The 70,469-nt window shown below is 41.2% G+C and overlaps 3 protein-coding genes and 4 non-coding genes across 12 annotated transcripts; 1 reads left to right on the top strand and 6 right to left on the bottom strand.

The window, feature by feature from the left end:
• Positions 1-8,315: 8,315 nt before the first annotated feature.
• On the bottom strand, positions 8,316-18,793 carry ADIPOQ (adiponectin, C1Q and collagen domain containing). Of its 2 annotated transcripts, XM_047732531.1 has the most exons (4): positions 18,640-18,693; positions 13,805-13,887; positions 11,541-11,762; positions 8,316-10,623 (listed from the first exon to the last, which is right to left on the bottom strand). In XM_047732531.1, exons 3-4 carry the CDS (start codon positions 11,752-11,754, stop codon positions 10,103-10,105), a joined length of 735 nt encoding a protein of 244 aa, XP_047588487.1. In that variant the 5' UTR covers positions 11,755-11,762; positions 13,805-13,887; positions 18,640-18,693; the 3' UTR covers positions 8,316-10,102. The 2 variants fall into 2 exon arrangements, with proteins under 2 accessions (XP_047588487.1, XP_047588477.1); XM_047732521.1 differs by lacking the exon at positions 13,805-13,887 and having other exon boundaries at positions 18,640-18,793.
• A 24,354-nt stretch (positions 18,794-43,147) lies between these two features.
• Positions 43,148-59,090, top strand: RFC4 (replication factor C subunit 4). 2 transcript variants are annotated; one of them, XM_047732509.1, is made up of 11 exons: positions 43,148-43,353; positions 45,685-45,824; positions 47,372-47,450; positions 51,701-51,780; positions 53,743-53,862; positions 55,977-56,120; positions 56,323-56,443; positions 57,079-57,204; positions 58,307-58,387; positions 58,463-58,579; positions 58,664-59,090. In XM_047732509.1, the coding sequence occupies exons 2-11, from the start codon at positions 45,697-45,699 to the stop codon at positions 58,757-58,759; spliced, it is 1,092 nt and encodes a 363-aa protein (XP_047588465.1). In that variant the 5' UTR covers positions 43,148-43,353; positions 45,685-45,696; the 3' UTR covers positions 58,760-59,090. The 2 variants fall into 2 exon arrangements, with proteins under 2 accessions (XP_047588465.1, XP_047588457.1); XM_047732501.1 differs by lacking the exon at positions 43,148-43,353 and adding an exon at positions 43,360-43,555.
• On the bottom strand, positions 58,828-65,117 carry EIF4A2 (eukaryotic translation initiation factor 4A2). Of its 4 annotated transcripts, none has more exons than XR_007127969.1 (12): positions 64,995-65,083; positions 64,119-64,167; positions 63,901-64,033; positions 63,481-63,620; positions 62,530-62,698; positions 62,314-62,423; positions 61,954-62,097; positions 61,509-61,646; positions 61,184-61,273; positions 60,884-60,963; positions 60,334-60,444; positions 58,828-59,628 (listed from the first exon to the last, which is right to left on the bottom strand). XR_007127969.1 is itself a non-coding variant. In XM_047732477.1 (11 exons), exons 1-11 carry the CDS (start codon positions 65,021-65,023, stop codon positions 59,484-59,486), a joined length of 1,224 nt encoding a protein of 407 aa, XP_047588433.1. In that variant the 5' UTR covers positions 65,024-65,117; the 3' UTR covers positions 58,828-59,483. The 4 variants fall into 4 exon arrangements, 2 of the variants coding, with proteins under 2 accessions (XP_047588433.1, XP_047588428.1); XR_007127970.1 differs by having other exon boundaries at positions 59,484-59,628; positions 60,338-60,444; XM_047732477.1 differs by lacking the exon at positions 60,334-60,444 and having other exon boundaries at positions 64,119-64,164; positions 64,995-65,117.
• Positions 61,017-61,156, bottom strand: LOC125090041 (small nucleolar RNA SNORA4). The gene has a single exon (XR_007124156.1). It is a non-coding gene; the product is annotated as a small nucleolar RNA SNORA4 (small nucleolar RNA).
• On the bottom strand, positions 61,338-61,469 carry LOC125089992 (small nucleolar RNA SNORA63). Its single transcript, XR_007124123.1, has one exon. It is a non-coding gene; the product is annotated as a small nucleolar RNA SNORA63 (small nucleolar RNA).
• Positions 61,733-61,908, bottom strand: LOC125090245 (small nucleolar RNA SNORA81). The gene has a single exon (XR_007124254.1). It is a non-coding gene; the product is annotated as a small nucleolar RNA SNORA81 (small nucleolar RNA).
• On the bottom strand, positions 63,722-63,790 carry LOC125090269 (small nucleolar RNA SNORD2). Its single transcript, XR_007124264.1, has one exon. It is a non-coding gene; the product is annotated as a small nucleolar RNA SNORD2 (small nucleolar RNA).
• Positions 65,118-70,469: the final 5,352 nt, after the last annotated feature.

Genomic DNA, 70,469 nt, shown 5'->3' with positions numbered 1-70,469 from the left:
CTTAAAAAAAATTATTTTCAAATATCACTGTTCATGGAAATCTCATCATGCAACCATACTATAATTATAATCCTTCCATGATTGGATACTGAACTTCTTTCCAATTTTTCTCTGTTATGAATTATACTACAATATGTATATCTTTGCACCCAGAGATTTTTTCCTACATTTAGGATTATTTCCTTCATATATAATCTCAGGAATTCAATTACCATGCAAAACATACGAACATTTTTAATGTCCCTGATAAAATGTGACAACTTTCTATCCAAAGCGTTGTATAATTAATAACCTCAGCAAAAGTGTACAAAGACGCCAAATTGATGACTACATTAAATATTCCCACTTAAAACGATCTCTCATTAGTTGTATGGTTGAAAATGACATGGCATAACTTTGTTGTTTTAATGTGTATTTATTAGAGAGAAATGCATTTGCATAAAATTATTAGTCATTTGTTTTTTTCCTTTTCATTGCTTGTCTCTTCTTGTCCCTACCCACATGTTTACTGGGGATATTGTGTTTTTCTTACTAATTTGACCGCTCTTTCTCTCTCCCCTTTTTTTTTTTTAAGATTTTATTTATTTATTTGACAGACAGAGTTCACAAGTAGGTAGAGAGGCAGGCAGAGAGAGAGGAAGGGAAGCAGGCTCCCTGCTGAGCAGAGAGCCCAATGCGGGACTCGATCCCAGGACCCTGAGATCATGACCTGAGCCGAAGGCAGTGGCTTAACCCACTGAGCCACCCAGGCGCCCCCTCTCTCTCCTTTTTTTTTTAGTGTATTTATTTACTTATTTTTAAGTAATCTCTACTCCCAACATGGGGCTTGAACTCACATCCCAGAGATTAAGAGTCAAGTGCTCTGCTGACTGAGCCAGCCAGGCACCCCTGTTCCTCTCATTTTAAACTCAAGTATCTTCTCTCTCCCACTTAGAGTCTTGGCAGTCACTTTTACATACTTTTAGAATATTTTTAATAGTTTTACTTTCTACTTTAAGTTCATTTAACTATCTAATCTATGTGCAATCTTTTTCAAGCATATATGAGGGGAAGCCTACGATTTTTCTTTTGTTCTAAACAACTGAAATGCATAAAGCTTCTTTATGCATATCTTAGGGTCTAATTCTGGTCAACCTTATCTTCCATTAGTCTGTCTCCTCTTATGCCTGGAATACCCTACTTTAATTGCTGTGTTTTTGTAATGTGCTTCAACAACTAGTGAAGCTAGCTGCCACTCCCACTTATAAGTTTTTATTTTTAAAATTTTATTCTCATATCCTCTCATCTGTTTGCTCTTTCAAGTGATTACCATGAAAGGAAAAAACTAACACCTCTGAAAATTCACCAGCAGCAACAAAATAAGAAAAGGAGTAAAACTACAAGTCAGAAACTTCAAAATGTGGCTATTGAAGAAAGAAATGAGAGATTTTGTCAGAGCAAGGCCTCGCTTCTAATCCCACTGCAGCCCCTACCCACCATGATGGGCCTGAGGAGAGAAGAAGATGGACGAATTCCTGAGCGTTCTCACTAGTACTGCCTAAGCCAGAGGAAAGCAGTCTCAGAGGTAAGCAAGCAGCCCAAGAAAACACCCCTCAGAGTAAAGGCCCCAATTTCAGCTATCAGTGGATGCAGGAAAAGCCCCAGGAAACTCTTGGGAACCCAGAGGTATTCTACCATGAGGATGGGATGCATGGCCAACATGACAGATTAATTCCTGGTACCAGATATTTAACATGATCTCAGAAGAGAGACTAAAACCCAGGTTACTCAACAAAGGGTGCACACAGCCCCAGCAGAGTGTTCTTCCTACCCTCTCTGTCCTCGGTCTCAGAAGAGCAGATAGAACTCGAGACTTTAGCCCCACCCTGGAGTCCAAAGGGGAGACACGCATGTCGGGGATGGAAGTCATGGAGAATTCATCCTCACTGTCTCAGGGAGAGCTGAAGGTCTGGAAATGGCTGCCCACATTCAACACAAACAAGCTGATTAATCAGATAGTAATCAAGCACATGCCAAAGAGGAGCCAAGAACCCAGGCTGGGAGAAAAAAAAAGAAGCCAAGCAAAAATTAAAAAAAAAAAAAAAAATACTTCCTGGGTCACCAGGGTGGCTCAGTCAGTTAAGCGTCTGCCTTTGGCTCAGGTCATGATCTCAGGGTCCTGGGATGGAGCCCTGCCTCGCTCCTTGCTCAGCGGAGAGTCTGGTTCTCCATCTGCCTCTGTCCCCTCCACCACACCCCCGCTCATGCTGTCTCCCCGCCACACACAAATAAATCAATAAAATCTTAAAAAAATAAATACTTACCAAGTGTTTGTGTCCAATGGAAGACAGTGATGAAAATATGAATAAAATAAGAGGGAGCAAAAAAAAAAAAAGAGGGAGCTCAACGACAAGAGGATAAAGCAACAGAACTTTCAGAACATTGTTAAGTACGAAGAGAAAAAGTAGTTGTCCTTGTTTTGCACCCAATTTTGATAAGGACGTATTTGGTGTGCAATGTTTATTATAATGCGAGGCACTATTTAGAATTTGTTATTCTTTATCATGCTAAGGAAATGGCATTCTATTTCTAATTCACAAAATGCTTCAGTAACAAATGGTCAACCTATTTCAGCTGGCATAAACAAGCTATTTTGCAAGGTCCTTTTTTTTCTTGTACCACACTTACAAAGAACTTCAGTGCAGTCCTCAGAACTTGTCCACATGAATGATGAGTGAGACATTTCATCATATTTCCTTTTAACAACCAGACTTTCTGTCATGAAACAAATTTAATGACTCATTTTACAAAGACAAGTTTTTCCACTATTAGTATTTACAGGATTGCTAACATAGAGCTACAGGTTGTATTAATGCCCCATCCTCCCAATGTCTTGAAACTAGAAAGAAGAAAAAGCTGGTGAAATTGGGGTTTATTCGTTCTACAAACGTAAGCTTCGGAGTCAGGCAGCTCTGAGAACAAATTCTGGCTCTGCAGTTCACTAGTCGTGGCTTTGAACCACAACTTAGCTTCTCTAAGCACCAATTTTCTCATGGAACAGCTGGGTCTAGATATTTAATTTACAGGGTGTTGCAAGAATTAAATAAAAAAATGCATTTCAAGCAGGTACCCCAAGATGATTATTTATACTGTTATCGTTGCTATTTTTTTTGAAAAACATTATTATGTGCCTGACACATCTTAGATAATAAATATTTATTGAATGAATAAAAGATCTCTATAAAAAATTCAGAGATGAAATAGAAAGTCTATGCCCACAAGAGATTTGCCAGTGAGGAAATTAATTGCAAATAAAATAAATCTAGATAAAACTGAGTTCTAGGTTTGATTTCATGAGGCCTAGCAACTTCTTTTTTTTTTCCTGAAAAAAATTTTTATTTTAAATTCTAATCTAGTGACCTAATTCTGTTACCTTGTTCCTAAGTATTCTTCCTAACTAGATCTCAGCCTGGTTCCCGAGCACATTCACAAACTAATTCCTGACCCCGTGTACTCTTTGGGTGAAAATAACAGAAATCAACTTAAGCTAGCTGAAGTTAAAGAAGAAATTGTACAAAAATCTAGGAACTGCTCTCTCATGGGACACACAGGCAGGGATATAGCTGAGTGTCAAGAAGGAATGGAATAAAAAAAAAAAAAAGGAAAGCTTTTGGGAACTAGAATTCCCTCCCTCTCCCCCTCCTTCCAACTTTCAGTTTTGTTTCTCTCCAACTGTGTCTTTCTCCAAGGTGAGCCTCCTCTCTCTCTAGACTGCTGGCAGAAGATGGTCACCTATGAGTCTTGAATCTGCATGTCGACTGTGTCTTTCCCCAAGGTGAGCCTCTTCTCTCTCTAGACTGCTGGCAGAAGATGGTCACCTATGAGTCTTGAATCTGCATGTTTTGCCTCCATCCTAATTCATATTCCTGGAGGCACTCTGGTTTGCCTGGCTTAGAGTAAGCACCTGCCCTTCCATTCAATGGCCTCTAGGAGAAAGGGATCAGAACGGACCATAGAATGGACTACCTTCACTGCTTGAAGTGAAGAGCCAGGGGGAGGCCCACCTTGCGTGGAGAAATGGCAGCAGTGTCCATGACACCCAGCCCCTACCACACACTGACCCTTAACTTGTCACAGCCCTAATCTTAACCACAAACTGAGCTGCACATTAATAATCTTGGCCCAGGAATTCCACTTACACTGACATTGTGAAGCACACATAAATGAGAACGTGAAGAGATCTTGCTTCACTTCCTTTTGAGAAAATGTGGTTTTTACATAGTGAATTTTATTTGCAATCATGTTTATTCACTGTAAAACACCTGAGTGAAAACTAAAAGATAAAAGGAAAAAATCTAGTTCCTTCTAAACATTCTTAAAAACCTGGATATTTCCAAACATTCCTAAGTAAAACACTGTATATAGAATAAGATTTCTGAATTTGGAGGTAAATATTTCTGCTTTGGTCCCTGCTGGTGGGGTCAGGCTAACTTCCTTAGTCTCTGCACAGCTTGGAATGCATCATCATCTACCACTCAGTAAAAGTCAGAGGTTGGGATTATGATCAAAACCTTGCTTGCCCTAGCCTCCCTTGGTCCAGGAGTTTTTGGTACCTTCCATGTTCTCTCTTTAACAAGGGTCTATCTCAAGATTGGACTTATTTTCTTTGAACTCTATCAACTTCAGAGTAAATTCTGTACCTTCTTGGGGTTCCTGCTATCTCCTTCTCCTTTTCCTTCTTCAGGAGTATCATAGGACACAAGATGTCCAGTGCCAGCTAAGTTGCAATAAGCCAACAATAGTCTATCTTTCGCATCGATTGCAACCAAAATTTCTAGACAAAATGCAAAAAACAAATATCTAAAATATCGCAATTGTACACATGCATGGCAGACCCAAAGAAGTGTAGCAAAGGCTTCAAGAGTTCAAGAGTTCATCCCAGGCAAAACTCAGAGCTGTGTATATGACAGATTGACCCAAATACCATAGCAAAGGTTTGAAAACTGAACTGACATGAGAATCCCCAGTCCCAAAAGGTGAGATACAATTTGCAGCCTGGACCTAAGCCAACTGATTGCCCACTAACACAAGCAAACAAAAATTCAATATTCTTTAGAGGATTTTTAACAGAATCCAGAATCTCCTAACGTAATATTCAAGATGTTCTGGATAGAATTCAAAATTACTGAATGCACAAAGAACAAGAAAAGTCTGACCAGTACTCAGGAGAAAAGGTAATCAACAGACAGCCCCAACTGGAATTACCAGACACAGACTTGATAACACCCATTATAACCATGATGTAAAGATGAACATTCTTGAGATAAATAAGAGGACAAAGTTCTTGGCAGAGAAAGAAAAGCAATTTTTTTAGCTAAATGGAAAATTTTAAACTAGGAGATACAATATCTGAAATTCACAGTTCTACCAGATGTGGTCAATAGCAGAATGGAGATGACAGAGGAAAGAAAACCTGAAGATAGGTGAAGAGAAATTATACAGGGGTGCCTGGGTGGTTCACTTGGTTACGACTCTGCCTTCAGCTCAGGTCATAATCCCAGGGTCCTGGGATCGAGCCTTGCATCCTGTTCCCTGTTTGGTGGGGACCCTGCTTCTCCCTCTCCCTCTGCATGCTTACTCTTCCTCTATTTCTCTGTCTGTCAAATAAATAAGTAAAACCTTTAAAAGAGAGAGAGAAATTATACAATAAGAAGAACAGAGAGAAAAAGATTGAAAAAATTAATGTAACCTTAGGTGCTTGTCAATTTAACATTCATATCATTGAAATCTCAGAGAGAGATTGATTCAGAATATGTATTTGAAAAAATAATGACAGAAAACATTCCATATTTGGTGAAATGTATCTATTTAATTTCAAGAAGCTCAGTGAATCCTATCAGGTTAAGTTAAAAAAAAAATACCCAGATATATCATAATTAAACTATAAAAACCAAAGGTGAAGAAAATGTCTTAAAAGCACATGGAAACAAATGATGACACATTACACATAGGGAAACTATGACTACTTCTTATCAGAAACCTCAGAGTCCTGAAGACAATGAGAGAATATCTTTAAAGTGCTAGAAGAAAAATTAATAAATAGATAATCATAAAAAGTACTGGAAGGACGCCTGGCTGGCTCAGTTGGTAGAGCGTGCAACTCTTGATCTCGAGGTTCAAGCCCCACGTTGGGTGTAGAGATTACTTAAACATAAGAAATGCTAGGAGGGGCGCCTGGGTGGCTCAGCAGGTTAAAGCCTCTGCCTTCAGCTCAGGTCATGATCCCAGAGTCCTGGGATCGAGCCCCTCATTGGGCTCTCTGCTCAGTGGGGAGCCTGCTTCCTCCTCTCTGTCTCTCTCTCTCTCTCTCTCTCTCTCTCTCTGCCTGCCTCTCTGCCTACTCGTGATCTCTGTCAGATAAATAAATAAAATCTTCAAAAAAAAAAAAAAAGAAGAAGAAGAAGTGCTAGAAGGAAAGAACTGTCAACTCGGAATTCTCTAGCCAACAAAAGCATCCTTCAAGAATGTAGGCAGAATAAAGATATTCTCAGGTGAGGGAAAACTAAGAGAATTTATCACTTGCAGACTTGTTCTAAAAGAGATGGCTAAGAAAGTTCTTTGGGACGAGGGAAGAAAGAATAAAAGAAATAATTAATATCTAGATAAATAGAGTATTGGCAGCCTCTTAAATTCTTTAAAATATGTTGAAAGCAAAAATTATAACATTGTAATATTTCAATGGAATATATACACTAACCACAACATAGGAGGATCAAGACACAGAACCCTATTTGATTATAAGGCTTATTTGAAGTGGTAAAATATTAACTCTAAATATACTGTGAAAAGTTAGATATATACACTGTAATTCTTAGAGCAACTACTAAACAATACCAAGACATAGCCAAAAATTCAATAAATAAATTAAGATAACTATTTCATAATAGTCAAATAATAAGAAGTCAAGAAAGAGAATAAAATAGCATATAATACATATAATAAAGTACATATTAGTCAACTATGTTGTTGTTAAGACTTTTGGTCAACAGTAGACAAGTTTTTGGAGAGTCAAAAGTTATGCACAGATTTTTGAATATGTGGAGGGTTGGTGCCCTGAAACCCCACATTGCTCAAGAGTCAATGGTATAGAAAGAGTTAAAGCAAATGATAGGAAAAGATAAACCATGTGAACAGTAATCAAAAGAAAACTAGAGTGCCTATATTACTTTCAGACAAAGTAGACTTCAGAATAGGGCAAATTACTGGAGAAAAAGAGAGACATTATATAATGATAAAAGAATAAATTCGCTGAGAAGGCATAGTTATTAAATGAGTATGTACTTAATTGAAGAGCTCAAAAACACAGGAAGCAAAAGCTGGCAGAACTGAAGAGAAATTAAAAAATGCATAATTATATTTGAAGATGTGATGGGACCATGACGTTATCATGGGACCATTAATCCTAAAATCTTGACCACAATTCCTCTCAAGAGGGGCTATGCAGATTGGCTCTCTCTGTTTCCACAAAGAATTGGCCCTGCTCCAGAGAGCTTAAAGTGAGTGACTCCATGTCCAGAGCTGTGAAGAGGCAACCCTACCCAGATGTAGGACCGCGAATATGACCGGACATCAGCTATTTGTTGAAATTTTAGAGAAAACCAGTAGTAACCTTCCAGCAATATCTCTGAGAAACCTAAGAAAATTCAAACATAACATTAAGAGTTTATGGTGGACAGGTGTTTTCGCATTCATCATCCACTCTCCCACTTCTGGTTACTGTGTCCAGTTTTGTATTAGAGAAAATACCCTTTCTCCAGCTTGAGCCATAATCATCTCAAGTCAGTAAGTATAGTCCGTCCTCCTGACCAACGTGATTGGTCAGAGATGGGCATACAACCTATCGAGAGCCAATGAGATGCAAAAATATATTTGCTGAGACTTCTGGAAAAAGAAGTTCCATGGGAACCACCAGGAAAGAGGATGTGATGGAAGGATACCAGAGCTGGCAAGGTGCCAGTCCATTTGATATCATGACAAAAAGCCTAACAGTATACTGTGTAGAGCCCAAGTGTTAAGCCTACACAGCTGAAGGCAGACTGGAAGGACGGAGAGAAAGGGTCTTTGATATCCCTTAAGCCTCTGGTTTAAGCCTTAACTAATGACGAAATAGCTGCTCTGGTAGCTTCCATCATGCAAGGGAATTCTGTTTTTTTCCCCCTCTCAAGTGGGGCTGGGTTTTCTGTCATTCATAACAGAGTTCTAACATGCAATTTACCCCTTCAATCCTCTCTAAACCCCATGTCTTTCCCCAAAAAATGAAAACAAAAGGCATGTGATTTAAGTGCTTCTACTTTTAATGCTGAACAGTATCTTTACTTGTAGAAAATGATGATGTGCAAATGTTGTAGAAGATGAAGCTTGGTATGTAGAAATAACAACCACTTAATGATGAGCAAGACACATACAAAAGAGAGTCATTCAGAATTAAAACTGAGAGCAAAAGAAAAAAGTTTCCCATTTCTGTTTATACAGAATGCTATTAACTCTGCTTTTGCTAAAAACTTTGAAAAGTGTTACTCAAGCCATTGTCTCCTGGGAGGATATTTACCATCATCAACGACCTACGCTTCTGTTTGTTTGGTGTTTGTTTTTGTTTTTGTTTCACAAATATGTGACAACTAAAAATTGTATGTATTCAGGTGTACAATGTGATGGTTTGCTGTAGATAAACATGATGAAATATTCACCACAATCAAGCTAGCTCACATATCCATCACCTCAGATAGTTCTTTTCTTTTTCTTCTTCTTCTTTTTTTAATTCTTAAAGCACAAGAACAGATGCAGAAGGCCCAGGTATTTCCAGGCCCTGTTGGTACTCAAGGAAAGAATGGTTTCCAAACTCCTTTGTGGGTTTTGCACTGCAGGCCCAAGCTACCTCCTTCAGGGAAAATTCTTTAAGCATTCTGGAAAGCACAGTCATCCCAAACCTCAGTGGAAAAGATTCCAACTATCCAGTGGAACAAGGATTAGGTGCTTATATTCAGGGAGTTCTAAAATGAAAAATGTGTTTGTAGATAAGGATTAGTTAAATGAAGAGACTGAACTGGAGTTAATTCTGGGTAGAAATGAGATTTAAGAGATTGGTCTTCATGAAGCATTTATCAAGGACCTGCCAAGGGACTGAGAGGTGAAGGAAGCACAGTCCTTTCTAGGCAGTTGTCCCTGGCCTGGTATAAGGATGTCTTTCATACCCAGCACTCTCATCCACCATAATACATAGAGAGGCACAGCGTGTGAGGAAGGTTTGCAGGAAAGAGCTATCACATCAGAGAAGCTTCCTGATTAGGTGGTTTTGAGGAACAGGGAGGATTTCAGCACGTGGAGATGGAGGTAGATTTCTGAGCTGGAGTGAAGAGCATGAAGAAAGACAGAGAGAAGCAGAAGTACACAGTAATTAGTGGTCCAGCTGGGATGGACCTAGTCACAGAATCACTTCTGAGGGAGCTCTATTGGGGAAAGGCTTAACTCACCATGAAGACCACTCAGAGGCCTTCAGTTGAGCTGGGTGACAGACCCCGTACCAACACTCCCAAGAGGCCATGTACTCCTAAAAAGGGGCAGGGTTTAGTGGAGAAGGTCTACAGACCTGGGTTTGCCTTCAAACTCTGCCACTTAATACCAGTGTGAGTTTAGGCATTCACTTAACTCTCTCAGGCTGAGGACCCAAGTGTAAAATGAGGTGAATAATATCTTTCCTGTGAACCCCCCAGGTTTGGCATGAACATGAGGAAAACTAGTGAACACAGAATAGCACTGTCAAATACTTTCTGGTAGTTTGCTACCTCACCATACATGTGAAGCACCCCAAGAAATGTTATTAAACTTTCATTGCTACTACATAACAGACCTTTGAGGCCAGGGACAATGTCTTCTTCAGGACAGGGAACATAGTATATGATCTTTTTTGAAAAGGTACTTGATGAATTCATCAATAAATGAACAAATAATGTTCAGAGCCCTCCAACTAGATAACAAAATTAGTCTCTTAACTTCATCAAAATCTATGGGCTGTACTTTCACTTTGGGGTTGTTTGGGCTGTTGGAGTCTCTAAGTTAGTTGTGATCAGTTGGTGTCATGGTAGAGAAGGAAGCCTGTAAAGGTAGAATCATGGACATTATCTGCATAGATCCCATAAGAGTTCCCATCCCCGTACACCTGGAGCCAGACTTGGTCGCCCACTTCCAGATGGAGGAGCACAGAGCCAGAGGCCTGGTCCACATTATTCTCCTGGTACTGGTCATAGGTGAAGAGCATCGCCTTGTCCTTCTTGTAGAGGCTGACTTTGACATCCTTCAAGTAGACTGTGATGTGGTAGGAGAAGTAGTAGAGCCCAGGAATGTTGCAATGGAATTTGCCAGTGGTGCCATCATAGTGGTTTTGCAGATTGTAGAAGATTTTGGTAAAGCGAATGGGGACATTGGGGACAGTGACCCGGCTCTCCAGTCCCACACTGAATGCTGACCGGTGTACATAGGCACTTTCTCCAGGTTCTCCTTTCCTGCCTGGGGTTCCTGGAAAGCCTCGGGGACCTTCAACCCCGGTTACTCCGGTTTCACCAGTGTCACCCTTAGGACCAAGGAGACCTAGAGAATGAGAAAACCTCAGTGACCATAAGGAACAGAACTCCTGCCTTGGTTAGTTCTAACCTAAAACACTGCCCCTATGGTCTTTACCCACAACCTGCCTGACTTACGGAACAAGGAACCAAAGGGAGCTCCCAAAGAGGTGAGTTATACCTTCTCCTTCTACATCCCCCAGCAGGCTTCCATAAATTCATCTCCAACCTTATATCTTATAAGTCTCCATCATAGACCCTCCATCCTGCCAACCCTTTATAACCCTTTTCAACCATACTCTTGCTCTTCGATCCCCTCTGTCCGGGATGCCCTCCCTCCTTTTTTTCTGTCTATCCATTCTTCAAGGCCTGACTCAAGCCCTCCTCTTCTTAAAGTCTTCATTGTTAATCCAGATGTAAGCTGAGAGCATTTTCTCTCTGTTCCATATCTTGGACACTTGCCCACATTCAGTTAGGCATATTTGGAATAGACGTTCTTGTAGTAATCCTTAACAGCCTTGTGCTTCAGATGTATCTTCTTAACTACACCAAAAGTTCCCCAGGAGCAGGACTGTGAGCCATGAGGATGCGTTGAGTATGAACGTCACTGGGTGGAATGGGAATTAAGTGGAAATGAAGGGAAATACGAATGTGAAGGGACTGGGAAGAATGATGGATGAGGCGGGATGGGAAAGGGTACAGGCAATGTGATGTTGATAGAACAGAATCAAAGGTACTGGTTTTACAGGTACGACCTATCCTCACGACCAGAAGGCCAACCCAAAATTCACTTCAGGCTGCTTATGGGTCACAGAAAAAAAAAAAAAAATGTTTCCTTCCTGTGTCTAGGCCTTTGTCAATAGCTAATGCCTTTGTATAGTTCCAGAAGCCCTCCTCTACCCAGGAGAAGTCTAGGATGAAAGAAGCCAAAAACCTTGTTCTTACCTGGATCTCCTTTCTCACCCTTTTCGCCAGGGGTGCCATCTCTGCCATCACGGCCTGGGGTCCCATTGTGGCCAGGATGCCCTGGGATACCTGCCACCCAGCCTGTGCAGGCCCCCTTGGGTGGGGGAAGCAGGACTCCAGGCCCTTCTGTCACGGAGTTCTGGCCATGAGTAGGCAGGACCAGTAGCAGTAGAACAGCTCGTGGCAAGAGCATCCTGACCCCTGGAACCCAGATACACTTAGTCAGCCATGCAAGCAGCTCCACACAGCTCACTCTGTCTGTACCTACACAGGACCTGGGCCACCTCAGCAGCATCCACTTCTGAGACCTGCTCTCTCAACGCTCACCTCTTCTAGAAGACTTGTCTATTTCCACCCACCTTGATCTCTTTCCACCCTCCAATTTGCAATAGTTAGCATTATTCTTTGTGTATAATCTCCTTAATCTCATGAACCTCATTCTAAGTTAAACACAGTTCACATGTACTTTTTTACTCCAAAGACTCACTATTTTTCATCAGTGTGTTTGTTTTTCAGAGTTACACAAAGCCTCTAGAACTGGGTTTGGCTTCAGGATACAGCTTCTCTGTGAGGGATGCAGAAAAGCCTCTGATTGGCAATTTTACCCCAAGATGTGCATGGTGTCTAGAATCTCACCTCTATGCCCCAATCACCTGGGCTCTATAGTGCCCTCTCAATGAGACAAAACCAACTCCATTCATTTATTCATATATGTTCATCTTTCATATATATATAGATGTAGAAAACACACACATACACACTCATGTATTCAATAACATTAGTACCATAAACACTTTGGAAACTACAGAAAACAAAAGGATACCCAGTCCCAAGTCTTTCTCTGTTTATTTTTAAACATAATGAAAAACACACTTTGCATAGAAATTTTGTTCTCCTATTTTTGCTTTGTCACTTTCTAGTTCTCATAATCATCATTTTAAAGGTGTGTGTGCTAATTCATCAAGTGGACATAGTCAAAATATATTTAACCATTTCTATTTTGTTGAACTTTTAGCTTCGTTCCACTTTAAAGTATTATTTTAAAATCCATAACTAATATCCTTAGTCATATAACTTATCCCCAAATTATATTCCATTATGATATATTCCCAGAAGTAAAATTACTGGGCCAAATATATGAACATTTTTAAGTTCTGGATGTGTATTTCCAAACTGTAGTTTGTTACACTGTTACTAGGTCTAGTTTGTTACTAATCTGTTAGTTACACTGTTATACTGTTACTAGTTTGTTACTAGCAGTGTGTTTGTAAGTGTGTAAGGACCCTATTAGCTACTCCCACCAGCAAAATTTAAAAAACCTATTTTTGCTGTTGTTAGTTTAGTGAACAAAAGAAATGACACCTTGGACGTTGATCAACAGTGAGTTGTACACTTTATTAAAGGCCTATTTCCTGACTTAATTTCTTCATGATACATCCATTAGTGGTTTTGTCACTTAATTTATTAGATACACAATGTACTTTTGAATCAATTTGTGTGAGCTCTTTATGCGGACATTTTATCATCTATGCCATGACTATTTTCTCTGGTGATTATTCTGTAGATTATTCTTTTGTTTACCCTAATTTTTTTTAAAATGTTTTATTTATTTATGAGATAGGTAGAGAGAGGGAGAGCAGAAAGCACAAGCAGGAAGATGGGGAGAGGGATAGAAGGAGAGGCAGAAGCAAATGCCCCACTGAGCAGGGACCCTGCCACACAGGGCTCGATCCACGGACCCTGGGATCATGACCTGAGCCAAAGGCAGACACTTAATGCACTGAGCTCTCCAGGTGCCCCAGTTTACCCTGATTTTTAAGTGACAGAAGTTTTAGCTTTTATAGTCAACTCTGTTGATATTTTTCTTTGCTTCTAAGTTTTAAACAGTTCCTAGCCCTTCTAGGTCTTGGTAAATATTCTATTTTATTATCTTCTGTTGTTTGATATATTTTAAATTTCACTCTTTATTTCATCTTCAATATTTTGTTTTGGTGTAAACTGCTCTAAAATACTCAAATGATTTCTCTAGCTATTTAAAGACATCTTTAGTTAATCTCTCCCTTCCATTGCGCTTCTGCATCATTTAGGAAATACCAAGTTTTAACATGATCTTGTAAGTAAGGTGAGAACTGAGAATGAGATAGACTAATAGAAGAAGAGGCAGAGAGGACCCAGAGCAACAGGCATTGCCTGTTGGTGGTAGTGACTCTCTGGCCGAGGCGCCTCTTACCATCTACATGTACCTTTGTCGCCCTCTACTGGTTTTCAAGGGCTCAGGCGGGTGACGTCAACATGTGGGGGAAATGAGACACAGTCTTAGGCTTGGCTTGTCCCGAAATAAGAAAGAGGTGAGTTAGATTAGAAACCAAGAAGGAGAAACCAGCCAAGCCCAGTTCATATTTAGGAAAAATACTTGTTCTGAGGCTTTTAAGACTTCATATGCATTCAAAGTTTCTCACTATTTGTCACCTCACCTTGCTCCGGTTTCCGAGGGTTAGCATTACAAGTCCCAAGAAGACCTTTGAGAGGTATGCTCGCTTTCTCCCAAAATGAGGAGAGGGCAGAATCTATGAGGCTGTGCTCTTTTCCACAGGGAGATAGGAAGAGAGTCCAGAACATAAGAACTGGTGGGGATAGCTACAGAGGGACCCCAAAATAGAAGGAGATTGGGGCTTTCTCCAAACTGTTGGGGGGAGTGAGAAATCAAAAGGTCTCTGGAGTTCTGTGGTTCCTCCTCCTCTTTTAAAAGTCAAGATTCTTTTCTCCCAGCCCAGGGAAAGGCATTTCTGTCCTCAGCACTTTGGTATTATGGATGGATTTCTCCACTGACAGGGACAACAATTCTGGGTTCCCTGACAGTGGCATGGGGTGGAGGTACTGAGAAGAGGGGTGGGGGGAAGACGGGTACACAATCCTCAGAAGTTTCTGATGCTAAGAACAGATTCTGATTGCAGAAGATAATTGTCTTCTAACCTAGTTCGGGGTGGAAAAATCAGCAATGGATAACAACAGAAGGTCAGCGCAGAGGTGCCACTTACCAAAAAAATGTATTCCAAAATTACTTGTGCTCTTTGTTTGGATAGGGCAACTGTTATGCTTTGATTTGGAAAGTCTTCTGTTTTTACATGGGAAAACATTATTACATTAAACTGTAATCCAAGACTCAACTGTGGCTGTAAAGAGAACTTTTATATGGCTCCTGAAGCTAAACCCCAAGTTCCACTCATAATTCTATTTCTGCCGAGCTCCATTTGTAAAGCCCTTACCTCACTTAATGTCTCATTTAATCCTCACAACCATTTTGAGAGACAGTGTGAAGCAGAACAGGATCACATGTTCTATGATCTTGGTGCTTGGGGGAAACTAATTTGTTCTTATCTGTAACATGCATCAGTCATGCATTTGTTGGAGGAATAAGTGGCGTAATCCATGTAAGTACTTAGAACAGTGCGTGACACATGTCAGTGCTTAGCAAATGTTAGCCCCGACTGTACCCATTTAGAGAGGAGGAAAGTGAATTTCAGGAAAGTTATGTGACTCATCCTAGATCCTAGAGGGTTTTTTTTTGTTTTGGTTTTGGTTTTGTTTTTTTAGTGAGATATTTATTTATTTATGTATGTATTTATTGATTGATTGATTGATTGATTTTTGCAAGGGAGAGAGAAAGAACCAGCAGGGGGAGAGGCAGTGGAAGATGCAGTCTCCCCACTGAGCCAGGAGCCCGACTGATCCCAGAACCCCGGGATCATGGCCTGAGCTGAGAGCAGATGCTTAATCAACTGAGCCACCCAGGCACCCAATCCTAGAGCTTTTTAATGTAAAAGAGCTGGAAATCAAATTCTGGTCCTCCAAAGCCCAAAAATGGACTCTTTAAGGCATAGCTCAGAGGAGGCGGGGGGAAGCATCAGGATCACACATCTGTCTTTTCATGTTCCACTCCATGGGATGGGGGACATAAGAGAAAGTAGCTGGAGAAGTCCTCCAAATCATGAAGCAGGTGCCCTGGCTTCTAGTCTAGGCTCTGCCACGAACACGCTAGGTGACTTACGTGTCTCCACCTTATCTCCCGGATCTCCTGCTCTTTGCCTGCAAATGTGATTATTAATATTAACCCTTGGGGCACCTGGGTGGCTCAGTGGGTTAAAGCCTCTGCCTTCGGCTCAGGTCATGGTCCCAGTGTCCTGGGATCGAGCCCCACATCGGGCTCTGTGCTCTGCAGGGAGCCTGCTTCCCCCTCTCTATCTGTCTGCCTCTCTGCCTACTTGTGATCTCTGTCTGTCAAATAAATTAAAAAATATATATATATTAACCCTTACCTCGCCTATTTCACGATCTTATTGTGAGAATCAGATGAGTAAAAGTCACACATGTGAGTGAAGAGAAGGGAAACGAGTGATATTTATGGACCACCTGTTACAGATCCCCACTCTACATCCACCTGCCCTTCATCTCATTTCACCCCTACTACTCCAACAGGTGGGACCCAACTCCCACAAGAGGAATCCCAGGACCAGAGCCGGTTAGTAACTTCCACCCACCCATAACAAAGAAAAGCATGCAGAGGCACAATTTAAAATCCAAAGCCCTAGTTCTTTGTACTGAACTGGCTTTCATGATATACCGGGTATAGGCATGGATTCATTCATTTTTAAAAATCATATGAGGGGAAGCCCACGATGTCCTCTGGATCCTAAAGGGCTGTACTATGATCTCACATTTTCATGTGTTAAAATATATAAGAAATTCCACTTTGACCTGCTGGAATTTCAGAAACAACAGCAGAATCCTGTGAAATGCAAGATAGGGTCTCCTTTGGGACTGGCAAGAAACAGAGCATTAGGTGGGGGAAAGGCCACCAAATCTGGTGCCAACGCTTCCAGCAGGAAAGGGCACTAGAGCACAGATCACTAAGTCCCTGTGAGCCAGAGTGGACCCCGAAATTATCTCAACCCTGTCCTGCCTTTACAAATGGAAGGTAAAGGAGAAAGAAGAAGATGTGTTTATTAGATCCTCGTGGAGGCCAGCTCCCACACTGGGAGATTTTACCCATTATTTATTTCATCTATTACTTATTTTAATCTTTACAAGAACTCCATGAAGCAAGGAATATAATACCAACATTAAAGAAGGGGAAAGTGAGAGATTAAGGACATGACCCCTGAGCCATTCCTGTTCTGACTTCCAACCCGGTGAGCTTCCCATCACATTACATGGCCTCTAAAAAGCCTCAGACTCAACTTCCTAACCCGTTAAATGTGATCACAAAGGTGAGGGATGTGAGAACACTGAAACTGGCAAGGGTGCGTTGGAGTAGAAATTGCATAAGGTACTTTCAAATGCTTATTTCATGTAAATTTCCCCCATAGTCCTGCTCTTGATTCCACTATAGAGAAGAATCCGAGACTTGAAGAGACCAAGGTGCTGGTTTAAGGTCATGCGACTCTTAGAAATGTTGAGTGGGCTGGGAAGGGAAGAAAAAAAAGAAAGAAAGAAAGAAACAGATTGCGCAACTCTTGTATGGGTTTTATAAAACTGCCATTTTTAAAGGTTAAAAATGGTAGAATATTGGCAGTTTCACATGGTTCAACCTAATGATGAATGACAGAATCAGGAATCAACTCAATTCTGTCTGGCTTTCAGGAGGATTATCTGAAAACCTTCACTCAACCCTAAAAGAGCTGTCAGCATCCCCATGCCCAACATACGCACGCACGCACGCACGCACGCGCGTGCGCGCTTCAAATCTCAAGGAACTAGTAAAACAGAACATCCCTCCAATGCATTTTTTAGGATCAGTATCTCTTCATGTGAAAAAATTCTTATTGAAAATTCTACTCTCCAAAGCTTCTACCTCCTGACCTCAGCCAAGTGGGGCCATTAATTTCCTGTTTTGACAAAGAGTTGGTGGAAAGTTTGTCCCCACACCCACCTCAGAAAGACAAGGAGCAAGTCCTGTGTCTCTCTTTACAGCTCCTCAGGAACTAAGGGAGGGAGGCAGCAAGGACTACCAGTTGAGCTCTTCGTGCTTTCTCTGCTTAAGGAACAAAGTGACCCCTCGTGCTCCTTGGGGCACATTCTACCAGCACAAAGGGCTCCCAGGCTTCCCCACTTTCTCTGGAGGAGCTCACCTTTCCGCTAATGGGTGGAGTCACCAGGAGTGAGGTGGCTGCATCCCCTGTGAAGCTTGATCTGAAAACCAGAACTTCTCTAGACCAGGGACCCACACCCACTGACACAGGAGTGCTGGGCTGATCTCTAAAATCTTTCCCACTCTGACCTCTGCCTCTACACTGAAAACAACTGGATGCCTCAGGCTCAGCGCTCACCGGGGTGAGCAAGACAGAGCAGACCCACTGGTTTCTGACAGAAAGCCATGCAGACCCACTGGTTTCTGACAGAAAATGTCGTCTAAAAATAAGATTTTTATAAGTTTTCAGTATATCCCAAGCTCACTTTATCTCATTTGAATATCTCAATCATCCCGTGAAATAACATCACATCAGTGCAGATATCCCCGTATTTACAGATTCCTTCAGATCTTTGTATCTCACTAACTCCACCCAGTGTCTGGCCTTATCGAATCTGTTTGATCAGTATTTGCTGAGAGGAATCCAGCGGTGGAGCTGGGTTCCAGACTCAGCCTGAGGTTAGAACTCAGGCTGTCCCCCAGCTGCCTTACCCTATGCTTCTTTCTTTGCCTACCTGGTCAAGCTAGAAGTGAATTATTTCCTTCTCTTCTTATTTAATTGAACTCTATCGCTTGGCCATCTTTCCCTCCTCATCGATCCCAACCTTTTCTCTGCGTAGGCATCTGGCCACAGAGTGAACTGGGCAAAATTCAAGATGCCCCAGGCATTTTGATCAGAGGAACAGCTCCTTTTCTCTTTGAGCTGTGGAAGAATCAAGGAAGAAGCCTGAGGTCTTTCTACATCCACCAGGGCTGCTCTGGCCAGAGTTTTGCCTGTACCCATCTGTACCAGCTATGACAAGAGAGCCTGTGCAAACCCCAGCCAGAGGCTCCATTGCAAGACAGCCACCCCCACCCCCCATCGTGGGACTGTAATCAACTTGTTCTTACCCTCAAGTGTAGAATCGGACCCACAAAGTGCAGTCAGGATGGAAATGAGATGATCCAGCCTCAGCAGCCTGATACACAGGGGGACAGGCCATCCCCACCCCACAGTTGTCCCTTCCTATTGGCCAACCCTAACCCTATGAGGGCCAGAGGCCAGTGGGCAGGCACCCTGTCCCTGGCAACTGCTTCAGGTCTCCACTCTGGGGAACCCGCTGCAACCCATGGGCTTGGGAAGCCAAGTGGGTCCTCAGTCACAGCATCCACATTCCCTTGGCTCTTAGGTTTGCATCCTACAACAGCAAGAGAAGATGGGGCAAGGGTGAGCCCAGAAAAAGGAAAACAAGCCATCTCTGCATCTGAGGGAGAAGCTTCCTCCTGTAAAATGAATTGTCCAGTGGTGCAGGAGACCCCCTTTTCCCCCATAGATCTGCTGTCATAAGTCAGGAACACTGATGATCATCACCACTGTGCTCCTGCTCGCTATGCATGACAAAGCATGAGACTGTGTGGTCCAGACAGAGCACTTCAGAAAGGGGAATAGTCAGAGGAGTGGCAATAAAACAAGAACTAGAACACATCCTCCACACTCTGGCCTGGACCCCAAATTTGAGGAGGACTTTGTGTGTTATTATGAGAACCAAGGCGAAAGGAAGTTCCTGGGGTGATGTGGGGCAGAGCCAGAGTAAGACCTTTAGAGCCCCTGCATTCCAAAAAGTTATGAAGCACCCAACCCAATGTGATTCAAATTCGACATAACAGAAAATGTCCATAAAATGTGATACTAGAACAACATCTCTCAAGGTTTTCTGATTCCAAAATTCTGAATAAGGTTTTGAAAACTAACTTTTTGTGGGTATGTGAGCCCTCATTTTGTCAGTCCCTTAAGCATCTCGCCTACTCTACCTAGTGGGGAACCCAGCTCTGGTCTGGAGTGGCTTGGAGGACCAGTGGCTGCCACCCACGTAGGTGTTCCTAGAAGGCTGAGGTTTGAAATGGCAACTTTCATCACCTTGGGCTCTTTCTTGGCAAACCCACGTTCTGTTTTTGAAACACAGGATCAGAGCTGGTTCCTGAAAGCCACAAATTCTGAGGCATTAAATCATGACCCCAGCAAGAGCTCAAGATCCCAGCAACAACTTCCATAAGACATTCAGAAACAGAATGTTCTCAGGCAGAGGCTGGGCAAGTGTGTGTCTGCCCCCAAACATGCTGGCCATGCGGAACCCAGAAGTCCAGAGCAAGGTAAAGTAAAAGTCTTGTCTTAGGCCTTGGCCTTCAGGTAACATGCAGACTTTCTAGAGAAGTCACATTAGGCCTTTGAGATTGGAGTCATGAATCCCTTACCTAGGGCCCAAGAGGCCAGGAAAAACAAGACTTAATATAGTTTACCAGATAAACTATATTGTTGTGTTGTATATATGTGATGTATCCCCTGCCCCCTAGAATATGATCTCGTATAAGCTGGGCAATAAAAAATGTTGAATCAATAAATAGATAAGTGATCATATTTAATCTCCCCTTGAAGATAGCTACAGCTGTCTTCTATTTTACAAATAAAGCATCTGGAGTTCAGTGAGGCTAAGTGACTTGTCCAAGGCACAGATCTAAGATACAAACCCAGATCTGACTACAAACCTAGTATGCTTTCTAATACCTCATGTCTCTCACTTCTTCTGATGGAGTAGGAGACCCTAAGATTCATGTTTGCACTCCAGCATAGCTTTGGGGTTGGCAAAAAAAAAAAAAAAAAAAAAAAAAAAAAAAAAAGGTATTTTCTCCTGATTTTATGGGAATGCAGCTGTTTACAGCAGGCTTTAACTGTTGTGCAAGGTGGAATGACTTTAGCCCCCAAAAAACACCAAGACTGGGCTGGGTCTGGTTGTCAGCCAGCAACATTGTGAAAGCCTGTCATTTTGAGACCTCAGGGAAATCTGCCATCTGCCACGAAGGTCACTGTGTGGAAAGAGGCAGTTCTGTGGCATACTGTCTTGGAGACTGTCACTCAAGAGCATTCAGCCAGGAATGCCTTGAAGCTCGTCTTTTTTCCCAGGACAGAGCTGTTACTACCTAGAGTGAAATATTCAAATAAATGTGATCATTTCCTCCAGGGTATGATGCAGTTCAATCCCCTGTGAGCTGGGGAATTGGGCATTAAACCAGCAGGCCACATGACTAAGTCTCCTGTAAGTCTGGCTAAATAGTGCCATATATTTTTGCTTAATTGTGATTTTTAAAACATAATTTTAATTGAAATAATGAAGCATAATCACTAGGTTTTGAAAAATAATCCAAAATATTGGAGCAAGACAGCAGAGTAAGGACACCCTACAGCCCCCAAATCCCTACAAATGACAAGAAAGGAAAACATTCTTGGTTGTAAAAGCAAAAAGACTTGGCTACAATTGCACTTTATCCAAGCAACCTCAGATACTAATTTAAGTCTCTCTTTTGCCACTCATACTTTGGACTACCAGTAAGGCCCTTCCATTGGCAAGGAGGCCAGTTCTGATAAGGAATGCTAGTTTCCTATCTTTGAGAACCTGTGCCGTGGGACCACACCTGGTAACAAATGCTGTTTTAGTCAAAGGATTTCCCACAATAATTTTGGAATTTCTGGAGAAGCACAGCAAAGGAGATAGTGTTGCCCAGAGATGAGGAACCACCTCTGTCACCCGGCCATATCCTGTAAGCCTACACTCAGTGTCTGTACTGCTAGAGGTTTCACAGATGTACTGAACAGCCCCCAGGGATGCTGACACTGCCAGGGACACAGCCAGAAACACTAGAGCTTCTCCCTTTTACCCCTTTCGATCTTACCCAACTGTCTCCCCTCTGCAGAATCTCACTAGGGCCCATCCAGCAAGGGAGTCTGGGATATGTCATTTCAGACACACAGCTTCAGGGATAAAGGTGGTTACTTAAAAGTGGATATGGAGCTAAGTACCAACAGACATAATCTGACACAAGTCACATCTTCAACAAATAGAAGAACTTACACCCAAGGAAACAAAGCTAGTAGCGGCAAAAGGGGGTAGAACTTAAGAATAATTGTTATAGTTGGAGAGATGACAGGAAATGGCATACATAAACATAATTTGTGAATATTCTGCCTTGGTAGGAGGTGAAAATAATTTTCTCTTCCTTAAGTCACCAAGACTGTGGTGATTTGTTATGCACCTCTAGGAAACTAACACGGGGAAGTAGAGCTAGAGAAAGAGTTTTCACAGATGACACCAAAAACATGATTCATTAAAGAAAACAATGGAAATTGAGATTCTACCAAAATTAAAACGTTTGCTCTGTGAAAAACCCTGTTAAGAGGATAAAAAAAAAAAAAGGTACAAACTGAAACAGTTTGCAATATTTGCAAACCATATATCTGACAAGGATTTGAATCTAGATTGCATAAAGAAATCTCAAAACTAAACCAAAACAATCCAATTAGAAAATGGGCAACAGGGGTGCCTGGGTGGCTCAGTGGGTTGAGCCGCTGCCTTCGGCTCAGGTCATGATCCCGGGGTCCTGGGATCGAGCCCCGCATCGGGCTCTCTGCTCAGCAGGGAGCCTGCTTCCCTTCCCCTCTCTCTGCCTGCCTCTCTGTCTACTTGTGATCTCTCTCTGTCAGATAAATAAATAAAATCTTAAAAAAAAAAAAAAGAAAATGGGCAACAGACATGAAAAAATATTTCATAAAACAAGATACATGGGTGGCAAATAAGCACTTGTAAAGATGTTCAACATTATTAGCTACTAGGGAAGAGCAAATTGAAAGCACCAATGAGATATCCCTAATACCAACTAGGATGACTAAAATCAACAATAGTAAGAAATACTATAATGGTGGATAGACTTTATCCATTTGTAAAAACTCATAGAATGTACAACACAAAAAGTGAACTCTGATATAAACTATGGACTTTGGGTGATTTTTTTTAAAGATGAGAAAAATAAATAGCACAAAGTTTTTTAAAGATCAAAAAATATTGAGAATACTAACTTTGGGAAAGGTCATGATGAAAATAGATCACTCATAATCTGCCAATAGAAATGGAAAATGGTACAGCCACTCTGGAAAATAGTTTAGCAGTTTAGCAGTTTCTTAAAAAATTAAACAGCAGTCACTCCTGTGCATTCATCCTCCCAAAATACCTATACCTAAAAACTTGACTGTCCCTGAAACATATACATCTCTGCTTATTTGTGTGAGTAAATTTTTAGGATAAATGTGTAGATGTGGAATTGCAGGATAAAGATGTATGCACATCTTAACTTCTGATCGCTGTAAACTGACTTCCAAAAATTCAATAGTGATTTATACTCCCAATATGGTATGAGTACCTGTTTCCTATACCATTTATGAATATTGGATACTGTCAAACATTTAAAATATTTTATTTTCCAGGGGTGCCTGCGTGGCTCTGTCGGTTAAGCGTTTAACTCTCGATTTTGTCTCAGGTGATAACCTTAGGGTTGTGAGACCGAACCCCATGTCCGGCTCCTCACAGGGAATGGAGGCTGCTTAAGTTATTCTCTCTCTTGGGGCACCTGGGTGGCTCAGTTGGTTAAAGCATCTGCTTTTGGCTCAGGTCATGATCTCAGGGTCCTGGGATTGAGCCCCAAGTTGGGCTCTGAGAAGGCAGCCTGCTTCTCCCTCTCCCCTGCCCCTGTTCATACGCATGCTCTCTCTCTCTCTCTCTCAATCAAATAAATAAATAAATAAATAAAATCTTAAAAAAAGAAACATGTACTAAAAAAAAAGATATTCTCTCTGTCTCATTCTCTCTCCCTCACTAAAACATAAAAAATATATGACATTCTAAATAGATAAATATTTGAACCCTAATAGATTTTTAGAATTATCTTAATTTATATCTCTCTGATTATGTGTAAGATATATTTTTACATATTTATTGGTTATTTGTATTTCTTTTACTCTGTATTATTTGTGTTGTGTTCAACTCATGTATTTATTTCCTTTGTCCGTTCTTTCTTATTGAGTTATTTTTATTAACTTTTGAAAGGTCTTTGTATATCAAGGAAATTAGTCCTTTGTTACATGTTTTGAAAATGTATTTATCTTTTGCCTTTAAAAAATATGTTATACAAGGGCGCCTGGGTGGCTCAGTGGGTTAAGCCGCTGCCTTCGGCTCAGGTCATGATCTCAGGGTCCTGGGATCAAGTCCCACATCGGGCTCTCTGCTCAGCAAGGAGCCTGCTTCCCTCTCTCTCTCTGCCTGCCTCTCCGTCTACTTGTGATCTACTTGTGATCTCTCTCTGTCAAATAAATAAATAAAATCTTTTAAAAAAATAAAAATAAAAAAATATGTTATACAAAAACTTTTGCTTCCTGTTTAACCTAATTTTTAACATTTTCCTTTTGGTTTCTGGATTTTGTGTTTTGCCTAAAGATTCCTCCCATTCCAAAGTTATTCTGTAAAATATGGTGGGGTTTTTTTGCTAGAATGTTCATGATTTCTTTTTCTTTTAATTCACTATTTGACCAACCTGTAATTACTTTGTCAAATGAACAAAGACCACCTATACACTTCAGAACACTTCAGAACACTAGATCTTTCCAATCAGAGGCTGTTTAGTCAAAACTTAAAATTCTAAGGGCGTCACTACTATCATCTTTTATTCCAGTAGAGACTGGAACAGGGTTGAAAGGACAGTGACCTTTATATACTGAAAGGAAGAACTCTTGAAACAGTCTTTGGTAAGAATGTCTTAAGGTGGGGTTTTCTGGTTCTCATAGGGTGGGATTTTTGGAAGCAAGAAAAGTGATATGTTTGGCTTTCAAATACATCTGTCAGTCTTTGATAGGTCCCTCCCAACTGGTACATAAGTGGAGGCTTTCCAGGCTGGGTAGGGTCATCTGGGCTTTCCAGCTTCAACCAGAAGAAAATATGGTCTTCAGCTTTAGAGTAAGCAGTTCCTCATGTTTTATATGTTCTATATTAATACATATAATGTGTATATATAACATATATTAAATATATGTTATAAATATATATTTATCCATATATAATATATAAATATATTTATAAATGTATTATATATGTTAATATAAATATATAATATATAATAATTTAATATATAAAAGAGAATATATATATTAAAAACACTATATATTTTTTTTTTCTTGGTGAACCCAACACCCATCTTAATGCATATTTTTTCCCTTCTAATTTTAAATGTTTTTTTCATACATTCACTTTTCAAATGCATTGGGAGTCTATTTCAGGAATCTCTACTCTGCTCATTGTATGCATTTATTCATCAGGAATATGTATCCTCTTCACTACTGAAAGCAGCATGTTGCAAAGCTATAAGATACAACCATTAAAGTCAGATCTGAAAGTTTATTCATTTATAATCCTGATACTAGACTAAATATGTGATTAGGATACTGTGTTTCATAAAATTTTCCATCCTTGTACTCTGACATGGAGCCTGGCATACATGAGGACTCCATATATGTAGGCTGAGCACAGAAATGTTGGTGTGGCAATGAGAACCGTGAACCAAGAGTTAGAAGACCTGGACTCTGGTCCCTCCTCCCCTGCAGGCTGTCTGGGAGACCAAGATACATATTAATGGACTGGTAGCTGATAGATAAGATGACCAGAGAACTATAATTTCTATGCCTACCTGAAGCTAGGAGTTACCACATGGCAAAGTTTTCACCTACAGAATATGAGATAAGGTGATGTGTGCTACCTTCAGGCTGAGTCTTAAAATACTTTACATGTGATCCTTCAATTTCTTCTCTACCTATGAACTGAAGGCGATAATGCCTGCGACCTAGTTTTTTGAGGGGCAGGCTTGGGGACTGGTTGTTTTTCATAGAACTACCTGTTTCTTTCTTATTCCGGGCTTATTGAGGAATGATTGACAAATATAATTGTATATATGTAAATGCACAGTGCTGTGATTTGGTATACATACACTTTGTGAAATGATTACCAAGATCAAATTAATTAATACGTTCATCACCTGACATAATTTTTGTCTTTGTGTGTTTGTGTGTGTGTGTGTGTGTGTCACAAGATGCTTAAGATCTATTCTCAGCAACTTCCAAGTATACAGTACATATTATTAATGATAGTTCTGTGACCCAGCTTTGATCATACAGACAAGAATGATGTTGTGGGGGATGGTGTGAAACCCACATGGAAGAAGCCTGGGAACCCTGAGTGACTGTGTGGAGCAGAGCAGGCTTCCTACCTACCCTGCACTCTTCCATGAGACAGAAATAAATGTATTGTTTGGTTCACTGTATTGCTGGGGCTCCCTGTTGCAACAGCTTACTAACCCACATGGCATATGGTATTCCACAAAGACAAGAGTACTGCAGTCAAATAATTGGGGAAATGAAGAGGTTAATAAAAGTATGCAGATTTCCTTCCTATAGGAATTCTCTGATTCTGGCTACATGTCTTCTTTTTTCCTGTATTGCAACTAGAGGGAGAAAAGTGCTGATCTCTTGTATTCTCTTCCTGGATCTGAAAAACACATCTGAAAAAAAAAAAAAAAAACCACACATCTGGAAAATGCTGATTTTGATTATTTCTATTTTCCCTAAATATTGCATAATGCCCAGCGAGTGTTTCATATGCATTCAGAACACCACCAGACTTTACAGAATCCAGGCTGCCTTTAGTCCAACCACTCTAGGCAGGGCATGCTGTCTTGAAGAGACAAGAGACAATATTACAAAACCATAGAGAATAATTCTCCCAAAAGATATATAGGATGTTTTTATCTCATTGCACTGTATTCTTTCTCCTTTAAACAGATGGAAAGAGGACAAGTTTTACCCAGAGAAGAGCCATTCTTTTTTTTTTTCTTTTAAAAGGCTTTAAAAATGTTCTTTAATCACAAGTCACTCAGTAACTATTTCTATTTCTTGAGTGGTTACTGGGTGCATGACCCTGGAGGAGAAAATGCAGTGTCCACTGGCCAGGGTGGACGTTCAGAGGAGCATCAACAATGATGACTGGTCCTGACATGGTTCCTTTGGTCATCCACTGTGATGCAAGGTTTGGAGAGAGGCTCCCCATGTGAGGCCTGTGGGGTTTGGGCACTTTGCACTCTGCCAGTACCACCAAGTGTGGTTGATTTGGTAAATTAAAAAACTGACTGATGTCCATAGGACTGAGAAGGCTTTGGGCTGTTCCTATAGCGGACACACAGTTAGTCAATGGTCAAGTGTTGAAGAAGAGCCAAGTAATGTGTTTTCTGATGATTCTGATAGAAGCCAGAGATTCTTCTGTCCAGCTCTGGGTCTTACATATGCTCATCGAGAAACGTATATGGTGATTGATAAGACGACCAGAGACCCAAAGCAGAGAAGTGTGCTGAGAAACATACTCAAGACTGACTGAATGAAAGTGTTCTATAAAAAAGTGTGAAAATATGCCATCATCGGTTGGGACGGACTCTACTTTCTTTTGACTGGGTAGACCTGTCCAGTGCTCTTCATGCAACAAAGGGCTCTCTGTGCTTTTAAAAATCCCATTCAGTTAATTCATAGGTTTGGGCTTATTGTAAAGCAGGTTCCCCACTTTGGGAAGGCATCCCCACAAACTTTCAAGAGGTGTTGCTTGCAGTTGTTGGTTATGATTGGTTCACCAAGAGCTCAGTTCCCACCATGCTGGTCAGCAGAACTCCCCTAGAAGACCCCACAGGGGCTCTCCTCTGCTCCTGTCTGCCTCCTCTGCAGTTGGTCTCACCGGCACCTCACAGCTGGCTGGTCTCAACCCTCCTCCTTCCCCATAGATGTTTAAGAACTAGGAATCAAAAGATAGAGGAAGGAGGGACTCATCTCCAAGGGTAAGTGGGGAGGAGTGAATGGACCAAGGATAAAGCCAGAAATGAGCTAAAGAATTCTGAAATGACAAGTCAGAGAAACTTCTAGGTTGTGATTGGAACAGTAAGACCAGGAAGAGCATTGACTCTTGAGGTTGCTTCCTACTCCCTTGCAGACTGACTGTGTGGACCAAATGAGGTCCTATCAGTTAAGCACCAGTGCCAGCCCTAACGTTAGTGCCTTTCTGAGCCCTGTGGCCCAATGGCCTTTGTCAAATGCATCTTCCCTGCCATGGCTCCTCCATGCCTCTGTGCATGTGCACGACCAGGATGTCCTTCTCCTCTACCTGGAGAAAACACCTGCTCCAGGAGACCCAGATCAGATGTCATGCCATCCCTGACTACATTAGGAAGTCAGTGTTCAGTCAACAGGGTTCCATGCCCCCACAGTATTTGTCACACTGTGTTGTGATGATGTTTCCACATCTGTCTCCCCCAACTGTACTGAGAGCTTCTCACTCATCTTTATGCCTTCCTGGTCTCTCCTGATGCCAGCACCTTCCTGAGGACAGAGGTGCTCAGGAAATAGGAGTTTATTGAAATGAACAAATACATACATAAATAAATGTTCTCATGGTCCAAATGGAACAATGTAGGTTAGAAAATAATGCAAGAAGAAGGAAATAAGACTCCCTATGGATTTGGGAAGATCTTTATTTTGTTGTGCAAACAAAAATCATTGCAGTCTACCAAATTAAAACATACTCTATCTCCCGAGAAAGGTATTTTGTCATTTGGACAGGGAATGGGCAAAGAGAGTGTAGCCTCACAGCACAGCTTAACTGTAATAGAGAGTCTGGCTCCATTTTTGATGTTTGACCACTGACAACTTTGAAACTCTACCTTTCTCTTTCCCTTTTGTTTCACATATGGGCAAGCTGGTAAGAAAGTGTGTACACTCCTTCCCTTCCCTTGGTACTGGAAGGGAAGTTTGAACTACAAAAATCCCAGCCTGTACAGGGAAACCTTTCTCTGGCCCCACCCCAGCCACAATAAAAACCAAAGCCACTCACGTCATTTTAGACAAGCTTGGATACTGGCCCCTGCTCTTCCCACAAAGCCTCATCATGTGCTTAATAGACCTTTTCATATCCTTTTGATTCATGCGTGGCATCATCATCAGTCTGGATATCAGAACTTTTTTTTTTTTTTTGCAGGGGTTTGAGATGGGTATTGATCTTGCCCTCCACAGGGCAACCTCAGACACTAATTTTCTGAAAATTTTTGGAGTGTACTCTGTACCTAAGAATAAAGCTATTTTGTCATTAGGAAAGGGGGTTGGAGAAAGTATAACTTTCTGAGAATTTTCAAAGAACACTCTGCTGGACAATTGTGCCAAAGAACACCTCCCTGTCTTCCTTAGTTTCCATCCGGTTTTGGCCATGTACCCAAAGGGCTTCTTTATGAACAAAGTGAGACACTTAATTTCGTTTTCTTGATTCGGAAGTGATTTTCTTGAGTCTTATGGAAGACACTCCTCAGATATTTGCTAATCCATTCCAATCCAGAAACAAATCAGAGGACTGAAGACTCAGTCAGATTCTACACTGGGTTAAAAGTTAAAAATCAAATCAACCCTAACAATCCCAAAATTAAATCCAGAACTAAAACTAAGTAATTCCGGAGGTCAGTGTGCTGGTTATTAGCCATGATTTCTCAGCTTTCAGCCCACCCTTCTAATCTCTGCTTTGTGGCCTGGGGCCACTCACCTCCTTTGCCAGCTGTTCCTGTCAGGCTTGGCCAGTAGAGCAGACTGACCAGAGGACGGAAGGGGCGAGAAGGACCTCTGTGTACCTGAGTTCCTGTCAGCATCCGCCTAGTAACTGGCTGGTTCCCGTAGCTGCTGTTGGCCATCTTCCCAACACTTTGGTAACCAGACTCATCACCTCCCCCACCACCCACTCCCACCCCAACCCCGCCACCAGGCCACCCCACCCAGCTGCTTCAAAGACATCAGCACCAGCTTGCAGCTTGCAGACAAACTTCCAGCTCCTGCGACACCTGTCCTATGGGGCAGCACTTCCTCAGAGGGCTAACCCCAGCTATGCGGGGCCACCTTCAACCTCCTCCTTTTGCTCTGTCAGCCCTTAGTCTGGTCGGGGCTTCTTGCAGGTAAAATCTCCATAGCACTCCAATATCTTTCTGTTTGTTTTGACTAAACTTTGTTCTCTAGTAGCTGAGCAACAATTATTTGCATTGAATTCTTTCCATTACAATCAGTATGGTGTTTCCATCAATGATTGGACCCTGACAGTAATTTAAAACTAAGCCATTTTTTAAAAAGAAGTGAACTTCAAAACTAAATAAGAAAAAATAAGGAACAGGGGCGCCTGGGTGGCTCAGTGGGTTAAGCCGCTGCCTTCGGCTCAGGTCATGATCCCAGGTCCTGGGTTCGAGCCCCACATCGGGCTTTCTGCTCAGCAGGGAGCCTGCTTCCTCCTCTCTCTCTGCCTGCCTCTCTGCTTACTTGTGATTTCTCTCTGTCAAATAAATAAATAAAATCTTTAAAAAAAAAAAGAAAAGAAAAAATAAGGAACAGAAAATTTTAATTAAAAGGAAAAAACAATTGACAATAGATAGCTCTGAAGAGAACTCAAAACTAAATAGGTAAAAACCTATAACAAAAATTTCAGAAAATAAACTAAAAAAATCATCTGAAAATTCAAAAAATAACTAAAAATTAACTCAGAAACTAAATGAATGTAAAAATATGTAGCTAAAAAAGACAACACCTTAAAAAAATCACACTGAAAATAGGTCAAAATAACTCAGAATTACAGTAACTGAAGAGAGTGACTAGGAAAAATAACCCAAACACTGAGCCTAAACCTAAGTGTTACGTAATAATTCTAAAAGCGAATTCAAAAATAACTGAAGATAAGTAACTGAAAACGAACTTCAAAAATAAACTAAAAACTCCAGTTACATAACTGGAAAACTAGCTCAACATAAATGAAAATAACTAATAAAACTAAAAAGTAAGTAACTCTAAAATTAATTCTAAAACTAAATCTAAACGTAAATTTCTCAGAAGTCAACAGGGACCCAACCCTCCCTGAAACTGAGCAGCCTCCGCGCTGAGGACACCGTGGCGGGTTGGAGCTGAGAGTCCGCGTACACCGCACTCGGGGCTCGGTAGAGACCTCTGGGGCGTGGCCTCCGCCGGCCTCAGTACCGAGTCCCAGGGCTCGCGCAGGCGCGTGAACAGCCTCGAGGCTCTCCGGACTCTGTACCGAGTCCCCGCGCAGACGCGTGTGGAGCTAGCCCGCGAGGTTGCGGGTCTCTCTGCCCACCGCCCGGAGGTTGCGCAGGCGCGTGGAGAGCAGCTCCCAGGTTCCCTGCGGGCTCGTACCGGGAGGGTGGGCTCCCCGGCAAGCCGTGGACCCTTCTTCAGTCTTCGGGGAGGTGGTCCTGGCCCTTCCCCCGCGCCAGGGTGACAGATTCGGAGGGTCCGAGGCCCCTTGGCTGCTTTCTGTGTAAGGGTGGGCCGGGCCCTCAGCGGCCGCCGCAGCCTGTGAGCGGAACGAAGGCGGCCTGGGGGCCTCGGCCGAGCGGGGAGCCGCGGGGGTCTGGTACCAGTGTCAGTTCTCTGGGGAGAGGGTCCTCAGGCATCCTTCCCTCGCCCGCACTGCTTATGTCCGTAAGCTAGTTGTGTCCCCTCCCCCCCCCCCCAACCGCAGGGTCCACTAAGCCAGTGGACCCTGGCTTAGTTTTGTTTGTTGTCCTGAAATTCCAACATGAGTCAGGGGAGCAACGGCTAACCAGTTCGCTTACTGTTCTTTCCTCTTTCACACTCACATGTCCTCATCGCCACCCGTGAATGGAAGGGCTTAGTGTCCAGGGGCCGTGACCTCAGTGTCCCAGACAAACCGTATGGGAGAGGGGGCAGGGACCCCAGAACCACCGGCTGGGAGGACAAAGGTGGGGCCTGGCCCCAGGTCTTCAGTGGCCATGGAGAACTCAGGGCTAGGGGGACGATGCTGCAACTGAGAGACCTGACAGCAAGTTCCAGCCACTCCGCAGTTAAGTGGCACCTGGGGTAAAATGACAACCAGGCTCTGGTGGAGGCTTTCGCCTCTACTGTGGGCCCAGCCCGAGGGGAAGGGGACCTTCAGCCAGGCACAGGCCTGGCGCAGAGGACCTCTCACACATTTGGCCACAGGTTGACTGCATTATTTCAAGGTCATCTGGGCCTTTTCCTGCCTTCAGGGAGGATCTGTCTGAGCCTGGAGAGAGAAATGATCTTCCAGGCGTTTCAGGACCCGGATGCCACCTCCCTGCTGGGGACCGTCAGTACATGTGGCCTTCTTGCTGGCAATTCCATGGGTGAGGAAGGGGACCCCCCATTTCAGGGCAGTGTTTTCCTAATGTCTTAAAATAAGATACAAAGTTTACATCTTGACCCAGTGTATATGCAAACACAGATACACATATTAATACAAGTTTTACACAAAACATTACCCTGAGAGATAGGAGTGAACTTGGCTTGATGAGCACTGAATTAAGTATGGAACTGTTGGATCACTATATTGTACACCTGAGACCAATACAGCATCGCATGTTAACTACACTGGAATTAAAATTTTAAAAATTAAACTAAATTTAAATTTTAAAAAACACATTACCCTCAGTATGAGTGATGCCCTTTCAATAGTTTGAATATTGTAATTTCATTTTTTTAATGCTGGTCTACACCCACTAAATTGACTTTTTGACGTACTAATGGATTAAAACCCACAGTTTAAAGAGCACTGTGCTAGGGCAGGACAGAGGGAGAAAGAAAAGAAGGAGAATCCGAAGGAAAATGGTAGGGATACAGGAAAGGTGGAACTGAGAAAGAAGTGCAGAAAAGTGTTTTGTGGGAGGTCACACAGATGCCTGCCATGACGTCCCTTCCAGGGCATCTTCTCTAATATACACTACCATCCCACTGTATGCCCTTAGGGCTATCTTTTCTGTAATACCCTGGGCTACTTTTGTCCTGTAGCAAGAACAAAGTTTTTTCACTCAGAAAGTCCCACAGCTCCCAGTAGAGGAATTCTTAAATCAGGCACAACCTTAGAAAACAGGCCTTAGTCCCCGAAGGGGTCAACCAGTCAGTGATTATTTGGCACAGTCAGGATTTGCCCAGTGGCGCACAAGCATCAGTTTTTCTTCTAAACTGAAGATAATACTTATTTTAGAGTTAGTGAGAGGATAGTGGTATGTACCTCAAGAACATTTATGTGCCTGGCACATCACAGAAGCTCACTAAATAGCACCTGCTAATATTATTGTTAGTGGCAATAAAAGATTAAAAAAAATAGTCTCTGAACAGCACTGGCCACTTCAGTATGCTTCTGTCACTAACTTTTTGGGGAAATTTGGCTGCCAGTGTCTTCATCCAAGACAAAATGGAAATCCTCATAGACACATAAGGAAATGACCTTAGAAATAAGAACAGAGGAGATAGATGCATACATAAATCAGCAAAAAACTAATCCAAGCACATAGACCTTAACAAATGTTCATCTTAGCTCTAGCAGCACTTTAAGTTGGTGTGCATTTTTGAAAAATTAATGGACTCATTTTATTTCCCCAGTGATTACAGTCAGTGTTTTGGGGAAGACATAACACTAACAGGCTCTATCTACTTCTAGTCTGTGGGCCAAACTAAATGCAAAGAGTACTGTGTAGAAGTGGATAATATAAATGGGAAAGGTGGACCATAAAAAGTCATGATGATATGAACTCAAGAGCATTCTCTCTTCCAACAATCTGCAAAACACAATTTGTAAAGATAAACGTTTTAGGGACTTTAGTTTTAGTGCTTAATGTTTAGAATACTGGGTTATTTTAGTTCACAAAAGTTAAATGAACCTATTAATAAGCAAATTCAGTACAGACTTTGAATTACACTAAGTCAGAAAATACTTTTTTGGTAAACTACAGACATTGACAAAATCCTAAAATCAATTATTTTGCTCTAAATTTCTCCTTTTCCTTCTTGTCCACTAGATGGCGGACTGGAACCACCCTGGATCCTGCTAATTCCTTGGCATTTCTTCCAGCACAGATTTGATTTGATTTTGATTTGATTTGATTTGATTTATTTTTTAAAAGATTTTTACTTATTTATTTGACAGGGAGAGCAAGAGAGCACAAGCAGTGGGGGAGCAGCAGAGGGAGAGGGAGAAGAAGGCTCCCCACTGAGCAGGGATCCTGATGAGGGGCTCCATCCCAGAACCCTGGGATCAAGACCTGAGCTGAAGGCAGACGCTTAACCAACTGAGCCACCCAGGTGCCCCCTGCACAGATTTTAAATAGTCAAACTATTTTTGTTTTGGTTCCTTCCAGATGTCATTCTTATCTCAAGCCAAAGGTAAACTTTGTGAAAACTTAGGACAATTTCTAGCATATACACAGTTATTTTGACTGAGTCTCAGGATTAGTCTAGGTTGTTAGGCTGTTCTGCAAAGTTTTGCTCTGTGAACTAGAGTTTAAACCTATACACTCAGACTTGTATAGCTCTGAAGTGTGTTTTTCCTTCTCGAACCAATCTAAGACAAAGAGGAATCAGAGTTACTAATAAGCATCAAAAGAGAACTGGTATCTTTTTTATAAAAATAAAAAAGCCAAGAAAATCAGTAATCAACATGAAGTCTCAAAATATTTTATTATTTCTTTTAAAGAAAAAATAGTATTTTAACTGTGCATGCAATTTTTGCATGCTTCATGATAAAGCTTGTTTCCAGCTGAAAGAAAAAAAATCACTCAAAAATTAAGCCAATATTTATTTTAACACACACACATACACATTTAAGTAAGCAAGTATCGGGGTGCCTGGGTGGTTTAGTCGGTTAAGCATCTGTCTTCAGCTCAGGTCATGATCCCAGGGTCCTGGAATCTAGGCCAACATCGGGCTTCCTGCTCACTGGGGAGCCTGCTTCTCCCTCTGCGCCCCTCTCCTGCTCTCTCTCGTTATCTCTGTCTCAAATAAATAAAATATTTTAAAAAATAAGTATGCAGGGGTGCCTGGGTGGCTCAGTGGGTTAAAGACTGCCTTCGGCTCAGGTCATGATCCCAGGGTCCTAGGATCGAGCCCCGCATCGGGATCTCTGCTCAGCAGGGAGCCTGCTTCCTCCTCTCTCTCTCTGCCTGCCTCTCTGCCTACTTGTAATCTCTGTCAAATAAATAAAATAAAATCTTTTAAAAAAAATATGCAGATATTAAGGAGTAAGTCCACCACACATATAAAACACTATATCTATTTAAATGTATATAAATGTATGTTTTGATCTTTTTTTTCTCTCATATATTCAGGAAGTGTTTCTGTAGTCCTGGCTCATTTAGCCCTGGTGTCCTCTCCCACTTAAGCACCTACGATGCTATGTTCCCTGTATGCCTTGATTCTGGGTCCACCCCAGTTGTGACAACTAGCTCTGTTAATACAGAGATAAGCAATATCAGTGAGCCCACCATTCTCCACTCTCCCACCTGTGCACCAAGAGAATAGAAATGAGCCCAAACTATATACGTTGGTGGAGAAACACACATCTCCAAAACATTATTTTTTCAGCTTTGAGAATAACACCAGGTCTCAACTCCAGTGGCTCCCCACTGCCTACACCAGCATAAAACCCAAACTCCTCAGCCTGATATTTGAGGCCACCTCCCTCCTTCTCATTCTCATTTCCTTCCACTCCATCCATGAACCTCTCAAGCAAGACTCCAAATCACCACTGAAAATGCATATTTAGAAGCAGTTCAGTGATTTTCAAAGGTTCCCTAGTCTACTTTTAATCACCCCATGCAACTGGCATGAGTTGTCCAGCTGCTACAAGGGGCCTGCAGCCTTCAATTCCTGGCCTCATGCTCAGATGTGTGCCAAAATTCAGTCTTTGCCTTGTATCCTGCACACTGTGCAGCCCTTACAAACTGTCTGCCACCATAGCCCTTCCCCGGTGGGCCTCATCTCCCCCCACCCAAATCATCGGTGGTCTGGCTGCAAGTGAAGTTGTCCCAAACCACAGCACCTGCCTCCCTCCTTGATTTACCATGGCTACTGTGTTCCTCCCATCAGGCTACACTCTACTCTTCCCTGCCCAAACCCAGTCTGTGTAACTCCCTCTGGTACAAGGCTCGTTCCACCTGCCTGTCTCCAGAGGCCCTATCTCTACATCCCTCAGTGGCTGCCAGTGTCCTCCTTGTCATCAGGTCCCTGTATGCCTTGCCCAGAGAGTACAGAGTTATGCTCAGCAATCCCAAGTGTTGAAGGTGGTATAGGAATGAATTGGAATGATAATCTGGTATGTGTCAGAACTTTGTAAAATGCTAAACATACATAAGGTCTTGATACTCCTGATCCTGAAACCACCCTCCCCCTTTGCCTAATGCTTCTGAGTCTACATTCTGTCCTGGAAATCTCATCTCCTCTCAAGGACCAGACCAACGCCTTACTATTCACGCACACAGGGCACTGTGGCCTCTATGAATTTCTAGAGCCCTTGCTGTTGGCATTGCTCTCAGTGACATCTCATCAGACCCGCCTTGGTGAGCCAGACTTAGGAGACCTGATTCTGTTGCCAAAAAGTTGTATAAACGTGACCCTCTGTTTGCTAGTCTGTAAAAGGAAGGGGTTAAACAACACCTCTGGGCCTGTCTTTCTGTTCTGAGGTTTTACGTATGTGGACTTTTTTCCTTCTTATCTAAACTTTGTTTTGCTTTTTTTTTTTTTTTCTTTAAGAGACGGAGGGAAAGAGAGAAAGAGAGGGAGAGGTAGAGGGAGAGGGAAAGAGAGAATCTTAAGTAGGCTCCATGCCCAGTATGAGGCTCCATGCCCAGTACAAGGCTCCATCTCACAACCCTGAGATCATTACCTGAGCCAAAATCAAGAGTCCGATGCTTAACTGACTGACCGGGGCATCCCTAAACTTTATGCTTTTAATTTCCATCACAACTTAGAGCATACTACCAGGCTCACAGAGGCCCTATAAATGTATTTCTGGATTGGTAACTGAGTAACAGGTTTGTTCTACTGATAAGGTAAAGTGATTTTTTTCACTTTCTTTAAAAGTTTATTTTATTATTGTTTTCATCATAAGTGGAGTCTTTAATCCCATCATCTATTTCACCCCCCACCCACCTCCCCTCTGGTAACCATAGATTTGCACTCTATAGTTAAGAGTCCATTTCTTGGTTTGTCTTTTTCTGTTTTGTTTCTTAAATTCCACATATGAGTGAAATCATACGGTATTTATCTTCTTCTGACTTATTTTGCCTAGCATTATACTCTCTGGATCTATCCATGATGTTGCAAATGGCAAGATTTCATTCTTTTTTACAGCTGAATAATATTCCATTTTATACATACACCACATCTTCTTTATCCATTCACCTATCGATGGGTACTTGGGCTGCTTCCAAGTTTGGCTATTGTAAATAATGTTGCAGTAAACATAGGGATGCATGTACCCTTTGAATTAGTGTTTTTGCATTTTTTAAAATAAATACCCAGTAGCATGATTACTGGATTGTAGGGTAGTTCCATTTTTAATTTTTTGAGGAACCTCCATCCCGTTTTCCAGTTTACATTCCCACCAACAATGCACGAGGGTTCCTTTCTCTCCACATTCTTGACAACAGTTGTTGTTTCTTGTGTTTTTTATTTTATCCATTCTGACAGATGTGAGGTGATATCTCATTGTGGTTTTAATTTGCATTTCCCTGCTGATGGGTGATGGTGAGCAACTTTTCATGCATCTGTTGACCATCTGTATGTCTTTGGAAAAATGTCTGTTCATGTCTTTTGCCCACTTTTTTGTTTTGAGGGTGTTGAGTTTTATCAGTTCTTATATATTTCACTTTGGACACTCCTCTAAGTTTATGCTTTCTTTCCCCATCTCATAACAACTGGATTGTTTCCTGGAATACATTTAGTTAGAATATTAAAGCATAGCCAAAGGCCAGTGACCGAAACCTCTATATTCTACAAATACAGATTCCCAGGCACCAGACCTAGAGATTCTGACTCAGTAGGTTGGGTGGAAATCTGTGCTTGTGACAAGCCCCTCAAGTGATTCTGAAGCTATAGCCCTGAGCTACCCTTTGAGAAACATTACTCCAAGAAGTAAGGATTTATAGGACAATGCAGAGAGTAAAGATCTGGTAGCAGCATGTGATGTTTTCTTTCTTTGTGGAGAGAGGTTGGGTGGTCTCCTTGAGAGATGGAGCCTAGAAGGCAGGAGAGTACCCACCACTGGTTTCTTCTGTGGCAGGTTGAAACTTCCACAGCACAGGAGCTAGAACAGCCCATGCTCTTGGACTCACATGTAACCTCCATGACTACTCCGTTCATGACCTTATTGTGCCAACACGAGGGTAGCCAAGGCCAGAGCCTGGCTGAGGATAACTAGAAGAGTCATTCTGTTTGGTTGATGAATGTCTGTCCTATGGGGGATGCTTTTTGCTGGGCATAACATAGGTTACAAAGATGTTCACACTCCATACCCACTATCTTGGTCCACTAGTCACATGCCTCTTTCGAACATACCTTCATCCCCAATCTCCCAATGTTTTCAAGTCCCTGACCAATTGGCCAAGCTACTCACGATTGCCCAGAAGCCTCTGTGCATGCTTGCCTTGGGCCATTTCTCTTTCTTCACAAAGTAGATGACTTGATGTACTGCCTGACTCTTCACTGCAATCCCTGAGGGCCCCCTAAGTGAGCATGCACTACAGTAGCTGTTCATTTTTGTCTCACACCTACATACTAACTAATCTGTCCATGAACCAAACAGCATTTTTCCTCCAACTAGTCATAGGAGCCTCCCATGTCATCTGTGGAGGGCTGACTCCAGGATGGCCCCATGATCCCCACCTCCGGGTGTTCACTGTCTTGGGTAATCCCCTTCCCTTCAGTGTAGGCAAGTCCTGTGACTTGCTTCTATCAGTGGACTATGGCAAAGATGATGGGGTGCACATGTGTATGTGTACTTGATACACTATATAAGATTGTAACACCAACCTTGCAAGGACACTCCGCGTGCCTGTTTGCTGTGAAGAAGCAAGTGGCCATGTTATGAGCTACTACATGGAAAGGGATGTGTGACAAGGAGCTGAAGGGAGCCTCTGGCTAAGAGCCAACAAGAAGATAAACCCCTAGTGTGGCAGTCTGCAGGGAAGTGGATTCTAATAATAACCACATGGGGCTGGAAGTGAATCTGTCCCCAACTGGTGCTCAGACGATGTCACAGTCTTGATTACAATGCTCAGATAAAATCAATGCCTTGATTACAGCTTTGTGAAAACCCAAAGAGAAGGAAGGACCCAGTTAAGTTATGCCCCAGGTGCTGACCCACAAAAACTGTGAAATAATATGTGTTGTCTGAAGTTGCTAAATTTGTAGGAATACTGTTATTCAGCAGTATAAAAATTAATACACAGCCAGAAATGTGAGCTGAAAGAGAGGCACTGGTATAGCATGGTAGGTGACATGGGAGCCTGGGCCACTTGCTCATGCAGGTCCCTGTGCATTGCTGTTCCCAGGCTTCCCACTTCCATTTTGTGATGGAATGCTGGTAGTTCCTCCCAACCTTGGTGAATTTGACAGACCCCAGCTCCTGGACATTCGGTCACTTAATATCCCCTCTATTAAGTCCCCCTACTTAATCTATACCAGGGCTCAGTAGCACATGGGGATCTCTTCTCCAAATGATTGTCTGCCATAGATGGCACAGATCTATATCAAGACCCCGGGGCTTTATGTTGTGCTTCTACTCTTCTCCACATGACATCTTTTCTCACTGATACCAGAGAGTCTACCTGGTCGTACAGCCCACTGATCATACTGCCCACGTCTCTGTGATGCTTGCACGTTAGCCCGGATCTGCTGGCAATTCTCCTTGTTACTAAGTCAATAAGGGAGAGCGGTACTTCTAAATATGAAATATGCTGCCCCCAGAAACCAAGAGGACTGCCAGGCATTGTGCTTTTTTCTTAGTCGTGTGAGATAATAATTTGTCCTAATTTGCTGGGAATGGGAGAATATGTCCCAGCTTGCACCAAACCACTGGATCCCTAAGAATGTCCCTGATGTGGTGATCCCCTGAATCATTTAGCTTTTTTTCTGTCCTCTGGCTTGCATCTTACCCAATCCTCCACTATATCTGCCATTTCTTGTTCACCTGATCATTAATACATGAATGTGATTTTTTGCAAAATGTCCAGATGGTCCAGGTCCTTAAGCCTATGTTCTAGGAAAGGGCAGATATAACATGGCTCAAAGGCAACACTGTGAATGTATACTTGTCCTGTCCTATGTGAATGTGAACTACTCTGATCATCGAGGATTGAAAAGAATACATTTATGAGCTTGATGGCCATATAACTTTGTATCCAAGCCCATTTTAATGCGGTCTAGCAAAGATACCATATCTGGCTCATAGCTGCAGTTAGGTGGCTACTATTTGGTTGACTTTACGGTGATCCACTGTTATCCCCCAGGATACACTTAGTGTTTGTAGAAGACATACTGTGTTAGTGGAAGTGGCCTATGATGAGGACCACCATTCCTGCCTACTTCAGGTATTTCAGGGTAGCGCTAAAATCTGCCATATGCCTTCTTATGGTGGTGTTGTTTATTTACTCTCTTGGCTGGGAGGGGTAGAATGGTTTCACAGGACTCTACTTGACATTCTCCACTGGATAGCCCTCACCCCACAGGCCAAGGAACCAATGTGTGTTCTGCCAATACCTGAGCGTGGCTATTCCGTTATTCCTTTGGGAACCAGGGAAATTACCAGCAGATGACTGTGTGGAGCAGGGCGAACCTACCATGAGTCAGACCTGAGAAAGAACTCCATTTATTACCCTATCTTTTACCCACCCCACTCCCAAGAGGGGAGTTATGAAGATGCTTTGGGTCCCTTGATATCTCAACTCAGATATCCATGTATCCAACACTCCTTGAAAGGTTTTGTATTCCTCTTTCCTTCAGTGTATAGTTATATGAGTAAAAGTCTTTGGAAAAGGACTAAGGAAATCATTACCTCAATTTTTTTTTTCTTTTGCCATGGTGTTTCCAAGGTTTTTTTCATGATGTACTCTGTCAGTAGAAAATTGACAGCTCAGGTCTGGGAACTGGGAAAGTGATTCAAGACTTTTATTGTTGTGGCTGTGGTCAGCCTCCTGATCATCCATATTAGATTTATTTTGATTCTGTAGACTCAGCAATACTCTCATTTGCTGTTCGTCTATCATGTCTCTCGGGATGCTATGCTGTATTAACCCCTTCCCTAGCTCTCGATGAGTCAGACCTCTCTGACTGCCCATGACATTGCCACTCATGATAAGTTATACCTGGCTTACTTTTGAAGGTTAAGTATTGTCATCTGGCCTCTGTTTGGGGAGTCTATTGTCCCCAATGCTATCAAAAAGACCCTACTTTGTCCTAACATCTCCTACCAGTGGCCTTGGCCTATGGTGGACAGCCCACCATTGAGTTTCTTATTTTTTAAGATTTTATTTATTTATTTGACAGACAGAGACACAGTGAGAGAGACAACACAGGCAGGGGGAGTGGGAGAGGGAGAAGCTGGCTTCCTGCTGAGCAGGAAGCCCACTGTGGAGCTCTATCCCAGGACCCTGGGATCATGACCTGAGCCAAAGGCAGAGGCTGTAACCCACTGAGCCATCCAGGCGCCCCTATCATTTAGATTCTTAATACTGGAGCTCCACTCATCAGCACATCCCTTGTCACTTTGGACAAGAACACTGTATCCTAAGAACAGAGGAGGCTAGTAGCTTTTTGACCTTATGTAGTATATCCCAGTCAAGTGTCTGATTTCTTCCCACAGTGCTTAACACTGCAGGGCATTTCTACTTAGAATGGGTCCCTGCTTGCTCCAAGTTTCCAAGGGACAACCAACTACTATCACCTGAACTCTTTGGCAGGATATTAAACCCCACATCACAGGTTTTTCTCTCTTTTCCATCCAGTGCAGTACCATATATGCTCTTCCGCTTGGTCAATCAGTTTGTGTTACCCAGTTCCGCAGCTCCTTTAGCATATAGGTTTTTTTTTAAGATTTTATTTTATTTATTGGACAGACAGAGATCACAAGTAGACAGAGAGGCAGGCAGAGAGAGAGGAAGGGAAGCAGGCTCCCTGCTTCACAGAGAGCCCAATGTGGGGCTTGATCCCAGGACCCTGGGATCATGACCTGAGCCGAAGGCAGAGGCTTTAACCCGCTGAGCCACCCAGGTGCCCCTCCTTTAGCATATAGACCTTTCCTACCACTAGCTGGCCCTGCGTTTCTTTGACCTCAATATAGCTCTGGCAGTAGGGAGTGAAGAGTAGGGTAGACTGTTGAGCGGTAAGGGGAGATACGTGTTGTGTTACAAGGCAGAAACTTCTGCATCATCAAACTTATACATACATCCACAAGAGAAAAGCATCAGCCTTTAACAGGGAAGAATGGGCTACTTAAATATGGAAACTTAAGATTTTCGTTGTTCTTTTTAAATTTTATTTGTCAGAGAGAGAGAGTGCAAGCACAGGCAGGGAGAGCAGCAGGCAGAGGGAGAAGCAGGCTTCCCGCTAAGCAGGTAGCCCGATGTGGGGCTCCATCCCAGGACCCTGGGATCATGACCTGAGCCCAAGGCAGAGGCTTAACCCACTGAGCCACCCAGGTGTCCCGGAAACTTAAGATTTTCAAATGCATTAACCCAGATGACCCTATTTCAAGTCTCAGCTTTTTCCAATGAGGACTTTGACCTTGGTGTCACAAGCTTTGTTAAAAGAGAAATGAATAAACATGTAAAATTAACAATATCATGTTGAGCTTATACCAAACAAAATTTATAGTCACTCATTTGGAGAAGACCCAGATCACCTTTATGGGCTAGGGAAAAGGTCTGCAGCACAGATAACATTTTAAAAAGGTCAGATTTCAGTAAGATTTAAGAAAAATTCAGAACTGATGTAAGACATAGGTAAAGATAAAAAGGGAGTCTTCAAATTTACCTGGAGCCCACAGGGCATGTGAGGTTAAACATTATTATCAATCTTTTCATTTTTATTGAGCGTCTGCACCACCAGATTTCTGGGCAGAGTTCTGGGATTAGAAAAAGACCAGTAGCTGTATGCCCGGGTGCTCCCTCTCACCAATGGCCCATCAGTAATACAGGTATAAGCCAAATGCGTTCAAAAGGGCAAAGACGGCAAAGACGGCGCCGTGAGACGTCTCTCCCTTTAAAGCACAGTTTGCCACGCAACTACGACCCCGGAGGCAGAGGACAGGATTATCATCAGGGTTGCCGTCTCCTGGCGAGGGACCCACTCCACCTTCCCCATTCCCAGTCTTTCTTTGGGGGTGAAGGAGGTTGTTAGCCGAACTGTGTCGCCGAAGAAAATTTGGAAGACGCCCCACGGCTACCAATGAAGTTCGCCCTCCGAGGACAGCGGGACCGCAAGAGGAGCACGCCTCTCCCGCCCCCCACGTAGGGAGACAGCCGCAGGCCCTTCCCCGCCCACGTTCGCTGAGCACGCCGGGTCCGTCGTCCCGGCTGCTCCTCCGCGTCGGTCACGTTCAGAGCTCCCTTGTCCCGCGGCCTCCAGTCGGAGTGATGCACGAGACCAACTGGAACTTTATTTACCCCTCCTATGTCATTCTCGCTCTAGTCTAGGTGTCCCTAAAGCCCGTCTCACCTGTGCACAGAACACGGAGCTCGAGCCACCGGCTCCGCGCCCCGGAAGCGCACCCGACGGGCCGGAAGTGACGCGCTCCGTGCCCGCGTATTCCCGCCCTGCTCTTCGCCCGCTTCTCGGTGGCGGGAACTGGGGCGACCGTGCTCACGGCGGCGAATGTAAGTGTCTCCCGGTGTGGCGGCTCGGGGTTTCCTAGGCCCGAGAGTCTCACACTTGGGAACGGAGCTAAGACTTGGCGACCACCCCACCCTTTCTCTGTCCCTGAAGCCCTGGGGACGAGCCGGCGGCGTCCAATCACCGAAGATGAGAGACTGAAAGGCCCAGGCAGTGCCCGGGAGTACAGGGAGCTGGGGATAACAGGTGATCAGCCGGAGGAATTGTGAGGGTAGCCTTCGCTCTCCTCAACTCCTGCGCCCTCGATGCCCCTGCGGTGTCTCCCCACTCCGCACTCGTTCGCGAAAATGGTAGCTCTCTGCAGCATCTTTCAGAGCCCTGTTTGGGGCGGTAGTCCTCTTAAGTAATTACTGCATCCTGCGGCAGGGATGGGTGATCCAACTACGTTAAAAAGCTTGGCTGTTTACAGCTGTTAGCTATTCATTTATTGAGTATCCAAATCCAAGCACGAAAGTGTGTGTGCCCAGGGGTGTGCTTCGTGTGTGTGTGTGTGTGTGTGTGTGTGTTTTAAATAAAGTGGAGTCTAATTGACATACAAATAAGTTTCAGGTGTACAACAGTTATTAGACGTTTGTGAAATTATTTAGTATATGCCCTATGCTGTACATTATATTCTGTGACTTACTTATTTTATAACTGGAAGTTTGTACTTCTTCACTCCTTTCCTCCTTTTTGCCCCGTCGCTTCTGACAAGCACCAGTTTGTTCCATGTATCTATGAGTCTGGGTTTTTGTCCGCTTTGTTTTTTAGATTACACGTGTAAGTGAAACCATGCAGTGTTTGTCCTTCTGACTTGTCTATTTCATTAGTATAATACCTGCAAGGTCCATCCATGTTGCCACAAATGGCAAGATCTCATTTTTTTTATGGCTTTACATGTGTGTATCACATCGTTATCCATTCATCCATTGATGAAAACTTAGATTGTCTCCATAACTTGCCTTTTGTAGTGTTGCATTGAACATAGGGGTGCATATGTCTTTTTGAATTAATGATTTTAGGTTTGGTTTTGTTCTTTTTTTCTGGATAGATACCCAGTAGTGGAACTGCTGGATCATATGGTAACTCTTTTTAGTATTTTGAGGAAACACCATATTGAGGAAATTGTTTATCATAGTGTCTGCACCAATTTACATCCCCACCAACAGTGCATGAGGGCTTTCACAATTCTTTTATTTAACTTTTATTGATTTAATCTTTTATTAGATGTCTTACTGAATGCGCCCTACCTCCTTTTACAGCATGGGAAGCTGAGTCTTATAAATGGTAATTCAGTCACCAGATGATATGGAACATCTGTTGTGTACCAGTTACTGCTCGTGTCACTGGGGAAAGGCAGTGAAAAAAAATAGAATTGCCACAGATGCCGGGGATTTTCAGGGAAGCTCATGATACTTTTCTGTCCCTAAAACAGCCTTCTGCTGCCTGGAAGAAAGTTTACATGAGTGTTTTTTGTTGGTTTTGTTTTGTTTTGTTTTTTAATTTATTTGGCAGAGAGGGAGACAGCTAGAGAGGGAACACAAGCAGGGGGAATAGGACAGGCAGAAGCAGGCTACTCAGAGCAAGGAGCCAGATGCAGGGCTTAGATCTGGAACCCTGAGATCATGTCCTGAGCTGAAGGCAGACGCTTAAGGACTGAGCCACCCAGACGCCCCTGCATGAGTGTTAATAGTAGTTATCTTTTGGGTGAGATTTTGTATGCCTTTTTAAAACAACTCATACTTGTTCTCTTTGTTTTGAATTCTTCCATTGAGCATGTTACTAACAAAAGAGCTGTTTTCATTTTAACAGAACAATCCCCAGCCCAACCCTCCCCCAGAACATGTTCTGAAGGCAGTCATTGGCTCTATCAGTAAAACAGGCCCTTGAGTGGAGCTCTTGGTCCAGAAAAAGAAATGGAAGTTCTTATTTGTGGTCCCAGCACTCCTCATTCCTTAGTCCATTCCAGGGTCTGAGCTAGAGCTAGGCCCATGACTGGAATGGAAGAGACTGTAGAAGCCCACGGACAGTTTGGTCACTAATGACATCATATTTGTCAAAAAGTGTGGAACTCTTAAAAAATTTTCAGTCATAAGATTTATCTTTGATCTGTAACTCTCACAATAAATAGATTCTAAGTTCCTTAAGCACTTTGGCCTCTTTAATTGTCCCTGTAGCTCTCAGTACAAAACATTTAGAGGATGCTAGGTCATGAGGTGATGACCTTTATTTGGTAAGTAATTGTTGGAATATTTTGCGCAAGGTTAAGTGTGCTAGATGTGCTTTCTTGAATGATTTCAAAAGAACTTTTCCTTTTCTGTCTTGATTCTGGTCAGGGTGAAGTAACCATGCAGGCTTTTCTAAAAGGGACATCTGTTAGTACTAAACCACCGCTGAAGGATCGAGGAGTAGCTGCCACAGTTGGAAGCAGTGGAGAGAACAAGAAAACCAAACCTGTCCCATGGGTGGAAAAATAGTAAGAATGCTTGTATTTTTCTTGACATAGTTAATAAATTACTTCTCTAACCAGTTTTTAGTCACTTTTTTTGTTGCTGTTACTTAAGAGGAGGATGATTTACTTTGTTTAGATGTCCTTGGAAATCACCCCAAAATGTTAAGTCCTAAAATCTTGTAACTAAAAGTACCATCAAATGATCTAGCTTAATTATTTTAAAGATGAACAAAGGTCTTTCCTATAACTCAGGCTTTATGGATTAAGATATAGCAAGAGAAAACAGAATTTAGAATGTGGCCATAAGCTCTTGGTCAGGAGTTCAACGTAAGTCCAAATAATCTGTTACCTCTTTCATTACAGACGAGTGGAAATTGTTGAGTTTTGCTTATACATTTCTGTCAAAAACACTTGAAGTGGCTAATTAAATTTCAGTCAGCTAAGTGACAATATGACAAGTAGTTGTAACCCCTGGTGTTGCCTCAATTATTATCAGAAGTTTGTGGCTTATGTACAGGTCAAATAAGACCCTCATGTGTTTTGTCTGGCACCAAAAATGATTTTTAAAATACGAAATTTCACATAAAAATCTAGATTTTTAATTAAAAAAATAAATTATACAAAGGGAAAAAAAGTCTAGATTTTTCAGCTTCTCAAGACATTAGGCAGAACTAGATGCAGGTTCTCACTTGACAACAGTTAGATGGATCTGAGTACTGCTTCACATTCTGGGAAGGTCATATGTTCCTCAGTTTACCATAGTTCCTTCTGTTTTCTCTTGCCTTATACTCTGTCTTCTTTTACTCTTGTTTTCTCCCTGGCCCCTGCAGGTATTTGAATCTGAAACCCTAGTTTATAACTTACAGTGGTTTCCTTAGAAAACATTATCTGACCTAAAATTCCTACCTGGCTTTGACTTGATTGATTAGAAATGTATAAATCAAAGAAGAGCTTCTGGCTAGCTAAGTAAGCACAATACCTATCTTGGGATTAGGAGTGGAAATTTGTTCCAGCTTCTCTTAAAATCACCAGTTTAATGTTGTAAGATGAAAAATGTATGTTATTATTCTTCATCTTGGTTAAACTTGTTACTTAGTTAGCCCTCAATCAAGTCACTAGGTAGGCATTTTTTGTGCAGTTAGGTGATGGATGAAATTGATATTAATTAACTGTATTAACCAAAATAGTTGCCTATCCTGAGGTTATTAAATCATTCTTCCTTTTCAGCTTAAATGCATGATCTTGTCAAAATACAGTACTTTCTAGGCAAGTGTTCACTTTAAATTTTTCACCAGTTGACATCTGTGGTGCAATAAAATCTTTTTGCTTAATTTTTGTAAGTATTATAGATGCAAATTGCATTTATAAAGGGAAAAATGACTTCACTACTTCAGTATGTATTACCTTAAGGTAAATAAATATAAGTGGTGTTTCCACCTGCTTCCAGTTATGAAAGTTTCTCATTTTATTACCAATATATGAGAATTATCTTGATGATTTAGTAAAAGGAACACTTAAGACATTTCTGTGGCTACTATAATATGCTAAATAATCTCTGGGCTTTTTTCCAGTCGCCCAAAATGTGTGGATGAAGTTGCTTTCCAGGAAGAAGTGGTTGCAGTGCTGAAAAAGTCTTTAGAAGGAGCTGATGTGAGTGGCAGATGATGTTTCATATCATTGGGAGATTTAAGTTTTAATTTACTCATTCTTTTCCTTCCTTTGATAATCAAATGCCTGCCCCCCCCCTTAAATACTAGCTGTATATACAGTAGGCCTTTGATAACTATTTGTACAATGATAATGAGTTCAACAATTATTTACTGAAGAATTATTTACTTAGGGCATTGTTATGTTAAGTAGAGACCATTGAATAAGACATACAGGGTTTCTTTTCTCGTGATCTTTGATTTTTGGTGGGGAGAAGCAGAATACATGTGGAAGCCCAATAAATAAGAAAATAATAGATAATAATATGTGCTATAAAGAAGAGTCAGATTCTTTGAAAGTATAATTGCTCACCTAATGTTAGGATTTGGTTTGAACTACAATACAAAAAAATGAGTATTTAATTCTGGTTATAGCATTGTGTCTTCTGCTGTCCAAATGTGGCATTAAAAAAAAAAACTCTTGAATGACTTGCATTGTAGAAGAGTTAGAGACAAGATAACCCTTTCAGAAGAATTAGCAGCTTAAAATTGTATATGATGAATTGCTTTAAGAGCTCAATGAAGGGGAAAAGTTGAGATAAAAGTAAGGTGTGGTTTTTGCTTTATTCCCAAGGAAGATTTGCTTCCTTCCTTTCAACCTCACTACTTAGAGTTAGATTTAGAGGTTCTACTTAGAATTAGAGGTTCTTTGGGCTTTTGCTGCCATTATTCACTTCCTGGAATTACACTATAATAGTACATATTTTGAAAGAAGTAATATTTATTAAACTATTTAAAATCCTTTTTTGGGGTGCCTGGGCGGCTCAGTCCGTTAAATGGCTGCCTTCAGCTCGGGTCATGATCCCAGGGTCCTGGGATTGAGCCCTGCTTCGGGCTCCCTGCTCAGTGGAGAGCCTGCTTCTCCCTCTCTCTCTCTTCCTGCCACTCTGCCTACTTGTGCATGCTCGCTCGCTCTCTCTCTCTCTCTGTCAAATAAATAAAAATCTTATAAAAAAGTAAAATCTTTTTTGGGGGGCGCCTGGGTGGCTTGGTCAGTTAGGCAGCTGCCTTCAGCTCAGGTCATGATCCAAGGGTCCTGGGATCAAGCCCTGAATCAGACTCCCTGCTCAGCAGAGAGCCTGCTTCTCCCTCTCCTTCTGCCTGCCTCTCTGCCTACTTGTGATCTCTCTCTCTGTCAAATAAATAAATAAATCTTAAAAAATAAAATCTTTTTCTTTGCCAATTTTTGTTTTTATTTGATCCAAATATCTTTACATTTTAATTTTATAATATACAATTTAATTGTATAGTAATAATTACACAGATTACAGGACAAGATGTATTTTAATTGGTAGTATTCTGAACCCTTGAGGCAAATGTAGTGGGATTATGATCCTGTTCTTGACTATACCATCTATCTTACAAGGCCGAATTAAGAACTTTCTCTTTTAAAACACTTTCTTAATATGTTTCTTTTCAGACCTAGTTTTGTAAAACTTAAAGATGAACTAATTTTTTAAACTCTACAGAGTACAGAAAAATAATTTATTCTTTCATTTCCTTTAGTGTATGTGCTGCTGAAGCGAGCACTCTTTCATTTACATTAAAAGATTTTAAGGTAGAATTACAATAGATAATTTTCAGAAATCAATTTTAAGAACTAGTATTCCACATACAGTTCTTGAGTGTACCATATATATCACTGTTATATAATGTGAGCTTTAATAATTTTACCATGTTTTAAAGAATTTAAGTTACCATATGTGATAGTTATATGGATGAATTATTACAAATATTGAGGTATGCATGAATCAAAATAATAGTTAAAGACGAGGAAGCCTAGGAATTTTTTTTAATATAATTGGCATACCCAAACTGACTAGCCCAAAGCTACCAAAAGGAAGAAATAATAAAGATTAGAATGGAAATAAGTGAAATAGAGACTAAGAAGAAACAATAGAAAAGATCAGTGAAACCAAGAGCTGCTTCTTTGAGGGGCTTCTGGGTGGCTCAGTCTATTAAGCGTCTGCCTTCAGTTCAGATCATGACCCTAGGATCAAGCCCCACATCAGACTTCTGGCTCAGCAGAGAGCCTGCTTCTCCTTCTCCCCACCTCCCTGCTCATCCTCTTTCTCGCTCTCTTTCTCTCTCTCTCTCAAATAAATAAAATCTTAAAACAAAACCTAGATGGTTCTTTGAAAAGATAAAATTGATAGACCTTTAAAACCAGATTCATCAAGAAAAAGAGAGGACTCAAAATCAGAAATGAAGGAAGAGAAATAGCAAATGACACCACAGAAATACAAAGAATTATAAGAGAATATTATGGAAAAGTATATACCAACAAACTGGACAACCTAGAAGAAATGGATAAATTTCTAGAAACATACAATCTTCCAAAACTGAATCAGGAAGAAATAGGAAATTTGAATAGACTGATTATTAGTAATAAAATTGAATCGATAATCAAAAACTCCCAGCAGCCAAAAGCCAAGGACCAGGCGGCTTCACAGGTGAACTCAACTAAATATTTAAAGAAGAGTTAATACCTATTCTTCTCAAGCTATTCCAAAAAATAGAAGAGGAAGGAAAACTTCCAAATTTGTTCCATAAGGCCGTTACCCTGATACCAAAACCAGTCAAAAAGCTTAGGAGGTTCTTTGGTGTTTGTTTTTAAGTAGTGAAACTCCTAGCCTGTATCTTAAGCTGTATGCTATGTAACAGCATAATGTAATAGTCTTCAATTAATATATTTATCTGTATATTGGTTTATTTATTGGGCACATGTTGAGTACTACACAAGATGCTGAGAATACAATTGCGAATAGAACAAATAAGGTTCTTGACCATAAGCTTACCATCTAGCAAGGTAGACAGGTATTTTATAATTAAACCAAAACACTAAATAAAGAACAATAATTGCTAATTTATATAAATAAATAACTGCAAGTTGAATTAAGTGCAACAAAGACTGACAAGAGAGTAACAGAGGAGTTCCACGTTAGACTGGGGGTCAGGGAAGGCTTCTGACTTGTAATGCAGTAGAAGCTGGGGAAGCAGAAAAAAAGCAGTCAGACCCTAGCTCCTGGGGGACAGTATAGGCCACAAAGTGCTTAGCTGGAGTTCATTGTACATCGGAGCCCGGAAAGGTGAGCAGATTATGGATGTCCATAAGGACAGGTTGGTTTTTGTCTGTCTGGTTTGGTTTTTCTGGGTGGAGTGTGAAAGCAGTGAATAGTCTTAAGTAGCAAGCAGGGTGGCATCTAATTTGGGTGAGGAGTGGATGGGAAGCTCGGGGGTGAGGCGAGAATGGAAGCAAGTAAACTGCCGCCTAGTGTCCTATGCGCAGTGTTGCTTTATGTGAGAGGACATACTGAGGAGTACGGTTTTATGATAGCTTAGTAGAATTTGGTACATTCATCAGTCTGTACCACAGATTAGTTGCCTGCTTGATAGGAGCCAAGCTAGTGAGATTTGAGGTAGAAAAGAAGGTAATTAGTGATTTACTCTTACCCTTTCTTCCTGTAATTAATTCTCCCTGATAGATGTGGGCTTCCCTACAGGGTATATAATCATGGAATAGAGTCCTGCCAGGCACTTAGTAAACTCTTTTTTTTTTCCCCCTACTCTTGAAACATCAGCTCATCCAGAGCCCTGAGAAGTCGGTTTCATTCCTTTTCCCTCTGTATTAGCCAAGCTGAAGTTCTCCTTTGGTCTGTTTCCCCCTTGAAGCAATGGACATCTTTATAGAATAGAAAATCTTGCCCAATCCTGAGCAGATGGGTGGGATAGGGAACAGATAGAAGCATGAGATTCCCTTCAGAAAAAAAGGGGTTTCGAGGTGCCTGGCTGGCTTAGTCGGTGGAGCTTTGCACTCATGATCTCAGGGTTGTGAGTTCAAGCCCCACGATGGGTGTAGAGATTACTTAAAAATGAAACCTTTTAAAAGAAGAAAGACAGGTTTCTAATTTGTACTGAAAACTTCACCTAGGTATATTGGGTATAGGACAGTCAAATATTGCCTCAGCTTAAGATGTTAGACAGACATTTTGAGGGGGAAAGTATAGTATTATGTGAAAAAGCAGGATTCACAACTGCTAATAGTGTGATACGGGTTATATTAAGAAATATTTGTAATCAGATATGTGCCCTATTAGAGGAGTTGTTGCACTGTTCCATAGAGATTTTCAGTCATCACTTTCATCTGTTTGTACCAGAATACAATTTTTAAAAAATAAAACTTAACTTCTACAGCTCCCTAATCTCTTGTTTTATGGGCCACCTGGAACTGGAAAAACATCCACTATTTTGGCAGCAGCTAGAGAGCTTTTTGGGTAAGTTGAAATCTCTCTTTTTTTAAAAGACTTGACACCAAAAATCTCTGCTTCTTTAACTTCTTTAACTAAACTTCTTTAACTAAAAGTTTGTATTTGGTTTCTCTGTAAGGTGATTTTTTCTGTATTTTTTATTAATTCAGTGGGACCATTTCCAGTTCCTCCCCTCCAGTAAATAAGCTTGCTTACATCTTTTGTAATCTTCATTCTAGACCTTATTCAGATGTTTGAATGTACTACAACATAGGAAGCCTCATGATTTTTTTCATCACTTTAACTTTTTCAGTTTGATTTCGGACCCCAAAGGCCCTGTCTTTAGTCATGCCAATACTTTCATCACTCCCTGAATGGCTATGTTCACATTTGTATCTTTGTGTGATAGGATGTGCTGTATGTCATGCTAATGACCCCACACCACTCCTTCTAGAGTTCGTTCTTGCTCTGGCCTCTCCAGGCTCTGCCTCAAGTGGCTAGGCCAGCTCCTTGCCCTCAAGTATCTTGAGTGTTAGGAGAGTATGTAGTGGTTGATGCAGAATTCCAGGTACTCTGTGAGCCACTTTCTTAGATTCTTCTTCCAGGATTGACTGTCTTGCCTTACCAATGTAGAGGAGACTTTCATATATATGTATGTATGTATGTGTGTGTGTATGTGTATTTATATGATATATATCGGCCCAGATATATATCAGCCCAGGTATTACATCTCTAAAACATGCACCAATAGCAAAGTCTATCTTGATCACTTCTTGGCCTTTTGACTAAGATCAAGTGTACCAAAGACTATCTTGAATTTATCCAGAACTTTGGTATCAGGCATATGGTCAAAGGATACATCTGAAATCTTACATGTGAAAATAATCAGATGCCTCTGAAACCACCAAATATTTGCAGATAATTAGTTCTATTGAAATGTAAAGAAAGAAAAAAAGGGGAAAGTGCTGTGAACCTAATACTTTATTTTTTTGACAGCAATTTTTCTTTCTCAAGGAAATTATAAAAGAGCTTTTTTGATTATTCCACAGCTCAGAAACAACCTGAATCCGTTTTAGTAATGTAGTCATAATGAAACCCAAGTAGTTTGTTAATAGTTCTTTGAGAGAAGTTCGGTCCAAATTAGATAATTATTAAAATACCCTGTTAAAAATAATGTTTGTCCTTACAGAACTAAATTTAATTATGAATTCCACATTTCATAGTATATGTGGTTTTTAAAATGGAGAATATATGCACAGAGCTTTATGATTGTGCCCATAAAAAAATGCTTAGGAGGATAGCATGGTGTTTAGGAAAACTAAAGACAAAACTAAGTCCCAACTCTTGTTTTTTTAACTAAAAAATAAATCTGTGTATAGTAAAGTAGAGGGAAGTTTTAAAAACGAAGACTTGACAGGGTGTGCCAGTTATTTTAATTTTGATTTCTCAGCCTAATGGTGAGCTACTTTTAATAATTGTTTTTTAAAAACTCAAAAAAAAAAACCTGTTTATGTTTTAATCCAGTAATAGTCCTTATAGCAAGCTACCTAATGGAAACAATTGAAAATAGACTCTATTACAGCATTATTTAAAATTGTACCATATTTAAAACTATTTAAAATATCTAACAATAGAGTGTTAAATTAAGTAAATGATGGTACAGTCATAGGATAGAATGTCATATTGTTACTAAAATGGTAACTACAGTGGTTCTGATAATGTGGCAAGATGTTCATGATATAATCTTAAGTGGAAAATTGATTTAAAGTTTTATGAATTCATGATACCATCTACCTGTTTTTAAAACTTAATGGAAAAAAACCCTGCATGTCTGTACAAAATAAAAAACACAAAAGTGATTGCATGCCTTCCGTCTAGTGTTTACTAGGTAGTTTTAAATTACTACAGAATGCAGTTGTTAAAATGTGGTTCAAATCTCAGTTATTCATATGCTCTATTATTTTTCGTATTTGTTTCATTTTGACATAGGCCTGAACTTTTTCGATTAAGAGTTCTTGAATTAAATGCATCTGATGAACGTGGAATACAAGTAGTTAGAGAAAAGGTGAAGAATTTTGCTCAATTAACTGTGTCAGGAAGTCGTTCAGAGTAAGTAAAGCTCACTTTTCCTTCTTCATACCATGTCATTGCATTTGTTTAAAATACATGCTTCTGCCAAATGTCCAACTCTTTTTTTTTTTTTTTAAGATTTTATTTATTTATTTGACAGACAGAGATCACAAGTAGGTAGAGAAGCAGACAGAGATAGGGGGGAAACAGGCTCTCCACAGAGCAGAGAGCCCGATGTGGGGCTCAATCCCAGGACCCTGGGATCATGACGTGAGCCAAAGGCAGAGGCCTTAACCCACTGAGCCACCCAGGCACCCCTGTCCAACTCCTTTTTTATTTTGGAGCATATGGGTTTTTTTATTCTATTTTTTTTAGTAATCTCTACAAGCAACATGGGACTCAAACTTACAACCCCAAGATTAAGAATTTCATGCTCTACTGAGCCAGCCAGGCACCCCTTTATCTAAATTATTAAAACTCAGAAATGACCTTTCCATTATAATACCTAATTTTAAATTGTTTAGGTGTCAAGGGTTTTGAACTTACGTTTTTGTCTAAGGAGTATTTATTAATCAGATTTGGTAGTTCAGTGGTACACTGCTAGTAAAAAATCCTGATTTTTGTTATTGTGTTATAAAAAAAAGTTCTGTTAGATATCTTAAGCTTCAGTATATACTTCCTAATTAGGGTGACCATGTAAGTTATTGTACTAACTGGGACACTTTTAGATTAAAAGAGGAAGTATTATAATTTAAATAGGACTTCCCTGAGTTAAACAGAGATGTTCAGTCAGCTACTTATAATCCTTATGTGGCAAAGTTCTAAGATTAAATTTTTTTGGAACCTGGCATATATTTAAATTCTTATTGGAGCACACTTTAGAATTTGTAGAAGGTGAATGACTGATTTTTGATTATCTACCTTGGATTTACAATGCATATATATCCTATATTTGATAAGGGACTTCCATCAAGAGTATATAAAGAACTCATCCATTTTAATAATCAAGAGAAAATCCAATTTAAAAGGCAAAGGAATTGAGTAGACATTATACCAAAGAAGATACAGTGGTCCCCCTTTAGCTATGATTTTAGTCAGTTTCCATGGGTTCAGTTGCCTACACTCAGCTGAAGGCCAGAGCAAATGATTCACCTTCTGACATAATCATCAGGTCATTAATAGTAGACTAACATCACAGTGCCTGTGTCATACCTCACTTTGTCTCATCACAAGAAGGGGGGGGCGGTATAGTCCAATAAGATATTCTGAGAGACCGCAGTTGCATAACTTTTATTATACTATATTGTTAAAATTGTTGTTTCATTATTATTGTTGTTAATCTCTTGCTGTGCCTGAGTTATAAACTGAACTTTTTCATAGGTATGTGTGTAGAGGAAAAACATGGCCTATATATTTATATACTGTTCGATACCATCCAGGGCTTCAGGCATCTGCTGGGGTCTTGGAACACATTTCCTGTGGAATGTGTTCTATACAAAAGGCTCATAAAGCTCCATTAGCCATGGAGTAATGCAAATCAAAACCATGATGAGATACGACTTTATGCATACTAGGATGGCTCTTAGCAAAAAGACAACATCCTGGCAAGAATGTAGAGAAATTGGAACCCTTATACTTCACTGGTTGGAATGTAAAATGGTACAGACATTTTGAAAATAGTTTGGCAGGTCCTCTAAAAGTTAAACATAGCCTAGGTGTATACCCACAAGAAATGAAACCATAGGTCTACTCAAAACATGTTAAAAAATGTTCATTGCAGTGTTAGTCATAGTAGTCAAAACATGTAAACCACCCAACTATCCATCAACCTATGAATGAATGAATGAAATGTGGTATATCGCTTTGCCATATTATTTAGCAATGAAAAGGAATGAAGTAATGATATACTACCACATAGATGAACCTTGAAAGCCTGCTAAGTGAAAGAAGCCAATCACAAAATACAACTTATTAATCCATTTATATGCAGTGTGCAGAACAGGCAGATCTGTGGAAACATAATGTAGAGATCCATGATTGCCTACAGCTGGGAGAATTGGAAGGCGTGATGGGCATGGGGTTTCTTTTTGGGACAATGAGAGTGTTCTAAAATTAGATTTTGGTGAATTATAACTCTTGTTTCTCTGAATCAGTGGGAAGCCATGTCCTCCTTTTAAGATTGTGATTCTGGATGAGGCAGATTCTATGACCTCAGCTGCTCAGGCAGCTTTACGACGTACCATGGAGAAGGAGTCTAAAACCACGAGATTCTGTCTCATCTGTAACTATGTCAGTCGGTATGTATATTGCCTTAAAGATAGATGCTAGGCAGCCTTGTTTTGATAACCTTAATTAGGGAGAGGAAGAAATGGAAATAATGTTTCAAGACTATAGTAATTTCTCCTTCATCGAATCTTGATTTGTTGAAAAAAATGAGTTCATTGATAAAAATGGGGAAAATCTTTAGACACTGACTTTTTTTTCCTTAATATCTTACAGAATAATTGAACCTCTGACGTCTAGATGTTCTAAATTCCGATTCAAACCACTGTCAGATAAAATTCAGCAGCAGCGATTACTAGACATTGCTGATAAAGAACATGTCAAAATTAGCAATGAGGTAATTACTAATTACTACAAATATTATAATTATGATTCCTTTGAATTCATAATAGGTCCTGAAAGTATCACATGTGGTACTTTAATTTCTGATGGCTTCAGGCAAAGTTAAGCTAAAAGGGCAACATTTGGAATGTCTAGGAATTATAGGTTAAGCCTTATTAGTATTTCAGAGAGCCAGAACTAGGGCATACTTCATACACATAATGCAAATTCTCCAATAACAAATCTCTGCACAATGGTTGAGATTTTAGTGTCCTAGCTACTGTTTCCTTAAGGAGTGAATTTGGTGATGAAATTTTGGTACAGAAAGAGGATATGTAGGCCTTACTCATTTTAACAGAATTTTACCACAATTTGAATTGTCTTTGCTTTTTGTATTCCAGAAAATAGGATTAGAAATATGGAACATTTGTCTTTGCAAATTTCTTTTGAAGGCAAGAGATCTCTAGCCTTCCACTGGACTGATGCTGTCTCCATGAATTCTGCCATCATAGGACTGATTAACATTCCCTTAAAACTGAAAATAATTCTCCCACTAGCTCTAGGCTAAAACTGTGTTTTTCCACTTTTATTAAAGTCAAAAAGTCTAACTTGACCATCCATTGTAGGTTAAAAAAAGTTTTTTCTTTTCAGGGAATAGCTTATCTTGTTAAAGTGTCAGAAGGAGATTTAAGAAAAGCCATTACATTTCTTCAAAGCGCTACCCGATTAACAGGTGGAAAGGAGATCACAGAGAAGGTGATTACAGACATTGCTGGGGTAAGAGCACAAGATACTCTAAAATTTTGGGTTGGGCTTGGGACTTTTAGAAAATTTTCAACTAACAAAATGTATTCAGAATGCTGAAGTGCTGGTTTAATCAATTCAGGCAGCTTTAACAAAATACCATAGGCTGAGTGGCTTATAAGCAAATATCCCAGTTCTGGAGGCTGGGCAGTCCAAGATCACGATACCTGTATTGAGTATCTGGTGAGGAATAACTTCTTAGTACATAGATTCCTAGTTCAGACTCAACTGCATTCTTTCTGGCAGAAGATTTAAAGGGCACTAATCCCATTCATGGGGGTTCTGTTCTCCCGACCCAACCAACTTCCCAAAGTTCTCAGTAGGGATTTTTAACATGAATCTTGACGGCATTTAGTTTATAGCATGTGCCAAGTACGATGCTAGAAACAGTGTAATAAGGAAATAACCTGGAAGCATTGCAACACTTCAGGAATATGGCAGTTGAGATTTAATGGATATTCCTGTTCTTAGAAATCTGACCAAGGGTCATATATAAAGGGGCAGTATCCCATTTAGAGAAATCGCTTATGTCAGGGTTCAGCTCTACTACTAGTAGGATCCCTACTACTTTTTCAAGACTTAGTTCCTCAGGTATTTTTCATACCATCATGAAATTGATAGCATTAGTCCCCTTTACCTTCTGGGTATTATGGACTTTCTAAAAGCAATCTCATTAGTGGCATCTTTACTAGGAAAGGGGGCACTTCCCTTAATTCCCTTTTTAAGCTAGTAAACAGATGTTAGCCACTGCTAAGTAAGTTAGAACCACTTGGGTGCGAACCATCGGCTACAATTTTTAGCTGCTCACCCACTGACCAGATTAGCCATTCTTGTTCCATCATGGTCCCAAACTTGAAACTCATCAGAAGCAAAGAAAATTCTGTATATATCACAGAGACATTAATTTCTTAAAACCAAAATGCATCACTATTACATGATAGTGACTAGAGATGGTCTGAATCAGGATTAAAAGGTTACAGCTACCTGGAGAGCTTATTTCAATAGCTTCCTGGAGCTCATGACAGGAGCATGAGGCTCTTCCAAAGTTCTCATCATTTGCCTTCCCAAACTTTAGGTAATACCAGCAGAGACAATTGATGGAATATTTGCTGCGTGTCAGAGTGGCTCATTTGACAAACTAGAAGCTGTGGTAAAAGTCAGTCACTTTACTGGTTAACTTTGGGGAAGGGACAAAAAGTAAATGAGCATACCAAATTCAGCTCTCTTGCAGGACTTAATTGATGAGGGTCATGCAGCAACTCAGCTTGTAAATCAATTTCACGATGTGGTGGTAGAAAATGATAACCTTTCTGATAAACAGAAATCCATTATCACAGAAAAACTTGCCGTAAGTAGACACTTCTGTACATTTCAGCAAAATGTGTTAAAAACAACCCAGAGAGATTTTCCTAACTTTTTAATTTTCTTACAGGAAGTAGACAAATGCTTAGCAGATGGTGCTGATGAACATCTACAATTGATCAGCCTCTGTGCGACAGTGATGCAGCAGTTAACTCAGAATTGCTGAAGTGATCATTTTTGTAAGCTTTCAACTTTTAAAGTATGATCTGATAAAAATAAAATGACCAAAGCACCTTTAAAGTGAATATACAATTTATTTAACATTCAAACTTCATTAAGACATGTGCAATATGGCAATTTTACTGGGGGTTTAACCCTACCTAGGATATGATTGCTTGCTGGGGCTTAGCAACAGGGTCCAGCAACAGGGTCCAGTTCACACTTAGCACTAATTAAATACTTTATTGAATAAATACAATACCAAACAAAATGCATTCAAATGCTTTCTAAAAAAAAAAAAAAATTTTAAAGGCCTTTCTCTTCAGGCTAATGACAAACACAATAAAGGCAGATATGCTAGTTTAACATAATTGGCTGATTTTATACAGCACTTATATCTTTTAGTCCACAAGTATATTATTAAATGATAGAGAACATCTAATACAACCATTTCTACAGAACTAGGAAATAAATTTCTAAGAAAGAAAGATTTTACAGACCCCATCTTTTATACCCAACCCCAACAGTCTAACTCTAAAGAGGATAAAGCCAATGCTCTCCTCACAAGAGCTCACGACTAATGTCGCTTTGCTATCAAAATCTGTATTTCTGATCCGTTATGAGCATTGAGACAAGATTCAAATATTCCCAAAGAAAGAAGCACAATGCACGTTGTGACCGCCTATTCAGCAACAGCGAGCACTGCATTTAAAACTATCTCATCCCAGGAATTAAATAAGGTCAGCCACATTCATGGGCATTTCCTCCACTGTAGTATTGTAGAAAGTCTCAATGTCACGAAGAATCCTCTTGTCTTCTTCAGTAACAAAGTTTATAGCCACACCTTTCCTCCCAAATCGACCCCCTCTGCCAATTCTGTGTAAGAAAAAGAAATCAGAGCAGTTAGAATGTTACTCCTCACATATGGATGAACTATTGAACATGATGATCCACTTGTTAACCATCAGCTGCGGTTTACTTAGTAAGGGTTATAGTTCGTGCTTCTAATTGGAGCGTACTAGCTGCTAATCAATATCTAGAGAAAAAAATCTTCCTTTGCAGTTAGTGCCAAAAGGATTCAAGGCTTGTCTGGCTGCAAAATGAGATTTTTATCAGGTGTCTTGAGCATTACTTTTAAAGCAGATGACAGTATTGTGTTTGGGGTAGTGAAATTAAAGCCCATACCAAAGTGGGCCAGCCAAGAGCAGATGTCAGCCTGGGACAGATGTAAACACCAGGGATAAAACAAAAAGAACAGTTATGTAATCCATTTCGACGCACCTCTGGAACTGTAAACTGTAAATACAAATGCTGCAAGGTTAACTATTGTCTAAAACTTACTTTTTCCAGTGGGAAAACAAGTATTTGGTATGGTAACCCAAACTTATCACTGCTTTTTTGCTCAGTTTCACACGTTGTAACTCAAAATTACTCAAAACGTGTTTACCTCCAAAACCGCTTTCTACCTTCCTGATAGAAACCAGACAACACAAACCACCTAACATACATACAAAAATGCCTTGGCTGGAGCAACTTAAAAATATAAAATAATCATGACAAAAGAAAAACAAATATAAATACCGACTCGCTCTTTATTCAAACAGTGTGCTGTTTCGCTTATGATTCCACGTCCTAAATTACGTCAACGCCGTTTCTGAGCGCCATCTCGTCATCAACTGCTGCTATCGACTCCTGTATTTTTTAAAAAGTCTTTTTTTACATCATATAACAAAGTACAGTTCAATTTACTTAGGGATAAAGCCACTATAACTAAACCAGGGACTGCTCAAATTGCTACCAGACAACACCAAGAAAATCCCAACTACAGAGGAATCACCAAGAAAGCACATGGACACCAGAACTTCACTAAAAAGTCAAAAGTAAGCTAAGACCAACAGATCTAAGCAACCTGATCTGTATGTAGTTAAGTCCACAATTTGGGTAACATTTACGAGTGTTTTCCCACTGCAGATGACCAATCTTCCCAAATATCATTTTAGGTCTACCTTACCTAGTTAAATCTTTTTGCTTCCCTGATACGAAGTTACCTTTCAAACAAATCAGTCCATAGAAAAACCACACATGAATTCATTTTACCAATATAGTAACAGCCAAAATGCCACCTACTCACCTGTGAATATAGTTTTCACGATTGGTAGGTAGATCATAGTTTATAACCAATGACACTTGTTGTACATCAATCCCACGAGCCTGAAACACAATGGTATGGTGTTCAAGTTCTAATTTAAACTAGATAGCTATGTAATGTAGGCCACAAAATAGTAGTGAACTATATTTAGTAGTATAGCCCACTGTGGAGTGTGGTCTTTTCTTTACTCTCCCAAAGAGCCCAAGCTGGTAAAGGTTATCAAAAAACCTTCCCCCCAAAACAAACTTTTGGTAGGCTGAAAAGAGTAGTTAAGAGACTTACCAACAAATCAGTAGTGATCAAAACACGGCTTGACCCTGATCTGAATTCCCTCATGATAACATCTCTTTCCTTCTGGTCCATGTCACCATGCTGCAAATGAACAAACCTTAAATCAAGAATCACCAGCCAAATCAACTATTTGATTTTTACGGACATGTATGAAACCAAGCGTCCCTGGCTGCTACAGAGGTACAGCAGACAGGTATAGTTAAGAAACAACTTTATTTTGAGCAGGGGGAACGACAACACAGCACTTAACAGCTATATTGTAGTCTATATCCTGCTTTAATGAAAATACAATTATCACTACCAGAACACCTCTTACCAGAGCAGAAACTGTGAAGTCCCTGGCATGCATTTTCTCAGTGAGCCAGTCCACCTTGCGCCTTGTATTGAGAAAAATAACAGCCTGAGTAATCGTCAGTGTCTCGTACAAGTCACAAAGAGTATCCAACTTCCATTCCTACAATTTTTCAAAGTTAACAGTTATTAAAATCTAGCTTCCAACCCATGTAAATTAGAAATTCATTCTGTTAGGCCTATCCCAAGACATATTGCACCAAATCTTAAGACTAAGGACACTGGACATTAAGAAAGAGGTCCACCCCAGTCTTTACAATCTAGTGCAGTTACTTTTCTTCTTGTGTGTACTCTGCTAGCATTATTACAAAAACTAAGGCAATCCTAGTTTCTGCAATTTTAGCACAGTGCTTATACAAGAAGGTTAAAGAATAAACTACAGGTTAATGTTTAGTAATTAGATAAATTACCTCTCTTTCAACATTAATGTAAAACTGTTTGATTCCTTCAAGGGTCAATTCTTCCTTTTTCACCAGAATTCGAATTGGATCTCTCATAAATTTTTTGGTCACTTCCAATACATCAGTTGGCATTGTGGCAGAAAGCAACACAACCTTTAAAAAAACAATGATTATATTGTCACACAAAGAGCACAACTTTAAAATACACTGTTTGAGACCCAGTGTTTTTGCCTTGCTATGAAATCATGTAGTTATTATGCACCAACTGCTTTAAGCAGGGGGAGGAAAAATACATCAGGTGTACTATATGTAACCTGCATTAAACCTAAGCCCCAACCTACTATAGGACAGAGTAAAATTAAAGCTCACCTGAATACTTGTATTTAATTTTTGGAAAATCTCATAGATTTGATCCTTAAACCCTCGGCTCAACATTTCATCTGCTTCATCCAAAACAAACATTTTGATCCATTTTGGAGCTGACAAAGAAAGCCATACATACTATCAGCTCTAGATGCGCAGGGACACTAAGTTTCCAATTTCTAGTAATACAAACAAATCATACTCTCAATGAACAATACTTACAAAGATATCTTCTGTTTAACATATCAAATACTCTCCCTGGTGTACCAACAACAATGTGTGGTGCTTCAGCCTGCAGTTTTTGCATTTCATTCCGAACATTGGTTCCACCAATGCAGGCATGACAAGTTGCTCCCATATAGTCGCCAAGGGCCAAAATTACCTTTTGGATCTAAAAGCCAAAACCCTTAATTATTATCCAGGAGAATTAGAGGCTGTGACTAAACTTCCAAAGCATAATGGCAAATATCTGGTCTGCAAATAGCTTCTATGCATGCACGATATTTAACTGCTTCCAAGCTTAAAATACAGACTGATCTAACTGCTTCAATTCCCTTATCGTGTCTCTTCCTTGTGCCTTGTCAAACTAGAGATCCTGTTGCCCCAGATACCAGCTAGGTTAACTGATTTTAGTTAAATCATTTCCTACACTGCTTTTCATTGTGTAGGAAGGTAGGTGTAGGTAGTGGAACTCTGCAATTACATCTAAGACAACTTGATACTTTAGTTTTTCCCGAAGTACTGGACCTGATGTCCTCTTGACCTTAAAACCTAGTTTTATTAGCAAGGTTTTACTTCAAAGCCAATATAGCAGTGAGCTTTGAAAACATAGCATGCAACAGATGCATCACAAACTACTGAGACAGTCAAATGATAACATGTCACTGCAGTTTTCATGTTGCACAACTGCATTCAAACTTAAAAATGGGAACAGATCTAGTCCACCCTGAAAAGCTTTGGTTTCTCAAATCTGTCACACAACCCTGCAAACCATACCTGCACACCCAGTTCCTATTTTTAACTTTCGACAAAAACTCCCTGCATGCATGGACATTTAAAAGGAGGGCTCCTACTGACAGGACCAATTTATACTAAGTTTTAAATTCTTCACAGTTGTGAAACCTGAAACCTATGCAACACGCAAGCAGTTTTTTTGAACTACACTATCAATACCTGTTGAGCCAGTTCTCTGGTGGGGGCCAATACTAGTGCTTGGGTCTCCTTGAACTCAATCTCCAACTGTTGCAGGATGGAAATAGCAAATGTGGCTGTCTTGCCAGTACCTGACTGAGCTTGAGCAATCACATCATACCCTAAAAAAAGTAGGATACATATTTACCGATCCCACATCAAACCGCCACTTCTAGTTCACACCATGTATTCCGTTTGGAACATTAATTATGCCCAAATAATCAAGTGATCAGCAATGAGTATTCTCTTCATTTCAGGTCAGTCCCGAAAGATGATTGCCATCATTTCACTTTAAGGAATACAAACAGGTGCTAGTCCCCCAGAAGTTATTTTCCCTTTTATGGTCTAAGTCTATGTAGAACAGTTAATTCATTTTTAGAAAGTACTGACTAGTTCTTTTACCTTTAATACAAGGAATAATAGCTCTCTGTTGAATAGCTGAAGGCTTCTCAAAACCATAAGCATAGATGCCCCGAAGAAGAGACTCCTTTAAATTCATATCGTCAAAGTTATCAACAATCTCATTCCAGTTGCTCTGCAAATTACATATAAAAAAGACTGAATAAATGGGATGAACGAGCTCACCTTTCCAACGTTTCAAAATCAACACACATTCTTACCTCGATGACACCATCGGGGTCCATTCCCTCTGGGCCTCCATGTTCTCTGCTGACAAGAATACTGCAGTTAGAGAACATCCCTTTCCCCAGCCATCTTAATTAACTACACAGGAGGGGAGAGCCCTATTATAAGCCGGTCTCATCAGGCCACCCTCCCCTGCACGTGCACACCCCAAGGCAGTAAAGGAAGCTGGCGGCGCAGGGCACATAATGTCCCCTGCGCGCTCGCCCGGAAGGCCGGCAACGGGGGACGCCCAGGAAAGGCCCCACGGACGCCGGCCCTCCCCCACCCCAGGCCCGAGCGCCAGGCTCTCCCTTCTCGGCGGCAGACCTTCTCGCGAGAGCTCCACGCGCTGAGCTCCGCCCCTTACACTGCGCAAGCCGGGGTGATTGACGCGGGCCGAGGCCTGGCGAGAGCTATGCCAACGGTTCGCAGGGATCCCGTTGCCGGCGCGGTCCCTTCCGCCTTGGGGCCTTGGCGAGCGGGCGTCGCTGTCACCCTCCCCCCTTGCCCCACCTAAAGTCGAGCACTGAAACTCGCGCCTTCCGCCGCCAATAAAGCTTCGGGCCCCGTTACACTGTCGACTGCGGACTGCGCCACCGCTTTAATTAAACGTGCTCCGTACGGGCAGGGGAAAGGGCCAGGATTTCAAAGCGTCTTCGGGGGGAAAAAAAAGACACCCTCCAACCACCCCGTTTTTCTACCCTAGTCTCCCCGCAATCCAGGCCCTACCCATCATGGAAGCTTCTCGAAGGGCAGAGGGGTGCTAAACGCCTATGAACCCAGCGCTCCCTGCCTCCACGCCGTCCACTACCATCTCCGCTGCTGTCAGATGACCTTCACCACAAATTAGCACCGCCGAGAAGGCGCCATACCTGTTATAATCCGCGGAGCCACCAGACATGATCCGAAGAACCACTCAGCGCCCGACTGGAAAGACAGCGGTACCGCGCCACCCGTTTTTTATAGGCTCGCGGCCGGAACCCGTTTTCTGCGGAGGAATTTTCTCGTCGCTCTTCGGCCATCCACCAAATTGTGATCCTGGGGTCCTTACCTCAGAAGATATCCTAAACGGGTGGGTGGGAAAAAATCCAAATTTGGTGATTTCTCGATCTTACAGGGCCGCTGGAAATCCCAGGGTCTTGGGGGAAGGTTGGGACTCTTTGCCTTGCGGCGGAAGAATATTGCAGCAAGTGGTGGCCAAACCGCGCTCCCCGCCCGCCCCGCTCCTACGGGGTTTCCGCGTCCCTGAAGCAGAGGCGGTCGGGGGAACCGAGCGGGACCGGGAGGCGGAAACCTGGGGCGGCTGCGTGTTGGGCGGCCGGCGTTTCCCCGCGAGTCCGTGGGGCCGAGCTTGCCGTCCGCCTCCGGCGCTCGGGGCCGCGGCGGAGACCCGGCCGCGCTCTGCACTGGGGAGAAGAAATGGGGTTGTTCCTCCGGCTCCCACCGCTGTTTAATTGGACGGTAAAGGGCTGCCTGCCCTTTAGCTGAGCGTTTAACATCTCTTCACATCTTAAAAGTGTGAAACTCCCTGCTAGAGAAAATGTCGGCCACCCAGCACGTCCCAGAAAATCCGGCGTACCGTAGTACATTGTGCCCAGCGAGGAAAAACCGTGCAGTGTCCTTTGCAAATTGTCTCTGGAGTAACCATCTCTGTTCTCCCTATGCTGCCTCTGGTCTTCCCTCGTTCTCTTTTTAAAATAAAACTAATAATTTTTGCGTGTGGGGAATGCCCGATAAAATCATTGTGAACTTTTGCAAAGGGTTAACAGCTAAGGAGTGATTTTCCTTGTAACGCAGGAATTTAAATGGACGCTTCCGGCAGATAGCTCCATGCCCCTTTGGGACTAGATAGATTGTGATTCTGATCTATACTACTCATTATTTTCCAAAAGGCTTTGAACTTTAATTGCTTAATACCTAATGCATGTTGGTTTAATGGAAATTGAGAGCAATACCACCCTTGCCGCTTAAATAAAATTAAACGATTCTTTAAGACCCAGAGGTTTTCAACTGTAGCCCTGACCCAGGCCTGGGTTAGGCCCAATGCATTTAGTCACTTAACTTGAAAACACTACCCACACTGCAAGATATTACCAGGGAAGCATTTTCTCATTAATTCAGACGGCCACCTAAGGGCTGCTAACTGGAAAAGTTGATATAATTTTCTGTATCTGTATATGATAGTTGATTCTAAATACATGTTTTTTCAAAAAATTATTATTGTGCCAGGAACTCTGACGTAAACTGACACCAAGATGACAAAGTAGACATGGGTCTCAGTTTAGGGATACTGCTCCTTATCCATCTCCCTATAATAATGTTCAAATTCAGATATAACACCAGATATTTTCTGAGAATGGAGGTCAAAGATCTTTATTGTCTCATCTAAAACCTACTAAAACCCTTCTGGGGTCTGAGAAACCAAACGAAATACTAAATCAGAAAAATGACCAACCATTTAGTCTCACTGGAGTCTTTAGGGTGAAACCAATCAATCACAGGGTGAAATCAATCAACAATTAACACCTATTGTTGACTGTTTTCTTTAGCTTTAGTACTACTGTTACAGACTATGGAGGATTTCCAGACTCTCTTAAAAGGAAATAAACAAGGGCTAAATTCTTGTTTAGGTCACAGTTGCTGAAGGGGTTTCAAGGTTTAAAAAAAGCTTCCTGGGGCGCCTGGGTGGCTAAGTTGGTTAGACTGCCTTCTGCTCAGGTGGTGATCCCAGAGTCTTGGGATCAAGTCCCCCCTCATCAGGCTCCCAGCTCCATAGGGAGTCTGCTTCTCTCTCTGACCTCCCCTTTCATGCTCTCTCACTCTCTCACTCTCTCTTTCAAATAAATAAAATCTTAAAAAAAAAAGCTTCCTAATCAAAAATCTAGTCAAAATCCAAACCCACTGCACCTGCAACCCTACAATGTATTTCCAACGAATGCTTTGTTTACCACATCTGTATCAGCTTACGAAACACCATTAGGTAATAGATGAGTTAAAGATCCAAAATGCACATATTAACAAAGTTTGCCATCAACAGAGAGCATATATTTTTGTGGCTAAGATAAACTTTCTACTTTCCTTAGATCTAAAATTAGAGCCTTCTCAAAGTCCACTGCAACTACTTCTTAGCTAACCTGGATCATGTGAGGCCATTTCTACTCTTCAATAGCCACAACTGACAACTCTAAACCCAGCTACCAATTGTAAGCCATCGTTCACTAAAGATGGAATTACTATGAATTTGTCAGTTCAAAAAATTTTAGAAACAGTAGGCTTTATGCTGATAGTGATGGCTTCTTCTGCAAAGTACCATGTATTCCTTCGAGGTTCTTACATTATTTCAAGTCCATCAGTTGATCTTAAGTTACAGGCGTTTAAAGCAGCGTCTTGATAAGCTATAGAGATGCAAACATTCGTTAAGGTATGTGTTTGGATCTTTAACTCATTTATTATTTATTAGTGTCATTTATTGTTTAGTAAACACAATATAATACATGCTTGTCCCTACATCTGTCATTTAAGTGTTTAAGAATTGCCTTGAGCTGGATAGAATAAGCTGGATAGCTACTCACCTCTATTATTTGGGTGCTGGAGGAAACAAGAGGCTAGCTTCTGCAGGAATGTAGGTGGTTCCTCTGATGCATTGTGAAGGGTGGCACTCACGGACACATCCTTCACAATAACTCTGAAAACCATTTGCATAGAGATAAGTAAAGATTCAGAGAGTTGAAGGAAATAGTGAAAATTGAGGAGGACCACAGAAAGGACTGTAGAAGCTGTATATAAGGACTGGATTTAAATCTGTTAACCCAATGTTCTTAAATTCTATTGTGTAGCCAAGATATGGAGGGTTGTTGTTTTTTGTTTTTTGTTTTTTAGCTCTACCTTCATAAAGACTAAAATAAAAATACAGTATTATACTTCAAATCGGTGCATCCAAAACTGTAGCATGAATAAATATCAATGGGAAGTTCTACTTGGAATGCCTATAGAAGTGAGCTCTGCCCTCCAACCCAGATTCAGGGGATTGGATCTGAAGCGGGGCCCACTTTTTGTTTTGAAAAACTCAAAAACCTAAGGAAGAGTTGCAAGAATAAAGAAATGAACACCAAATCTTTGTCACACTTATCAATTGTTAACCTTTTACTACATTTGCTCTCTCTCAGTTTTATGACTTTTTTTTTTTTGAGCTTTCTGCAAATCACTGACATAGTAGTGATACTTGACTCCTAATACTTGACACTACATCCAAAAATAAAGCCATTCTCCTTCCAGGGAATCACAGGAATATCATTATATCCCCCCAAGTTTACTATTAAAATAATATCTTCAAAACTATCCATAGTCAACACTTCTCAAGTGTCCCAATAATGTACTTTATAGCCTTAAATAAAATAAATAAAATGTAGGCCTCAAGCAAGGGTTATGCATAATATTTAGTGAGTCTGTCTCTGTAGCCTCTTTTAATCTAGAACAGTACACCCCCTTGGAGAAGGAATTTTCTTATTAGAAAGACTATTACAGGCATATGTATAATGTATGTGCTATGTGCTTGCATTTCCTACGATCTCGTTAATCTGGTTTGCTTGTTTTTTTCCGACTTCTAGGACATTCACATTTGTGAAGATTCCAGAGCAGTTTGGTTTCATTTCTTTGTTTTAGTACATCCCACACTTTTAATTTGTCTGATTGTTCCCTCATTATTAGGTTCAATGTCAACATTTTTGGCAAGAATATTACATTTAGGGTGTGAAGGATCCTCTTCAAGCCATCATATCAGGGGGCACATGGTGTTAGACTTTCCATTACTTCTGTGTGATTCTGATTCAGGTTAATCTACAGACAACATTCTGAAGAACACTTACTTGTAAAATCTTGTGAAGTTGTGTGTTTTATTTGAAGTCATGAAACTTTGCCAGAATTCTCTATGACCAGCTCTAATCCTTTATTGGAAGTGCTAAAACTATCAACAATAAACAGATAACTATTATGGTATGTAGCATGGTGCTGGGTCCTTGAAGACATCAAGAAAATGAAAAAGGCACAAGTCCCACTTTGGATCTGATAGAGAAAGGAAAGGAAGCACATAAAAAAGAGAAGACTTCTCAATCAGGTGATCAAAGATCAGAAAACTTGACAATACTCAGGAAAAACACATATTCTTTTGCTGGTGGGAGTTTAAATTAGTATAACCTTTTTGAATATATTTTGACAATATGATGAATTAAAATGCACATGTTCTTTGACCCAGCAATTCCAGTCAGGAATTTTATCCTATGCATATATTAGCACGAGAACCCAGAACTCTCTCCTATACTGTCTTCTGCCTCTCTTCCCATTTTCCATCCCTACACCCTCAAAGAACAAGAACATCTATTCCTTGGCACCTGGGTGGCTCAGTCAGTTAAGCATCTGCCTTCCTCTCAGGTCATGATCCCAGGGTCCTGGGATCGAGCCCCACATGTCCACTCCCTGCTTAATGGGGAGCCTACTTCTCCCTCTGCCTCTGCAGCTCCCTCTGCTTGTGATCTCTGGCTCACTCTCTCAGATAAATAAACTCTTAAAAAAAAATAAAAGAGCATCTCTTCCTTTTGTCATTATTTTAATAGCCCCTCCCCCCCAAAAAACAACAACAACAACAACAACAAAAACACCCTTAAAACAACCTCAATGCTATCAAAGAGAGACCGGTTAATGAACTATATGCCATGCACATTATTTAGCCATCAAAAACAATGACTTTCACTTCTAGGAAGATGGCATAGACACACTTTGCCCGATTTCTCCTGCAAAGTACAACTAAACCCCTGGATATTATGTGTAAAGCAGACAGAAGAAGACAGAAATGGAGAAGGGAAGGCAGGCTGGCTAGAAACCTTGAGACGGACACGTGAGTTCCTTGGGTTTTGCTCTTGCCTCATTGGTCCCAGAATGGAACTGAAGAAGTCAGCAACCCAGGAAAGCTAATAGACACAGGCCACAAAAAGCTCTGACAGCCTTGACTGGGTCATCTGAACGTGGCCATGCGTGGCGTCAGGCAGTGGCTGTGGCTGAGACCAGGACCGTGTTGCAGGAAGTGCGCCTGTGCTCTGAGCTGCTCACAGACTGAGGTAGGCTGCGTGGGCCCTGAGTCAGGTGGGCACTGAGCAGTCCCCTTGGCACTGCCTGGACCCTGGAATTGCCCATGCTCTGGGGTCCCTCTACAAAAGCAGCCACCAGGCCAGGCCCACTGGGGTCCTCGAGGATGCTAGGGTCACTACATCTTCCCAGGCCAAGGAGATGAGTTTTGATGCACCAGTCAAGCTCTGCAGGTATAAAGTTGACATCACAGGGGTCAGGGCACTCTG

Source organism: Lutra lutra, chromosome 1 (genome assembly GCF_902655055.1).
Source record: "Lutra lutra chromosome 1, mLutLut1.2, whole genome shotgun sequence".
NCBI lineage: Eukaryota > Metazoa > Chordata > Mammalia > Carnivora > Mustelidae > Lutra > Lutra lutra.
This window is presented reverse-complemented; position numbering and strand designations above follow the sequence as displayed.

Excerpts from the sequence above, each read along its gene's own strand:
- EIF4A2 (XM_047732472.1), bottom strand. The coding sequence starts at position 65,023 with ATGTCTGGTGGCTCCGCGGATTATAACAG. Across the intron at positions 64,168-64,994 it reads GGCTCCGCGGATTATAACAG|CAGAGAACATGGAGGCCCAG; the intron begins GTATGGCGCCTT and ends TATTCTTGTCAG. Across the intron at positions 61,274-61,508 it reads ACTTCACAGTTTCTGCTCTG|CATGGTGACATGGACCAGAA; the intron begins GTAAGAGGTGTT and ends GTTCATTTGCAG.
- ADIPOQ (XM_047732521.1), bottom strand. The coding sequence starts at position 11,754 with ATGCTCTTGCCACGAGCTGTTCTACTGCTACTGGTCCTGCCTACTCAT. Across the intron at positions 10,624-11,540 it reads GGGTGAGAAAGGAGATCCAG|GTCTCCTTGGTCCTAAGGGT; the intron begins GTAAGAACAAGG and ends CTCATTCTCTAG.
- RFC4 (XM_047732509.1), top strand. The coding sequence starts at position 45,697 with ATGCAGGCTTTTCTAAAAGGGACATCTGTTAGTACTAAACCACCGCTG. Across the intron at positions 45,825-47,371 it reads GTCCCATGGGTGGAAAAATA|TCGCCCAAAATGTGTGGATG; the intron begins GTAAGAATGCTT and ends GCTTTTTTCCAG. Across the intron at positions 53,863-55,976 it reads GTGTCAGGAAGTCGTTCAGA|TGGGAAGCCATGTCCTCCTT; the intron begins GTAAGTAAAGCT and ends TCTCTGAATCAG.